Consider the following 72,089-nt stretch of genomic DNA (forward strand, 5'->3'; position numbering starts at 1 on the left):
CATGTGCGACCACAGGAGCCACACGAAGGTGAGCAACTCCCCACCAGTGCCCAAGCTCTTGGCGTGCAGGTACCCACGGGACCTGCTGGCAGAGTAGCACAGCATCTCCACCCACACGCCTTCGATCACCTTCCACATCTTCTCTTCATCTAACTTCAACAGCCCTTGAACCAGAATCCAGGCGTTGTGGATGAGACCATCGTGGATGAGACCTTCTTCAACTGGTGGCTTCTCCATCTTGGCGAATATTCTCTCGGCAACTGATTTTTCCTCCTGAAATTGTTGCTCCTTTTCTTCTTCCAAATTAATGCAGCGGTACAAGAACTTTCCCAGTCCCATTGGTTGCTCCAGCAATGGTTGCTCTTGGTCCTTGAGGATTTCCTTGAGTTTGTTGTAGGTGGCTATGAATAGATTCCGCCTTGTGCCGGTCATTAGCATCTCTGGTTTTGCAGACATTAGGTACATCATGTAGTTGGATATTTCCCGTTGCACTTACGCGATGCACAGATTTTGTACTTTCAGCATTGCTAGAGATTTCTTCATCATACTGAGTGGTCTCGAATGCATGATTATGTGATGCACCCAATTTATAAAAGCACAAGTCCGTTGCGATGTGCCAGAGAAGGACACTCTCGTCAAACGGTTTCTTGATGCTCTACTCCAGGAGTTCGCTGCATTCTGCTTGCTGAATTGCCCATTGGCCCCTGTTATTGTTGAACCTCATGTAATCGGCAGCACCTCGTATGTGTTGCTTCCACCAATCTTTCACATGTCCAAAACCAAAATTGTAATTCCAGAGGATGAGTTCCTGGGCATGAGCCAGCGTTGGATGAACATACGCCTGATGTACTTCTCCTTCAGGGCAAAGAATCCCATGAAACTACATTGGGAAATTGTTACAGACAATCTCGACCCAAAATTCTTTTCAAATGAGTAGAACTCCATCACAGCAGTACAACACAACAATGTGTATGTAACCTTGACATCATTGTCATTATAAGCTTCTCTGTGACTCTGTTTACCCTCCAACAACTAAAAAAGTAAATGCATCTGTTGAAAAATGAATGCACCATTTGAATGCATCAGTTTTAAAAAGATAAGATCAAATAACAAATCTGCGGGTATCCCTTAAAACCAAAAGTTGATGGCAAACACACTACCAAGGGAAGAAAAATACATACACAAATAAACACTTACAAACAAAGGATAAGTTCAAAAAATATAGAACAAAAGTTCAAGTACACTAATTAGCGAAGTAAGGCATATGAATAAATAAACACTAAGAAACAAAAGAAGAAGTTCAAATACAAAAACATATGAAGTCCATATCTAACTAAAATACACAACTTAGAAACAATATAGAAGTTCAAAATTCAGCTACACACAAAGTACACACTGCAACGGACTCACCTCCGCATGCGACGACGCGGCACGCCGCGCTCATTCCTGTCACGGCCTCACCGAGGGTCCCCGCGGGCCCCGGCTCGGCCTCGCGCTAGGTTGACAAGCGCAATGCGATTATTCTATTTTTACCCCCACCGCACGCACCCCAGAGCCACACCCCTAAGATAGATAGTGGGGTCACGGATGTGACAGACTTGCCTCTGCATGCGACAACATAGCACGCCGCGTCGTCGCCTGCTCCGGCTCGTTCATGTCTTGGCCTCGCAGGGGGAGGGGAGGGGGGTCCCGACCCCCCTCTCCCCCGGCTCGGCCTCGCGCTACTACATTGGTGCGTGCTAGGTTGACATGCGCAATGCGATTATTCTGTTTCCACCCCCACTGCACGCACCCAAAAGCCACACCCCTAAGATAGATAGTGGGGGTCACGGAAGTGGCTGACTCGCCTCCGCATGCGACGACGCGGCACACCGCATTGTAGCCTACTCCGGCTTGTTCCTGTCTCAGCCTCACAGGGGGAGGGGGTCCCGACCCCCCCCCCCCCGACCCCCCCCCCCCCCCACCCACCCACCCACCCGGCTCGGCCTCGCGCTACCGCATGGGTCGATAGGCGCAATGCCGATTTTAGTATCTACAAATATTTAAATAATCCAAAAATAACAAACAAAATTATAAATATGAAGTTCAAATAGTGAAGATATAGAAGTTCAGGGTTTTGTAAAACCTTAAATTAACATGTTAAAAATGATTAGCATACAGAAGTTCAGGATAGCTATTCAATGGAGTCCAACAACTATTAGAAGTACGAAAACATACCAGAAAAAAAATACGCATATCCATCAGCCAACTCCATGGTTGCTCACGGGACTAAGTCAAAAAAATTAAAACCAATGCAAAGAATGAAAAATGACAGAAAAAAAAAAGAAATACAGAGGACTTGCTGCATTACCTTGCAAAGAAGGAAAATCAAAAGTTCAAGTATGAACAACGCAGAAGTCCATCTTGTATAATGACCATTAGATGATCTAGAAAAAATATGAATGAACGAATTTGTCCAAAACTTAAAATCCTTTGCGCCTGATTAGAACACGTCCGCACACCCTTCTAAATGATATGGCAAGTCCCTTTCTACAACAAAAATGACCAAAGGGCGAATCTAAAAAAATGAAAAAACACCCCGTGCAACAGCCGCTGGAGTGCCAACATCAAATCGCCAGAAATCAAACCGTATGGACCCTCCCGGTTGAAATTGACGACGTAGTAAGCCTTGAATTTCACTAAAGTACGCAAATCAGCCAACGAACTTTATAGAAAAACGAGAAATCATATGAAGCGGAGGATGCATCTCGAGCGGATGAAGAACACGGCCGATTTCAAATTCGTCTGAAATAACAAAAAATTGTGCACCAAACTTGTCGGGGATATACCCCGCGGTATGACCTGGCCGGAAGTATGACCCGGCCGGACTTGGCGTTTCATTGGTAACCCGCCGGAGGATTGGTGACTCACGAGTCTGGCGGCTCATTGGTCTGACGACTCACGAGCCTGGCGACTCACGGATGGCCCTGACGGCGGGTCAGATAGAAGACTAGGCCCAAGGCCCAGAAGGATAGCTCATGTTATGGTGGGCCGGCTTAAGAGGAAAGCGTAGGGAATATTCTCTTACAAAGGAAGCAAGACTAGGACTCCACTTGTAATAGACTAATACTAATCCTAATAGGACTCCACATGTAACCCGCCCACTTCAACTTATATAAGGAGGGGCAGGGCACTCCAAGAGGGAGAAGAAAAAGAATCTCTAAGACTAGACACAACTAAAGGGGAACCGGCTTATGCGGCGTCTCCTTGATGAGCATAATGAGATCTAGCCACAAACAACATGTAGGGCTATTACCAAATGATGTTTCCCGGGGCCCGAAGCTGTCTAAATCCTTGTCTTGTGTGTTGATCTGTCTCGTGTCTCTCGTTCCAATCAACCCCTCTCAAGCTACCACATAGATGGGTTGGCCTCACGACTAAGTCCTCACACTAGAACATCTGCCGTGACGTTTCCACGACAGTTGGTCAGGTCCAGATTCGTTTTTCTAACCATTGCTTTGGTCAAAGTCAGCAACTAGCACTAGTACGTGGAGCTACTAGTAATCTTGGTTCAGTTTTTAATTACCAAAAGGAAGGCCATGTTAAACAATCGAGTCATATCTTGGCTGATTGATTTGGTTAGGATACATTCCTATACGAGTTGTGTAGATTGATCCTTAGGATCTCATGTAATCTGTTGTAAACTTGGCAATCAAGGTTGCCCATGTATAAATACAAGGTAAAGCCCGTGGGGATGATCACGGCAAAACATTCTCTGACTTGGTATATAGAGCGAAAAGATCCAATCTTCCTCTCCCACCATGACCGGTACCTCCGCTGCTTCCCTTTTCGGCACCGCCGGCACTCTCGTCTCTGTCAACGCCGGCACCCTCGCCGTCAGTTCCAGCTCCTCTGCCCCGGTCTCCGTCTCCTCGCTCGGCAGCCTCATCACGCTGCGCCTCACGCGGGAAAATTTCCTGCTGTGGAAGACTCAGGCCGTCCCCGCGCTCGCCGCGAACGGCCTGTTCGGCTACGTCGCCGGCACGGTGGAAGTACCGCCGCACACCATCACGGAGGGCGCTGGCGATGCAGCCGTCGAGGTGGCCAACCCGGAGTTCCTTCGCTGGTACCAGCAGGATCAGCTTGTCATGATCGCTCTTCTCGGATCCATGACCGAGGACATCCTCGGTCAGATGACGCAACTGACCACCTCCGCCGATGTGTGGACTGCTCTCCATGACATGTTTGCGTCACAAAACCGTGCACGCATCATGCAGCTGAGGTACCAGCTCTCGAATCTGAAGAAGAAGGACCTTTCTGCCTCGGACTACTATCGCAAGATGAAGGGGTTCGCTGATGCGATGGCGTCCATCGGCAAGCCCCTTTCTGACGACGAAGTGCTCGGCTACATGCTAGCTGGGTTGGGCTCCGAGTTCGAGCCACTGGTTGCGTCGATCACGATGCGCGACGAACCTGTAAGTCTCAGCAGTTTTTATGCATTCCTCCTTAGTGCTGAGCTCCGCCTCGAGCAGCAAGCGGCACATGGCGAGATACATCCTTCTGCCAACACTGCTGCACGTGGTTCTGATGGTCACCGTGGTGGACATGGTGCACGTGCTGGCCAAGGAGGACAAGGTGGCCAAGGCCGTGGCCGCGGCGGGCGTGGCCGCGGCAACGCCGGTAGCGGCCTCTCCAACCTGAAGTGTCAGGTCTGCTCTAAGTACGGCCACGACGCACTTCACTGCCGCAACCGCTTCAATCACGCGTACCAACCTGAGGACCAATGTGAGCATTCCGGCAACATCGCCAACACCAGCTCCGGCGGATACATCATCGACACGGACTGGTATGCTGACACGGGTGCTACAGATCACCTGACCAGCGACCTCGACCGCCTCGCCGTCCATGAGCGCTACGGCGGCAAGGACAAGGTGCACGCCACAAACGGGGCAGGTATGTCTATTTCCCATATTGGTCATTCCACGATTTCTGGTTCATCATCCAAGCCACTTTATCTTCGTAATATTTTGCACGTTCCACATGTCAACAAGCATCTTCTTTCAGTGCACAAACTTGTTTCTGACAATGACGCTTTCGCTGAATTCCATCCTCATTTTTTCTCTCTTAAGGACCGAGCAACGAAGGCGGTTCTTCTTCACGGTAGATGTCGCAACGGTCTCTACCCAGTGCCAAGCTTCAATAAATCATCTGTCGTCGTTCCCGGACCCCGAGTCCTCTCCGCTGTTAAGCTCTCTCCAGAACTATGGCATCGAAGATTAGATCATCCCTCGAAAGCTGTCGTTGAGTCAGTCCTTAGATCAAATAAATTCGCTTGTGCACCCTCTCTTGAGTCTAGTATTTGTGATGCTTGTCAACGAGCAAAAGTTCATCAATTACCATTTTGTGATTCCACTCATGTTACTCGTGAACCACTTGAACTTATTCATTCAGATGTATGGGGTCCTGCCATTACTTCAGTTGGTGGTTTCAAATATTATGTGAGTTTCTTGGATGATTTTAGTCATTTTACGTGGATATATCTCCTCAAACGTAAGTCTGATGTTGAACAAGCATCTTATATCTTCCAAAAACATGTTGAGCGCATGTTAAATGCAAAAATTAAAACTGTTCAAACAGACTGGGGGGTGAGTACCATCGCCTCAATCGATATTTCCAAAAGGAGGGCATTACTCATCGAGTCTCCTGCCCCCACACGAGCCAGCAAAACGGCATTGCTGAGCGAAAGCATCGTCATATTGTCGAAACGGGCATAGCACTCCTTGCTCATTCCTCACTTCCGGTTCGCTTTTGGGATGAGGCGTTTCTTACCGCATGTTATCTCATTAATCGCATGCCCACACGAGTTCTTCAAAACTCCACACCCATCTCTTGCCTTCGCAATGAAAAGCTCGATTACACTTTTCTTCGTGCGTTTGGTTGTGCGTGTTGGCCCAACCTCCGACCGTGCAATAATCGGAAACTTGAGTTCCGCTCGCGCCAATGCGTTTTCTTGGGCTATAGCTCCATGCACAAGGGATACAAGTGCTTAGATCGGTCCACAGGACGTATTTACATCTCTAGGGATGTTGTTTTTGATGAGCTAGTATTTCCGTTCGAGAAAACTTCTACGTCAACCACCACACCCTCGTTACTACCCACGCCTCCTTCCATTTTTCCCACTGCCGAACCAGCCCTCGTGGATGACAGTATGCGGACATATGACATTACTTTGCTCGCTAATCCTTGTTCTAGCTCGTCTCCGTGCCATGCAGGAACACAGCAATCGACGTCGGTCGAGTGCACGTCCCCATGCACGCCACGGCGCGGCCATGCAGCTGGCTCGCCGCGTGATCAAGCTACGTCACCTGGGCCTGGGTCACACAGCCTGACCTCCCCTGTGTGGCGTCTTCATCTGTCGCCTGCGGTGTCTGGTGCTGACCAGGACTCGCTCGTCGCCAGCCCTTCGTCCGATGGGCCGTCTCCAACAGCATCACCTCCTGCTGCTTCACCCACAAACGTGCCGACGCGTCCTCTCAACGCTCCGGCCGGCACGCCGGCGACTCCTCTGGACGCTACGGCCGGCACGCTGCATCCAATGACCACGCGGCTTCAGAACAATATCGCCAAGACATTGGTGCCGAGTGACGGCACCATCCACTATGATCCCCGCCGACGTGCTTTCCATGCTGAGCCGCGCTCTTACCGGGACGCCTTGGCTGATGAGCAGTGGCGCCAGGCAATGGAGGCCGAGTTCCTCGCCCTACAGCAGAATGAGACCTGGTCGCTGGTGCCTCGACCTCCCGGCAAGAATATCATCAGCTGTAAATGGGTTTTCAAGGTGAAACACAAGGCAGATGGCTCCCTCGACAAGTTCAAGGCACGTCTCGTAGCCCGTGGTTTCACTCAGCAGTATGGGCTTGATTACTTGGACACCTTTTCTCCGGTTGTTAAACCTGCCACCGTGCGTCTGGTGTTGTCTCTTGGTGTCTCCCGTGGTTGGCATTTCCGTCAGTTAGACATCAGCAATGCATTTCTGCACGGAATACTCGCTGATGAAGCCTATATGCAGCAGCCTCCTGGCTTCCAGGATCCATCTCGGCCAGATTATGTTTGCAAGTTGCACAAGGCATTGTATGGACTGAAGCAGTCACCCCGTGCCTGGTATGCTCGTCTCAGTGAGTGCCTTCAACAGCTCGGTTTCTCTCCTTCGGCTGCCGACACTTCACTGTTCATTCTCGTTGATGCCGGCGTCACCGTCTACATGCTTGTTTACGTGGATGACATCGTCATCGTCAGCTCCTCTCAGTCAGCTATGACAAACCTGCTTCAGCGACTTTCTGCCACATTTCCTGTCAAGGACCTTGGATCACTTCATTATTTTCTTGGTATTGAAGTGCTTCCCAATTCCGGGGGAATAACTCTTACACAGAAAAAGTATGCTATGGATTTGTTGCAGCGTACTGACATGGCAAATTGCAAAGCAGTTTCAACACCAATGTGTACACATGAGAAGCTTACTCGTGACTCCGGACGTGGACTGAATGAAGCTGAAGCCTTCAGGTACAGAAGCACGGTGGGAGCCCTTCAGTACCTAACCTTAACACGGCCAGATCTTTCATTTGCAGTAAACAAGGTCTGTCAATACTTATCATGTCCCACTGATGTTCATTGGGATGCCGTCAAGCGCATTCTTAGGTTTGTCAAAGGAACAGTATCCACTGGTCTGACCATCCGTCAATCGCCATCAACTCTGCTAAGTGTATTCACAGATGCCGATTGGGCGGGCTGCGGCGACGATAGGCGATCAACAGGCGGGTTCGCTGTATTTTTTGGACCTAACCTCATTTCTTGGAGCGCACGGAAGCAGCCTACAGTCTCGAGATCGTCGACCGAGGCGGAGTATAAGGTGTTGGCAAACGGTACAGCCGAAGCGACATGGGTGCAGTCATTGCTAAAGGAGCTGCAGGTTGCTCAACCTCAAGCACTTGTTCTATGGTGTGATAACCTCGGCGCGACGTACCACACAGCCAACCCAGTATTTCATGCACGCACCAAGCACATTGAGGTGGATTTCCATTTCATGAGAGAGAAGGTTGCCATGGGAGCTCTCGACGTTCGTTTTGTTTCATCAGCTGATCAAGTCGCCGATGCATTTACTAAACCTTTCACGAAGATCATGTTGACTCGATTGCGGTCCAACCTCAACCTTTGCATAGTCTGAGTTTGCGGGGGAATGTTAAACAATCGAGTCATATCTTGGCTGATTGATTTGGTTAGGATACATTCCTATACGAGTTGTGTAGATTGATCCTTAGGATCTCATGTAATCTGTTGTAAACTTGGCAATCAAGGTTGCCCATGTATAAATACAAGGTAAAGCCCGTGGGGATGATCACGGCAAAACACTCTCTGACTGGCCACACCCGACCTATTCAACTGGGGTCGACCCGGAAACAGCTACCACCCGGGAGCGAATTATCCATGGACTCGGACTCCTCGGCTTGACCTGCCACTTCCTTGCACGGCAAAACGCCGCCTCGCAGAGAGCCGCCACTGGGGAATCGCCCTGTGGGGCCACCTGGCACTTCACGCCTCCGCTGCTGTCTCACCTTAGCGGTGAGGTGCTGCCCCTTTGCGGCCTTGAGCCATCACGGTAAGCCGCCACACTGGTCGACCTTCACGTAGCCGCTGCGCTGGCCGGTTTTTAGATTGCTACTCCAAATCACCTACACCGTGGAAGAGCCACTGTGGCGGTCTCCGTTTATGTCCGAGCTGCAGGGACAAGCAGCAAGCGATTCTATCAAAGATTCTCACGGGGCAAATTTGGTTGTTGATTCTACTGCAAGCTGCCGCTGCCAGCAAGCCGCCTCGTGCACCACAAACCGACACCGTTGTGGCCGGCCCTACCCTCCGCTTCTGAGCCGCCGCTCACGAGCCGCCGGTGCCTGGACGTCCTGCTCTTCCTCCGGTTGTGTCTGCATTTAAATCGATGAGTCGACACGAGCAGCCGGGCTGTCTTTAAGCCGCCGGCTGTCCCAGCTTACCTCGAGCGCTGGCTATCACCGCTGTTTTGGCCACTGCAAATTCATCTACCATGTGCTAGTTGAGTACTCATCACACAATGCGCCGCCACCTGCCTTCGGGTCGACTCGCGTCCCATTCAAGTTGTTCAAGTCGCCGCTTCCAACATGCTGTCGTTGCAGTTTTTGAGACGCTGCCATGGTGATACCTCTGTTTCGCTGCTGTGTTGAGACGTCGGGGCCGCGTTGAGCCGCCTCTGCCGTGTTGAGCCACCCGGGCTATATTGAGTCGTTGGTCTGCCTGAGCCACCTCTTTTGTGTTGAACGAATCATCCGTCATTCAAACAATCAGGTGATATCTATCTGTTCAAGTTTATTAGCATACATTGTTTTTTGTCAAAGAACAAATTACTCTTGTTTGCAATGTTTTTGATACAGGACAATTGTTCACTACATCAACACGACGTGGTTGACTCGCCCGTCCGCGCTGGCTTACAACGCCGTGACCAGCTCATCTGTCTGTACCGCCTCTGATGCTACAGTCGTCTTTACCGTCTGTCTCTCGCAGCCTGGTCTATATCAACATACCGGGCCACATCTGTCTGCATGAGCTGATTATTGAGTATGAGCAAGTCACTGCTTGGGTAGCCCGGTTTCCTTCCAACAAATTGGAGACAAATTATCATGTATTATCAGCCGCCGTCTGCAGTGGATGGCTCAATGGACAGGCACACAAGTCGTCGCCACTACAGTTTAGTTAAATTTAAACAGCCAGTTAGAAGGAACCATTGACCGAGTTGCTGACACGGCTCATACGGGATCATTTATAACCCGCCGCAATCACCTCAACATTTCTGTGGATTTACATCGCGCTATCAACACCAATGATATACATCTTCTGCTATGGTCAAAAATGGAGAATCTCAAAACAACTCCTCGAGTCGTCTTAAGACTCGGGAGCTACAATCACATGACTCAGTAAATGACCGCCAGTTCAAAGACAGATTCAATAACTCCGGGTCAGTGGAGGGAAGATAACCCGGTCCCGAAGGCTACTGCTATATTGATAAAAATTTAAAGGTCATCTCAAAATGAAGAATGTCGGTTTCAAATCCGGTTCAAGGTAAATCTGTCTCTTACAAAGCATTGAAGCTCAATATCCAGTTTAAAATCCGGCTCAAGGGAAATTTGTCTCTCATAAAACTCCGAAGCTTTCAATATCCGGCTCAACGCCCGGTTCAAGAAGAATTCATTACTCACAAGTTCGAGTTCTCAAAAAAATTAAAGGGACCAAAGAGAGTCTGTTGCAAAGCACAACTCAAACATAGGTACCCTGCTTAAATGACCAATGGGGGCTGATCGTATTCGAATCAAGCTTAACTCCTTTGGCATAGCTTCCTGGTTGTATTCGAATCATAGTTGTTCAAACATCTTGATCATTTGGGGGTTGGGTCGTCTTCGAATCATAGCTTAACCCCTTTTGGTCCGACTCTGATTGTATTCGAATCAGAGTCATTAAAAAATGTCTCAAGGTCATTTGGGGGCTCCATGTTCAAACATAGGTGTTACTCACCAAAGAGAACATAGCTGCCGGTACCCACTTGATCGGCGCAATGCCAAAACTTAAGGTCGCTTGGGGGCTTCCTGTTCAAACATAGGTGTCACTCACCAAAGAGAACATAGATGTCGGTACCCACTTGATCGGCGCAAAGCCAAAAGCCCCTTGGGGGCTTCCTATTCAAACATAGATGTCGTTCACCAAAATAGAACATAGCCATTAACCCTTTTGGTCCGGCTTCTTGTTCGAACATAGGTGTCGTTCACCAAAGAGAACATAGCCTCGTGTTTTTTCTCTCTTTGCTAATTTAAGTCTTTTGAAATGTTTTCCCGGGTTTCTCTTGCTACTTTTTGCTTACGTCTGAAGGATATAAGTGGTTTCAATTAACCCGGCTTAATTTGGGATGATAAGTTGCCAGCATATGGAAATCATCAAACACTTGGAAGTTTTGGCTTCTAAAATATTGGGTTATCACCCTTACTGCACAGGTAACATAAGCCGGCAGTACAATTCAATATCATAGGTATGATATTGTTAGTTATGTTTAACGTTCTGGTTCTTACCAGCCCTATCTATGACTACTTTTTACATATCAGTGGCTATATGCAAGATATTATGACCTGCCCTGGCTTTTGATGTTAAGTCGTCAGAGCATATGTTGTTTAAACTCTGTGCAGGATTTAGAGAGCTATGAATTACATAAATGATTAAGTTTAAGCCCATCATCAAAGATTGAAATTGGTGTCTCAAAAGGGTTATCAATTCTTGATTTTCTCAAAGGCTATAAGCCGCCGGGTTATGAAATTCCGGCTTACAATGAATGCGCATTAAGTCGACATCGGCCAAGAGCCACGAGTATTTAAACTTTGGGTTTACTTGTCAACTGATAAGGTATTCAAATTTCTAATAACCAAACTTGGCTGGATTTTCATGATGATATTGAATGATTGAGGTTTTCATACCGGATTATATTATTCAAATCTTGAATAGCCAACATGGCTGGATTTTTATTATGGTTATCAATACCCAGTATTATGATTGAGGTTTTCAAAGTCGCTTCAGCGCAATGACTATTATTTCTTTATCAATGGATATGATTTAATCTGCAATGGAGGGAATAGTCCCGAGTCGCTGCAGGCTTACGACCCGGCACTTAGGGGCTACATTATTCAAGTTGAGATTACATTAAATATGCAAGTCCCATGTCACTGCCAGCATGCACCATGGCACTTGGGGGCTAATGCAAACTCTTTTTTTGGCTCACTTTATGGAAGATCCGACTCATCACATTCTAATGAGCCGGCCCTTGGGGGCTACCAATTGCTCCTGTCAAAACCTCAAGGTACACAAGCCCTAATTCATTATATTAAAAAAGGTCCACTACTCAGTTGGTAGAGTACAAAGCTTTTAACCTTGTGGATGTTCCCGTGGTGGAGATTACATCATATGATGATATTATCAATGAATTATATACAATAGTTCCTGCTCATTATAGCATAATGACCCAGCCCTTGGGGGCTACATCGATTGAAGTTTTTATGAGCACAAGGCAATTACAAGTCCCAGGTTGCTGCAAGCATGACAACCCAGCACTTGGGGGCTACAGGTGATATGCATATAAGGGAGAAAAATCTTCAAATTCTCAGTTTTGAGCAGACCAGATTGACCTGGTGTCTTCAACAATCATGACCCGGCATCGGCAACAATTATGACTCAGCATCATCTATTTATAACCCGGCAATTTTGGTAATCATAAATTGGCAAGTCTACATCTTCAAGTCGGCTGAAAATCAGATGAGTATTTCAAGACCAATATTTATTAAGCCGGTGCTTTGGAAACCGATTCAAATGGATTATTTCTTTTAATATTTCCCTACAAGAGCCAATGTCAGCAAATTGGTTATGAAGCTGGCCTATTGACCCGGATTTTTCAGAAGAAGTGCCCGGATTTTTTGCATTCGTGATGTTCGAACACATCTGCTAAAGGATATTTGCTATGATATCATGAATGCGTAGCCAGGAGGAAATGATAAGGACTTAAGGATGATCAGGTGCCGGTTCAGGAAAATATTTAACCCAAAGCACAACCTATCAAGTTTGTTCTTGTTTTTATTTTACAGGATCACTTTAACATGGATAAATCCAAATTAGACTAGGGTCTAATGTCGGGGATATACCCCGTGGTATGACCCGACCGGAAGTATGACCCGGCTGGACTTGGCGTTTCATTGGTAACCCGCCGAAGGATTGGCGACTCACGAGTCTGGCGGATCACTGGTCTGACGACTCATGAGCCTGGTGACTCACGGATGGCCCTGACGGCGGGTTAGATAGAAGACTAGGCCCAAGGCCCAGAAGGACAGCTCATGTTATGGTGGTCCGGCTTAAGAGGAAAGCGTAGGGAATATTCCCTTACAAAGGAAGCAAGACTAGGACTCCACTTGTAATAGACTAGTCCTAATCCTAATAGGACTCCACATGTAACCCGCCCCTTCAACTTATATAAGGAGGGGCAGGGCACCCCAAGAGGGAGACGAAAAAGAATCTCTAAGACTAGACAAGGGAGTCGACTTATGTGGCATCTCCCTGATGAGCATAATGAGATCTAGCCACAAACAGCATGTAGGGCTATTACCGGATGATGTTTCCCGGGGCCCGAAGTTGTCTAAATCCTTGTCTTGTGTATTGATCCGTCTCGTGTCTCTCGTCCCAATCAACCCCTCTCAAGCTACCACATAGATGCGTTGGCCTCACGACTAAGTCCTCACACTAGGACATCTGTTGTGATGTTTCCACGACAAAACTTGATGCGGAGCATCCTACGGTCATCCCCATGGACCTACCACCGTCTCACCAACCAACAAGAGGAGCCATGACACGAGCACGAGCTAGAGCTCTTGAGAACGAGGTGACTTCATTCCTTAGCGATATCACATATGATCCACTCTAGACATGGCTACTACCTAAGTCCGATATGCTATGCATGATCAGGTGTCAAGAGGACTCCCTCGAAGATGCACACGAAGACGGACAAGTCCCCAAGTACATGGATGAAGAGGATCGACGAAAGGAACCGGAGAAGCACCCAGGCCCCGGACATCCGGCCTCAAGCCCCGGACATCCGGCCCCTGGAAGCATCACCAGAAACAAGGAGCCAGCGCCAAGCATCTACATGCACCGGAAATCCGGCCCTAGCCCGGACATCCGGCCCGAAACCCGGACATCCGGCGTCCATCACAGAACCGTCCAAAAGCTGTGCCTCGTCAGCCCAGACATCCGGCCCATCCCGAGCGCCCGGACATCCAGCCCCTCGACCGGACATTCGAACCTCGTCCTATCCAGGGAGCACCGTGGCCGGCTCCACCAGCCCGGACATCCGGCCCCCTAAGCCCGGACATCCGGTGCCACGGGAAGTCCCGGACATCCGGCCCGACGCCCGAACATCCGGCCCCCTGCCTACGTGCAGTGTAACCGGACCGAGGTCCATGTACCCTTTCACTCCATGGACTATATATACTCAGTCTACACCTACGTTTTAGGGTTAGCATTGGTTTAGCTCATTTGAGATAGAGCATTGCTCATCCATTAGGATCACCTCCATCGTGAGAGACCGCGGCCTCTTCGGAGAAGATCCACATGGATTCAAGACCTCCATCCGGAGAAGACAATCAAGACCTCCTCCCAGAGAAGAACGGTTACCCTTTGTATCGTCCCTTGTTGACTTTGGATCTCGTGTTATTTTGTGCCTCGATGATCTAGCACTTGTGTGATCGTATTCGTGTTGGTTGAGTGAATCTCTTGTCCCCCCCCCCCGTGTTCTCCATCGTTTTCTTCCGTGTGTTCTTCGTGCTCCTCGTAGGATACTCTCCAAATGTGAAAGATCAGCCCCTAGGGTTCCACCCTAGATCATCTTGGTATCATGAGCCACGTTGATCACGTTTTGGAGCCCCTACCCCGTGTTTTCTATCTTGATTTTGTTGTTTTTGTCCTAAATCCAAAAATTCCCCACCAAAAGAAGCCCCAATTTTTTTTGTGATTTGTTGGTGTGTTGAAGTTTTGTTGGATTTGATCCACGGATCTGCTTTGCAATGTGTGGATCTAGCTTTCCCCCATCTCCCCCGCAATTTTCGTCCACAAATTCGTCCAAATTTTGCCTGGAGTTGCCCTTTTCCCCGCGGAGTTCATCGTGTTCGTCCCCGGATCTAGGAGCCCGGACATCCGGCCGAGTCCACCGGACATCCGGCAGCCCGGACATCCGGCGCCTAGCCCAGACATCCGGCCCCTGTCAGCCGCAGCTCCACCCTCCGCTCCATTTTTCCACCATATCTTCGCCCAATTTTGCCCTGGTGCCCACGCATATTTCCTCCTACCACCACCGCTTTTCGCAAGCACCACCACCGCTTACCGCTACCACCTCCTACACACTTTGACCCGTTTTGGTCTTTGAGATTTTGAGTGTGGTTCCCGTGTCCTACTGTGTTTCGGCTATATAGGTACGGTTCGACGTCACCATCACCACCGCTCATCTTCGCAAAGGACTCGTCATCGCCAAGGACGGTAACTTCGACGACATCTTTGTCACCTCCTTGCATTTGCATTGATAACCACATAGCCTTACTTTTGCGTTGCTTACCCATCGAGACTAGCCATTGAGTATTGCCGGCAACGTGACTTGTGCACATTAGTGATCATACTCCATAGCATACATACCATACCATAGTGGTGCATATATCGGTATCACCTTTTGTGTCACAAAGTTGTCACCGCATAGACAATTGCTATCTTGGTTCGTGAAGTTTTGCATGAGAAAAGATCTCAAAAGTGAAAGAGCCAAACAAGCATTTAAGCAAAGTGGGAAAGATAAGTAAAGAGCTTATAAGCAAGAACCATAGCATCATACTACATTAAGATTGTCATATCCGATCATCTTGGATCATATCACCGAAATACCATACATATAACATACTTGGGTTAGAGGTCGTTGCATTTTTGCCTAGTAGGTTGTGCACAAGTACCGTATCCGCCTATTGTGCAATCGTGCTAGTGTCTCTCTAGCGTTGTGCAACAAGAGCATTTTCGTGTACTCCACATTTTGGCTCATTTTTGGTTTGCACAACCCCACTTATCTATTTGCGTGTGTGTTTCCGTGTACCACTACTTGCTTGGTCTACTTGTTGCATTTGCAAATTTGTGAATCTTTTCCAACATTATTGAAGCTCACTTAAAATTGCATCAAATTTTGTGCCACCATCCTAACCAAGCTCCACCATAAGCTTTTACTTCTGTAGGTGTGAGAACCGACAAGAATTGGTACCAATAGTGCTATTTCATTGTCTGCATTTGAGTGAACTTGATTCATCTTCAACATCGGTCAAGGTACATTTGGTATACGTTCTTCTCCTTCTACCACTTACATTTTGCTTGAAATGATGGATAGGCCAAGTTCTTCAACCAATCCGCCCCTCATCGAGCAAGACGACGACATATCCTCATTTGTCACCAAGAGCTACCTCTTTGGTGCTCAACGAGTGTTGCATCAAGAGCAACAAGCAATGAGCGACCGCATCGACAATCTCGCCACTGACTTGCGACTCTCCGAGCAACAAACAAGAGACTACTTCGACAACAAGTTCGACTCTCACAAGCAAGAGAATGATGAAAGAATGGACGAGATCCGTGCTTTGATGGTGAACCGCCATCCCTCCACTTCTTCATACTCAAGACGGAGCCGCTCAAGTCGACACTCCGACGTCACCCTCTCTGGCTCAAGTACCCCAACATCGAACACTCTTCGCCGAGCCGCGCGTCAAGACCGTCATACATCTCGCAATCCTCTACACGACAAGCATTCACAAAGAGCAAGTCGACGAGCAAGAACTTCGTCCTCCACCACACCAAGTTGCTTTTGCTCAAGCTCAAGAATGACGACGTCACCATCGCCAAGAGGAAGAACGAGCACGTCTACACCAAGAGGAACAAGACGCCGAGGCTCAACGTCTTCAACAACAACAACGTGAAGCACAAGCTCTTGAGGCGCAACGTGCCCTTCAAGAATCGAGTCGAGCCATCGCCAACTGCAACCGCGATAGGCGCAATCAAGAGGAAGCACTTCGAGAATAAATCCAAGAGCGTAACTACCAACCGCGAGTGCAACGTCAAGTTCCTCAAGTTCCTCAAGCTCGACAAGTTCCACCTTAACCTCAAGTTCAAGAAGAGCAAGCTGATCATGAACTTCCTCCACGTCTAGAGAAACATGAGGTTGATTATATTCCACGTCAAGGGCGTCATCATCACCCTCGACAACAACAAAATGAAGAGCACCGCTATGGCAAGCTAAAGTTCACAATGCCCAAGTTCAATGGAAGTAATGATTCGAAGAGTACCTCTCATGGGCATTGAAGGTCGACAAAATCTTTTGTTTGCACAATTATGAGGAAGAGAAGAAGATTGCTATGGCCTCACCTGAGTTCCAAGACTATGTGCTCATATGGTGGGAACAAGTCCTTGAGCGCCGAGAATCAAGAGGTGAACCACCAATCACCACTTGGGTTCAAATGAAGGATGTCATGCGAGCACGTTTTGTGCCCACCTACTACAACCGCGATCTCTTCAAGAAGCTCCCAACTCCTCAAGCAAGGAACAAAGAGTGTTGAAGAATACTACAAGGAAATGGATATAGCCATGATTCAAGCTAATGTCACAGAAGATGATGAGAAAACCATGGCACGCTTCTTGAATGGCCTCAATCCCATCAAGAAGATTTCTGACTTCCAACCCTACTCCAACCTCATTGAGCTCGTGCATCAAGCTACCAAGGCGGAACATCAAGTGCAAGATGACTTCAAGTACGCCAAGTACTCATCCAAGACATACGGCTTCTCCAACATAGGCTTCAATGACTCCAATGTCTACCTCAACCAAGCCATCTACAAGCAATGACAACAAGTCAAGTTACAAGCGAACTTCGACAACCTCAAGCCATCCTCTCCCTACTACAAGAAACTTCAAGCCGCGCGCTTCATCATCTACTCCAACCGATGAGACCGTCAAGACAAGATCCTTCAAGTGTTTCACTTGCGGCGATCGAGGCCACAAATCCTATGAGTGCACCAACAAGTGCACCATGATCCTCAACGATGATGGAACCTATGACTCCATGAGTGACGAGGAGATGGAAGCCATTGAGCAAGTGGCCATGCACCGGCGCGTGAACGAGGATGAAGATGATCAAGTCTTTTGTGATGAAGATTCGAGCCCCACTCTCGTTGTCTCCAAAGTCTTGACTCTCCAAAATCAACAAGAAGAAGACCAAAGATGCCACATCTTCCACACTAAGGTCGGCATCAACGGAAGGTCCGTCAAGGTCATCATCGATGGAGGTAGTTGCCACAACTTGGCAAGTGAAGAGCTATGTTCCAAGCTGCAATTGGTCAAGATGAAGCACGCGCACCCATACAAGGTTCAATGGCTTAGTGATTCCGTCACTATACGAGTTGAGCATACGGTCCAAGTCTCCTTCAAAATTGGTGCATATGAGGACACTTTGGAGTGTGATGTCGTCCCGATGTCTGTTTGCCACCTCCTTCTTGGTTGAGCATGGCAATACGACCGCGGCGTCATCCACAACGGGCGTACCAATCACTATAGCTTCAAGATGAAAGGGAAGGAGTATGTACTATGACCTATGTCTCCTAGTCAAGTGATAGCCGACAAGCAAACCACCCATAGAGAGAAGAGTGAGAAAGTGATCCACCAAAAAGCGAGTGAGAGCCACAAGACAAACTTGAGCGCCTCTTCTCCTAGAGAGAAAAACCTAGTTCTATTTGCCACCAAAAGTGAGATGAGAGAAGTGTGTGAGAACCCATCAAGTGTTATGCACTTTGTCCTTGTGTGCAAGGATGGGGACCCAAAAACTAACACCTCTCACGATCTACCTTTAGTGTTTCAACCTCTTTTGCAGGAATTCCAAGATGTTTTCCCCGATGAGCTACCTCCAGGTCTACCTCCTCTATGAGGCATTGAGCATCGAATCGACCTCATCCCTGGAGCACCTCTACCAAACAAAGCTCCATACCGTGTCAACCCCGAAGAAACTAAGGAGATACAACGGCAAGTACAACAACTAATCGACAACGACCATGTACGTGAAAGCTGAAGCCCTTGTGCCGTTTCGGTTATACTTGTTCCTAAGCAAGATGGAAGTTATCGCATGTGTTCTGATTGTAGACCTATCAATGCTATTACCGTTCGCTATAGGCATCCCATTCCTCGCCTAGATGATATGCTTGATGAACTTAGCGGTGCCGCCTTTTTCTCAAAGATTGATCTTAAAAGTGGCTATTATCAAATCCGCATACAAGAGGGTGATGAATGGAAAACCGCTTTCAAAACCAAATTTGGCTTGTACGAGTGGTTAGTTATGCCTATGGGTTTATCGGAAGCTCCTGATACTTTCATGCGTCTTATGCATTTTGTGCTTCGTCGTTATATTGGAGTGTTTGTTGTGGTTTACTTCGATGACATTCTTGTTTTTAGCAAATCCATGAAAGAGCATCTAAATCATGTTAGGGATGTTTTGCAAACTCTTCGCAAGGAACGTCTTTATGCCAACATGAAAAAGTGCATGTTTGGTGTTGACAAACTTGTTTTCTTGGGTTTTGTTGTCTCTTCCAAGGGTGTTCATGTTGACGAATCTAAAATTGAGGCAATTAAAACTTGGCCCCAACCCACTAATTTGCAATAAGTGCGCAGTTTTCTTGGCCTTGTAGGTTTTTACCGTCGCTTTGTGAAAGATTTTAGCACTATTGTCGCTCCTTTGCATGCCTTGAGTAAGAAGAATGTTCCTTTTGTTTGGGGATCTTTGCAATCCACCGCTTTTGATGAGCTCAAGTCTTTGCTTACTCATGCTCCCATTCTTGCTTTGCCCAACTTTTACAAAAGTTTTGAGGTTCATTGTGATGCAAGTGGTACCAGAATTGGCGGAGTTTTGATGCAAGAAAAACGAGCCATTGCATATTTTAGTGAAAAACTCTTCGGTGCTCAACTTAACTATCCCATATATGACAAAGAATTGTATGCTTTAGTGTGTGTGCTACATGTTTGGGAACATTACCTTAGACCTCATGAGTTTGTCATCCATACCAATCATGAAACGCTTAAGTACTTAAAAGGCCAAACTAAGTTGAACAAGTGTCATGCCAAATGGAGTGAATTTGTTGAATCTTTCCCCTATGTGATCAAGTACATTAAGGGTAAGGAAAATGTAGTTGCGGATGCGCTTTCCCGCATATGCACGCTTGTCACTAAACTTGAGTTGAATGTTATTGGCTTTGAGCACATAAAACACTTGTATGCGAATGACCCCTCCTTTGCTATTTCTTATGCTAAGTGTTTGACGCACACATCTTGGGAATGATATTACATCAATGATGATTATCTTATGAGAGCTAACAAACTTTGCATTACCAAGTCTTCTCTTTGTTTGCTCCTTTTGCAAGAAGCTCATGGAGGCGGACTCATGGGACACTTTGGACGCGACAGGACATTCGCCACGCTCTACAAGAACTACTTTTGGCCCAAGATGTTCCGCGACGTCTCATGCTTCACCAACCGATGCTCGACATGTCGCAAAGCTAAGTCTAAAGCTCAATCCCATGGTGTTTACATACCTCTTCCTATTCCTTATCAACCTTGGGAAGACATTAGCATGGATTTTGTACTTGGTTTGCCTAGAACTCAAAATGGAAAGGATTCCATGTTTGTTGTTGTGGACCGATTTTCTACGATGGCACATTTCATTCCTTGCAACAAGATAGACGATGCTTCACATATTGCCAATCTCTTTTGTAGGGAAATCTTGCGACTCCATGGAGTGCCAAAGACGATTGTTTCGGACCGCGACGTCAAGTTCTTGAGTTACTTTTGGAAGACGCTATGCGCTAAGCTCGGAATCAAGCTCTTGTTCCAATCCGCATACCATCCTCAAACCGACGGCCAAACGGAGGTGACAAACCGTACGCTCTCCACTCTACTTCGCGTGTTGATCAAGAAGAACATCAAGGAGTGGGAGGAGTGTCTACCCAACGCCGAGTACGCCTACAACCGTGCAAGACATTCAACGACTAGCAAGTCCCCCTTCGAGGTCGTCTACGGCTTCAACCCGTTGTCTCCATTGGACATTCTACCTCTTCCTCTAAAAGAGCGCACCAACCACGACGCAAGTGCCCGTGCAAACTACATCAAGAAGATGCATGAAGATACAAGGCACACCATCGAGCGCCAAGTACAACGACTAGCGACCAAGCTCAACATCAACAAGCAACCCATGATATTCAACATCGAAGATCTCGTGTGGCTACACCTTCGCAAGGACCGCTTCCCCAACGAACGCAAGTCCAAACTTCTACCTCGAGCCAATGGACCCTTCAAGGTGCTAGAACGCTACAACAACAACGCCAACAAGATCGACATCCCACGCGACAAGTACTCCGTGAGCGACATCTTCAATGTCAAGGATCTCTCCCCGTACCATGGTGATGAGGATTTCGATCCTAGGTCGGATCTTTCCCAAGGGAGGGGATATGATGCGGAGCATCCAACGGTCATCCCCATGGACCTACCATCGTCTCACCAAGCACCAAAAGGACCCATGACACGAGTACAAGCTAGAGCTCTTGAGAACGAGGTGACTTCCTTCCTTAGCGATATCACATATGATCCACTCGAGACATGGCTACTACCTAAGGCCGATATGCTATTCATGATCAGGTGTCAAGAGGACCCCCTCCAAGATGCACGCGAAGACGGACAAGTCCCCAAGTACATGGATGAAGAGGATCGACGAAAGGAACCGGAGAAGCCCCCAGGCACCGGACATCCGGCCTCAAGCCCCGGACATCCGGCCCCTAGAAGCATCACCAGCAACAAGGAGCCAGCACCAAGCATATACAGGCACCGGACATCCGGCCCCAGCCCGGATATCCGGCCCCAGCCCGGACATCCGGCCCGAAACACGGACATCCAGCGTCCATCACAGAACCGTCCAGAAGTTGTGCCTCGTCAGCCCGGACATCCGGCCCGTCCCGAGCGCCCGGACATTCGGCCCCTCGACCGGACATCCAGACCCCATCCTATCCAGGGAGCACTGTGGCCGGCTACACCGGCCCGGACATCCGCCCCCCTAAGCCTGAACATCCGGCACCACGGGAAGGCCCGGACATCCGGCCCGACGCCCGGACATCCGGCCCCCTACCTGCATGCAGTGTAACCGGACCGAGGTCCATGTACCCTTTCCCCCCTTAGACTATATATACTCCATCTCCACCTACATTTTAGGGTTAGCATTGGTTTAGCTCATTTGAGATAGAGCATTACTCATCCATTAGTATCTCCTCCATCGTGAGAGACCGCGGCCTCTTCGGAGAAGATCCACTTGGATTCAAGACCTCCATCCAGAGAAGACAATCAAGACCTCCTCCCGGAGAAGAACGGTTACCCTTTGTATCGTCCCTTGTTGACTTTGGATCTCGTGTTACTTTGTGCCTCGATGATCTACCACTTGTGTGATCGTATTCGTGTCGGTTGAGTGAATCTCTTGTCCCCCCCCCCTCCCGTGTTCTCCCTCGCTTTCTTCCACGTGTTCTTTGTGTTCCTCGTAGGATACTCTCCAAACGTGAAAGATCGGCCCCTAGGGTTCCGCCCTACATCAAAACTCATACCAAAACCTAATTCCCATCGTGCCCGAGCTTCGACAACATCCACATCATGCATTAAAACTTGTAACAGACACATGTTCATCACGACCCGAGATCAAATCCGCCAACGAGCGAGATTCCTATTTAAAACGGGCATTTAGTTGCTAAAAACAGTTTGCGGATTACACTTACATCACATAAAACATGACTGGCCAGAATAATTCGCGGGGAGAGGCACGGTTGCGAAGATAGCCCAAAGGTCGGGTTCCTATACAAAGGGAAGTTCAGGTTGTGTAACTCAGGATGTTCAGCTTATGATCAGAATAATATTAGGATCCCGTGATCAGAATAGTGTGTGTATTTGTGTGTGTTTTGTGTGTGTGTGTGTGTGTGTGTGTGTTTTATAAAGGACCAAATACATGTCCACAATGATAATAAAAATATATCTTGAGAGTCCTTTTATTACCTCACTATTAAGACGGGATGGCAACTTTGGAATACAAAAAGATAGTGCCTTTATGACAAAGATTGTCAAAAAATATATGAAGTATGACATGGTAATATCCATATCCATAATTTTCATCTTCTAGGTTTCATACATTTTAATTTTAATTTTCCTAATTATCTTTATTATAGATTGAACTTTCATAAATACGAGCAACACACATTGGTATTTAGCTATTGTGAATACAAATAGCGTGAGATTCAAATACTGAACTCATTGTGCTCGAAGTTTGACCGAAATGATCTCGCTATTACTGTTAGTTACTACACAAATTTTAATCCTACATGTAAATGACATAAATTCATACTTCGCTAATGTGTATCATTTCCGGTCATTATTTTTTAGCTATGAGGACTACAATTTCATTTGGACCTTCTTAACAATCAAAACTTGATTAGCGACAATTGGAAAGACGTTGATCTTATGAGACCCTCTTCGGTACAACCCTCCCCCCCCCCCCCCCCCCCTCCTAAAACGTACAGGGGACCACCGATTGGGCCGGCCCATTAAGGAAGCGTATAGCAGCGCTTCAAAAATAAAACCACGCCAGCAAGACATCGAACGGGAGCGACTGCAATAGAAGAAGGGCCACAGGTGCAAAAATAGAAAGACATATATCTGGGCCATTGGATCATAGGTGGATGGCACAGATTCTGGTGGAAGGATCTCAGCCACTTATTGTGTATTTTACGAAAAAAAAACCTACTAGCAATTAGTTATAAAACGGAACTTTTGCGGTAACCACCTCGAGTATTTCATTTCATTCTCCATTCATTTTGTCCGACGGCCGCTTGTGGAGTCTGCACAGTGATGAAGCCCCATATCCTATTAGTTTATACCACTTAAAATATTTGCACGTATGTACTTCATGAAAACCATGCATATTTCAGTACATTAGTGGCTTGTACTACATCGCTAATTATGCAAAAAGAAGTTGAGTATGACTGTCACTGCAAAGTATGTCAATATCTATCACAAATATGTGAGTACCTAGATAAAATTAAGCCACCCTTTGAAGTATAACTAAACATCAGACTGGACTCGCCCAGATTGAGCATATCACAAGCATAAATATCTTGATGAGACATGGTAGCACCATCTTTGGTACATGGCCAGCAACAGGCATTAAGGACTAATCTGATCACCATTCAACAAGCATTGTTATTTAAAATTATAAGCTCTAGTATCTTGATGGTACATAACAGAAATGCTCTAGCATTTCCCTCCTGTTCTACTACTCCTTGTTCATCATTCATCAAGCTTCTTGTTTTGGGAGGGATCACACCAAGAAAACACGATTCAGTTGAGCACAGACACGTACAGATGCCTGATCAACAACAGAGTTAAAGTCAAGTTGCAGAGAAATTCTCTCAATTGTCAGAAAGGGGGAACTTTGATAAAAGCTTTTTCTATCCATCTGTAGTCCTGATGCTTCCGCTTGTCAGAGTACCATGCATCTACAAATACAAGGAAAAAAAATATAGTTTACACTACAAGGAAAGAAATAGGAAAAATTATGTTCTCTAATACTGATCATGTATGTATTGAACAATTAAGAGTGCAACTCAAGTTGTTTTGCTAACTCGTACTCCCTCCTTCCGAAAAAGCTTGTCCCAAACTTGTCCCTCAAATGGATGTATCTAGCACTAACTTGGTGTTAGATACATCCATTTGAGGGACAAGCTTTTTCAAACGGAGGGAGTAGATGACAAAAGTAAAAACTTGATGTTGTAGCACAAAGGCACATGTCAAACCAGTGAAGAGAAAACGAAAATAATATCATACGGCAAAATATATTCACAGCTTGACAGTGACGGATCACTTGTATCAATTTTCACAGCAAGTAGGTCAAAACAATCAGCCATCTAGTCCCTCCAATGGACATTTCCTGCTAATTGTAGATTGTGACCTAGCATTGCCTTAATGCACACATCTTTGCTGACAGAAGCACTACAAGTGCAGGCCACGATGTTTGCATGTTCACTGAAGCTGTTGGTTTCCACTCCTAACAGCTTAGAAGCGCCTCTTATTGCTCAAGTACTTTGCAATTAGCAGCAAAGACACAAAGAAAATATGATTTTATTGTAATGAGTATAAACAATACCAAAAATCATCAAAGAAGGGATTAACGGAAAAAACATCAAAGAAGGGATAATGGAAAATTGGGCAATGACAAAATATACTTTCCTTTTTGGACTATGTCTTGTCACCTGATAGTGTTGGTACAAATTTTGCAATTACTGGAACTATGGGCTCGCCTAACAGCGATGTCTCACTACTTCCCTCCATTTCATTTCAAGATGCAGCAGCAAAATAGCGGAAAACAAACTTAGTACTAGTCGACGAGCTTCGACCTATCCATCATATGGAGAGCAGAAAATTGAGAAATCAGCCCCAATTCCAAGATTGCAATGTTAAGGCTGCAAACTAAAAAGTTACACAGAAAGAGAGTCTTCTATTCTACTGTACATACAAAAGGTAAAAAAAGTTTTTGTGCCTACAAGCACTTTACATGCAGGTAATTTAATAGGTAGATGAGATTAGTTTGTTCATATGTAGAATATCCGAGAAGAGGATGAAATCTCAATATATAAAACTACTCGAAAATATAGTATAAGCATAGCAAGCTTGTCCAGTGATTAATATTTCTGTTCATGGATACAGAGAGATATCCCTGTTATTCCTATCAAGTTTAAAGCAAGCATATCCCAGATGAGCATGAACTAGCTGTCCAGTCAAAATTTTCAATTAAGCAAACATTATGTTTTTTTTTTGTTATGGCTAATCAACACCGAATAAAGCAAAGATTATGCACTATAGTTCATATTTGTTTCATTGGATGTTCTGTCCTTGGTAATTTTCTTTAGCTCTATGTATGTATAACATACTACTGTGTTTCTAGTGGGTTAGCTACTATACTGCTCGCCTTTGCCTAAAAATCATTGTAAGTTCCCAAGCTACTGGTAGTCACTTGATGTGCATATGATTTCCAAAGATTCAGAAGTTCCGAATCTTATCCTACATGATACACCGTATGCTCCAAAGCACAATTTTAAATCAGGAGTACTATTCAGAGATCTATGCCCAAAATATTATGTAGATGACATGGACAGTATGCAGTAAAAGTTGAACAAAAATTGTTTTCCTAAATAAATGCTACAGAATTAACTAAGAAAATTGGTAGCAACCTCACAGGCAAGCATACCTGAAGACGGGAGATTTCTTCTCCAGCGTTCCCAGATGGCGGAGCTAGACGCGGGGGTGCGAGCGACGTGTGAAGAATGCGTGAGGTTTTCCACTGGACGTCGGAGAAGAGTACCTTCGAGACGGTCCGCCGGGGCAGGACGATGGAGCAGAGTATTTGTCCGCGAGGAGATCTGCTGGGGCAGCGAGGACGCCGGCAGCAAGACGGTGGGGGTGCTGGATCTGGACCTCCACTGGGCGCAATCGCCCAGCTAGGCACCGGATCTGGCCCGCCGCCACCATCGGCAAGCTCGCTATCGCCCAGCTACGCCGGGGTTGGAGGATTTTGGGCCTGTTGCGTTTCTGGGAAGGAGGAGATGATTCTGGAAGCAAAACTAGTAGAACCAAGGGAGTTTTGTGCAAATAATGTAGTACAGGTGTGTTCAGATCCACCCACAAGAACCTGGGCCCTTCATCCAGGATCAGATGGCCAAGACACATTTTTTCTATTTTTGCATCCGTGGTCGTTCTTCTATTGTAGTCGGTCCCGTTTCGAACCAGACCTGGCCAAACGGGCCGGCCCGGCACGGCACGGCCCGGCCTGTGCTAATCGTGCCTGGCCCGGCACGGCCCGCTATGGCACGTTTAATAGCCGGGCCGTGTCGGGCCGGCCCACGGGCGCTGCTCCTTGGCCCAGGCACGGCCTGAATAGTAAACGGGCCGCCCCGATGGCCCGTTTAGCACGCTAGGTTGTACATTTTCAGCCTGTTGGGCTGGTTTTTAGGCATATTGGGCTATATTTTAGGTGTATATATATATATATATATATAAATCTGAAAAATATATAAAAAAATAAACGGGCCGTGCCTGTAGGCCCGCGTGCCCAGGCTCCAGGCCCAGGCCCGGCCCAAGATGTGCCGCGTGCCGGGCACAGCCCGTTTAACCCGTGTCGTGCCTGGCCCATGGCGGGCCGTGCCGGCGTACTCGCGGGCTGGCCTGTTTGGTCCGGTATGTTTGGCCAGCTATACTTCGAACTCAGGACCTCCAGACTTCGACAAACGTGCTACAACCAGCTCGCCTAGATAGTGTTTTCAGCTTAATGGCAGAGCGAAGCCTTAAGAATAACATCATGGAGAATATTTTTAAAAACTTCCAACGCAAAATATTTTTTTTAAACAAAACGTGATTTTTGTGTGAATCCCAAACATTTTTCAGATTTTTGAACAAATATATAATAAACTGAAACATTTTTTTAAAAAATCATGAACAGCTTTGAAACGCAAATATTTTATAAAACCGCAACATTTTTCTAATTCCAAATATTTATGGAAACACAAACAATTTTTGGAACATGAACAATTTTTGCAGCTCCAAAAAATAAATGGAAAAACAACAAAGATTTTTGTAATTGCGAACACATTTTGTAACAGAAGCATAAGACCATCATTTTTTGATATTTTTGAGAAAATATGGAAACAGGAACATTGATTGAAATTCCAAACAAATTGTAATACATGAAAAGAAATTGAAATACCAACCATTTCTCTAACAGTTGTGAAATTTTGAATAAACACATTTTGAACAATTTTTGGAAAACACGTACATTATCTGAAATTCCTGAATTTTTCTTTGAAAATGACAAACAAAAGTTGAAGACATGTACAATTTTTTTTGAAATTATGAACATTATCTGACTTTTTTGAACATTGATTAATAAATATGAATATTTTTTAAATTCTGAAAATTGGTTTTAAAAGTATTCGAAACATTGAAGGTTCAGTGGTCACTAAGGATGCTCAATAGGCGAGACCATAACGTTATTTGCTTCGCTCGTTCTATCTGTTTGGTTGATAACTTCATGCGACGAGTGTCAATTAGGAAATTCCATATGTTTCGAGAGTAGCGTCAAATAGAAGGCAACACACGCAGGAGGCTGGCCGACTGGGCTGGCACATTGACGCTCGCAAAAAACAAAAAATAATTCACCAATATGACAGTTTTAAGTAACTATTTGTAATTATGATTTTAAATACTTTTTCCTTCGAACCTAGCATGGATGCAAACCATGGGTATGCACACCTGCTAGCAAAAGTTGAGATCGTTACAAGAATGTCCCAAAAAACATAATGTTCATTGAAGGGTGTTTGGATAGGCCATGAGCACATTTTTTCTGAACATCCTGAAATGGCCCCAACTTTCTTAATGGCTTGTATGACCAATTCAAGGCACCATGCCAAGTTTCTTGGCTTTTCGAAAAGTTTTGCATTTCCCGGTGTTTTCTCGGTCAAAAAGGATCAATAAATGACTGGATATGTCGCAACTTGCATACGGTGTCGGAAATTGTTCAAACCTGATATGGATGCCTACCTTGGGCATGCCCACCTGCTTCAAAAAATTGGGGTCATTTCAAGAATGTCCAAATAGACCATGTTCAATGGAGAGTGTCCAGGTAGGGCAGAAAGGTCCGTCTGAGAGCATGTTGTTTCTCGATATCCTTTAATTGGCCCTAATTTTCTCATGGCCTTTTATGACCAATTCAAGGCACCAGTCCAACTTGCCTATGTTTCGACAAGTTTTGCCTTTTCTGGAGTTTTCTCGGTCAAAAAATGTTGATAAATGGCTGGAGGTGTCGCGAATTGCATATGGTGTCAGAAATCGTTCAAATCTGGCATGGATGCCTAACATGGGCATGCCCACTTGCTTGCAAAAGTTTTACATTTTCTATAGTTTTCTTGGTAAAAAACCCCAATAAATGGTCGGACGTGTTGCAACTTGCATACGTGTCGTAAATCATTCAAACCTGGCATTAATGCCGACCATGGTCATGCCCACCTATTCGCAAAAGTTGAGGTCATTTTAAGAATGTCAAAAAATGAACCAGATCAATGGAACTGTCCGGGTAGGCCAAAAGGGTCCATCTGAGAACACGTTGTTTCTCAACATCCTTGACACAACCAAATTTTGTCATGGCCTTGTATGACAATTCAAGGCACCAGGCCAAGTTTCACAGGTTTTCGACAAGTTTTGCAATTTTCGGAGTCTTCTCGGTCAACAAAGACAAATAAATGGCTGGATGTGTCACAACTTGCGTACGGTGTCAAAAATCATTCAAACCTAACATGGATGCCTACCTTATCCACATGCTTGAAAAATTGGGATCATTTTAAGAATGTCCAAAAATTGAGTTTTTTTTCTTTGTGATAACCGAATTCAAATCAGGTTCGATATTAAACCGTATAACTGAAATTCAGGCATCCAGTACGAGGCTCCCTCATGCGTGCACTAGTAGAAAAGGGGGCATTTGTCCCGGTTCGTAAGGGCCTTTAGTCTCGGTTCTTGAACCGGGACTAACTACTAATGCCTCCACCCTTTAGTCCCGGTTCTAACACGAACCGGGACAGATGGGCCTCCACGTGGCCACTGCGAGCAGCCCAGGCAAGGGGGGCTTTGTTCCCGGTTGGTGACATGAACCAGAACCAAAAGGCTTCCACGTGTCAGCAGCTGAGGTTTTTCTTTTTTTAAAAAAAAGTGGCTGGTTTAGGGGTTTTGGGGGTTAATTTTAGGTTGTTATTAGCTAGCTAATAGAGAGAAGTGTCCTCTCTTATATCTTCGTCCTTGGTTTACCAACGCTAGCTACTGCTATGTTCATTTCACCCGCTGATATATAATAACTCATGCATGCTTGCATCATACATCATCATATATAATAACAAGTCCTACTAATCATGCATCATCATACAACTTCTACTCGTTATTAATAACAAGTCATACGATCATCATCCTCATAGTCATCGAACCCAATCCTACATAATTGTTCTTAGCACATGATCATCAGTATCAGGTAGGACCTAAACACCCTTAAGGTAAAATAGCATAAAACAATATAGACCCTGACTCTCCATTATGAAGAATGGAGATCATCCTGTCTCCAATTCTTGCGCTTCGCCTCCTTTTGCTTGCAAGAAGCTCCTTACGACTGTCCATACATTTTTTTCCATTTTTTGATTGTCATGTCTCCACTTCTTTTAGAAATCCGGTATGGACAGTTGAGATTCGTAGGACGACCTGGTTGTTTGTTCAAAACATCAAGGCGACCGTGCGTATACATCAGATGAGGCACATAATCATTCGGGATTATCTGTTGAAAAACATAGTAATAACTTCGCAGTTAGTAATGATGTACTAGTTTTAGAAGTATTTAAAAAGATGCAGGGATGTCGTAATTGTAAAAAATCTTACCAGGGTATCTCCATGGTAGTTACCGTAGTTCAACACGTGCACTAGTGGCATGTATTGACCATAATGTTGAGGAGTTCGATCATAGACATTGTAATTCTCAAGATCAGTACAAAATGCGATCAGATGATTTTTCTCCTTATAAGTTAATTCGGAGCCATCGGTGTAGTGGGTTTTGTCTACCATTCTCCGCACATTCTTTGAAGAATGAAAATAAGCTGTCAATGGAAACAAGCTGTCAACTATTTTAAAATAAACAATATAAATTACTTAATAACTATGTTAAGCTCACATGGGGGAAGAATTGGAGGTGTATCCACAAGGACCCAAATGCCCATATTGTCTTGCTGGATCGTAGGATCACCAAGATCCATGGTGACAAGCATACCCTCATCAAAACCATACATCTTGCAAAGTGCTTCCCAATTTTCGCAACCAAAATGGCTTACACTCTCAGCATTGTACAGCTTTACTTGAAAATCCACACCATGATGGGTCCTTAGGAGAATTTTTTTGGTTTCCATACTTTCATGGTCTTCAAAACCCATCCTCTCCAAGACATAGCGTCTTGCATAGCATGGGATAAGCTAGTCGATATGGAAAAGATGAAAAATACACGTTAAAATAGTTGAAGTCGTACTTAATTATGAAAAAAACTATTGTTGTCGTTGTGTACCGTATGAACATCGAAGTTCTCCTCGAGCTTAATGTTGAAGCGCCGATCTTCGTCCAGCTCAATGAACCTGTCGCACATACCTCGGTCGTCGTTGTTGGAAATATGCCCTAGAGGCAATAATAAAAGCATTATTATTATATTTCCTTGTTCATGATAATTGTCTTTTATTCATGCTATAATTGTATTATCCGGAAATCGTAATACACGTGTGAATACATAGACCAAAATACGTCCCTGGTAAGCCTCTAGTTGACTAGCTCGTTGGTCAACAGATAGTCATGGTTTCCTGACTATGGACATTAGATGTCATTGACAACGGGATCACGTCATTAGGAGAATGACGTGATGGACAAGACCCAATCCTAAGCATAGCACAAGATCGTGTAGTTCGTTTTGCTAGAGCTTTTTCAATGTCAAGTATCTCTTCCTTAGACCATGAGATCGTGTAACTCCCGGATACCGTAAGAGTGCTTTGGGTGTACCAAACGTCACAACGCAACTGGGTGATAATAAAGGTGCACTACAGGTATCTCCGAAAGTGTCTGTTGGGTTGACACGGATCGAGACTGGGATTTGTCACTCCGTATGACGGAGAGGTATCACTGGGCCCACTCGGTAGTGCATCATCATAATGAGCTCAAAGTGACCAAGTGTTTGGTCACGGGATCATGCATTACGGTACGAGTAAAGTGACTTGCCGGTAACGAGACTAGCGAGGTATTGGGATACCGACGATCGAGTCTCGGGCAAGTAACATACCGTCTGACAAAGGGAATTGCATATGGGGTTGATTGAATCCTCGACATCGTGGTTCATCCGATGACATCATCGAGGAGCATGTGGGAGCCAACATGGGTATCCAGATCCCGCTGTTGGTTATTGACCAGAGAGCCGTCTCGGTCATGTCTGCATGTCTCCCGAACCCGTAGGGTCTACACACTTAAGGTTCGACGATGCTAGGGTTATTAGGAAGAGTTGTATGTGATTACCGAAAGTTGTTCGGAGTCCCAGATGGGATCCCGGATGTCACGAGGAGTTTCGGAATGGTCCAGAGGTAAAGATTTATATATGGGAAGTTGTCATACAGACACCGGAAGGTTTCGGGGGCATATCGGTATTGTACCGAGGCCACCGGAAGGGTTCCGGGGGTCCACCGGGAGGGGCCACCCCTCCCGGGGGGCCACATGGGCCGCGTGGGGCAGGAGCCAGCCCCTGGAGGGCTGGGCGCCCCCCCTTTGGGCCCATGCGCCTAGGGTTGGGGGGGACCCTAGAGGGGGCGCCCCCTTGCTTGGGGGGCAAGTCCCCCCTCCCTGGCCGCCGCCCCCCTCTAGATCCCATCTAGAGGGGCCGGCCCCCCTTGCCCCTTCCCCTATAAATAGAGTGGTGAGGGGAGGGCTGAACACCCAAGCCAAGGCGCAGCCCCTCCCCTCCCCAACACCTCTCCTCCTCCGTTGTGTGCTTGGCGAAGCCCTGTCGGAGTACTGCCTCTCCACCATCATCACGCCGTCGTGCTGCTGCTGGAGCCTTCTTCCTCAACCTCTCCTTCCCCCTTGCTGGATCAAGAAGGAGGAGACGTCTCCCGTACCGTACGTGTGTTGAACGCGGAGGTGTTGTCCGTTCAGCACTTGGTCATCGGTGATCTGAATCACGGTGAGTACGACTCCATCAGCACCGTTCCCTCGAACGCTTCCGTACGCGATCTACAAGTGGTATGTAGATGCAAACTCACTCCCTTGACTCGTTGCTTAGATGAACTCATAGATGGATCTTGGTGAAACCGTAGGAAAAATTTTAATTTTCTGCAACATTCCTCAACAGTGGCATCATGAGCTAGGTCTATGCGTAGTTCTCTATTGCACGAGTAGAACACAATTTTGTTGTGGGCGTAGATCTTATCAACTTGCTTGCCGCTACTAGTCTTATCTTGCTTCAGCGGTATTGTGGGATGAAGCGGCCCGGACCAACCTTATACGTACGCTTACGTGAGACCGGTTCCACCGACTGACATGCACTAGTTGCATAAGGTGGCTGGCGGGTGTCTGTCTCTCCCACTTTAGTTGGAGCGGATTCGATGAAAAGGGTCCTTATGAAGGGTAAATAGAAGTTGACAAGATCATGTTGTGGTTATTTGTAGGTAAGAAAACATTCTTGCTAGAACCCAATTGCAGCCACGTAAAAGATGCAACAACAATTAGAGGACGTCTAACTTGTTTTTGCAGCAATTGTCATGTGATGTGATATGGCTAGAAGTTGTGATGAATGATGAATGATATATTGTGATGTATGAGATCATGTTCTTGTAATAGGAATCACGACTTGCATGTCGATGAGTATGACAACCGGCAGGAGCCATAGGAGTTTTCTTCATTTTTTTTGTATGACCTGCGTGTCATTGAAGAACGCCATGTAAATTACTTTACTTTATTGCTAAACGCGTTAGCCATAGAAGTAGAAGTAGTCGTTGGCATGAAAACTTCATGAAGACACAATGATGGAGATCATGATGATGGAGATCATGGTGTCATGCCGGTGACAAAGATGATCATGGAGCCCCGAAGATGGAGATCGAAGGAGCTATATGATATTGGCCATATCATGTCACTACTATATAATTGCATGTGATGTTTATTATGTTTTATGCATCTTGTTTACTTAGAACGACGGTAGTAAATAAGATGATCCCTTATAATAATTTCAAGAAAGTGTTCGCCCTAACTGTGCACCGTTGCTAAAGTTCATCGTTTCGAAGCACCACGTGATGATCTGGTGTGATAGATCCTTACGTTCACATACAACGGGTGTAAGGCAGATTTACACATGCAGAACACTTAGGGTTAACTTGACGAGCCTAACATGTACAGACATGGCCTCGGAACACAAGAGACCGAAAGGTCGAACATGAGTCGTATAGAAGATACGATCAACATGGAGATGTTCACCGATGATGACTAGTCCGTCTCACGTGATGATCGGACACAGCCTAGTCGACTCGGATCGTGTAACACTTAGATGACTAGAGGGATGTCTGATTTGAGTGGGAGTTCATTAAATAATTTGATTAGATGAACTTAATTATCATGAACTTAGTCTAAAACTTTTGCAAAATATGTCTTGTAGATCAAATGGCCAACGCTCATGTCAACATGAACTTCAACGCGTTCCTAGAGAAAACCAAGCTGAAAGATGATGGCAGCAACTATACGGACTGGGTCTGGAACCTGAGGATCATCCTCATAGTTGCCAGGAAACATTATGTCCTAGAAGGACCGCTAGGTGATGCACCCGTCCCAGAGAACCAAGACATTATGAATGCTTGGCAGACTCACACTGATGATTACTCCCTCGTTCAGTGCGACATGCTTTACAGCTTAGAACCGGGGCTCCAAAAGCATTTTGAGCAACACGGAGCATATGAGATGTTCGAGGAGCTGAAACTAGTTTTCCAAGCTCATGCCCGGGTCGAGAGATATGAAGTCTCCGACAAGTTCTATAGTTGTAAGATGGAGGAAAATAGTTCTGTCAGTGAGCATATACTCAAAATGTCTGGGTTGCACAACCGCCTGTCCTAGCTGGACATTAACCTCCCGGATGAGGCGGTCATTGACAGCATTCTTCAGTCGCTCCCACCAAGCTACAAGAGCTTTGTGATGAACTACAATATGCAGGGGATGGTAAAGACCATTCCTGAAGTATTTTCAATGCTGAAGTCAGCAGAGGTTGAAATCAAGAAAGAACATCAAGTGTTGATGATCAATAAGACCACTAAGTTCAAGAAGGGCAAGGGTAAGAAGAACTTCAAGAAGGACGGCAAAGATGTTGCCCCGCCCGGTAAGCCAGTTGCCGGGAAGAAGTCAAAGAATGGACCCAAGCCTGAAACTGAGTGCTTTTATTGCAAGGGGAAGGGTCACTGGAAGCGGAACTGCCCCAAATACTTAGCGGACAAGAAGGTCGGCAACACTAAAGGTATATTTGATATACATGTAATTGATGTGTACCTCACCAGTACTCGTAGTAACTCCTGGGTATTTGATACCGGTGTCGTTGCTCACATTTGTAACTCACAGCAGGAGCTGCGGAATAAGCAGAGACTGGCGAAGGACCAGGTGACGATGCGCGTCGGGAATGGTTCCAAGGTCGATGTGATTGCCGTCGGCACGCTACCTCTACATTTACCTACGGGATTAGTTTTAAACCTCAATAATTATTATTTAGTGCCAAGTTTGAGCATGAACATTGTATCAGGATCTCGTTTAATACGAGATGGCTACTCATTTAAATCCGAGAATAATGGTTGTTCTATTTATATGAGAGATATGTTTTATGGTCATGCCCCAATGGTCAATGGTTTATTCTTAATGAATCTCGAACGTAATATTACACATATTCATAGTGTGAATACCAAAAGATGTAAAGTTGATAACGATAGTCCCACATACTTGTGGCACTGCCGCCTTGGTCACATTGGTGTCAAGCGCATGAAGAAGCTCCATGCTGATGGACTTTTAGAGTCTCTCGATTATGAATCATTTGACACATGCGAACCATGCCTCATGGGCAAAATGACCAAGACCCCGTTCTCCGGAACAATGGAGCGAGCAACCAACTTGTTGGAAATCATACATACCGATGTGTGCGGTCCAATGAGCGTTGAGGCTCGCAGAGGATATCGTTATGTTCTCACTCTCACTGATGACTTGAGTAGATATGGGTATGTCTACTTGATGAAACACAAGTCTGAGACCTTTGAAAAGTTCAAGGAATTTCAGAATGAAGTAGAGAATCAACGTGACCGAAAGATAAAGTTCTTACGATCGGATCATGGAGGAGAATATTTAAGTCACGTATTTGGTACACACTTAAGAATATGTGGAATCGTTTCACAACTCACGCCGCCTGGAACACCTCAGTGTAACGGTGTGTCCGAACGTCGTAATCGCACTCTATTGGATATGGTGCGATCTATGATGTCTCTTATCGATTTACCGCTATCATTTTGGGGATACGCTCTAGAGACATCTACATTCACTTTAAATAGGGCACCGTCTAAATCCGTTGAGACGACACCGTATGAATTATGGTTTGGGAAGAAACCTAAGCTGTCGTTTCTAAAAGTTTGGGGATGCGATGCTTATGTCAAGAAACTTCAACCTGAAAAGCTCGAACCCAAGTCGGAAAAATGCGTCTTCATAGGATACCCTAAAGAAACCATTGGGTATACCTTCTACTTAAGATCCGAAGGCAAGATCTTTGTTGCCAAGAACGGATCCTTTCTGGAAAAAGAGTTTCTCTCGAAAGAAGTAAGTGGGAGGAAAGTAGAACTCGATGAAGTACTACCTCTTGAACGGGATAGTAGTGCAGCTCAGGAAAATGTTCCTGTGATGCCTACACCAACTGAAGAGGAAGACAACGATGATGATCAAGGTACTTCAGATCAAGTTGCTACTGAACTTCGTAGGTCCACAAGGACACGTTCCGCACCAGAGTGGTACGGCAACCCTGTCCTGGAAATCATGTTGTTGGACAACGGTGAACCTTCGAACTATGAAGAAGCAATGGCGGGCCCAGATTCCAACAAATGGCTAGAAGCCATGAAATCCGAGATAGAATCCATGTATGAAAACAAAGTATGGACTTTGACTGACTTGCCCGATGATCGGCGAGCGATAGAAAACAAATGGATCTTTAAGAAGAAGACGGACGCGGATGGAAATGTCACCATCTATAAAGCTCGACTTGTCGCTAAGGGTTATCGGCAAGTTCAAGGGATTGACTACGATGAGACTTTCTCTCCCGTAGCAAAGCTTAAGTCCGTCCGAATCATGTTGGCAATTGCCGCATACTATGATTATGAGATATGGCAGATGGACGTCAAAACGGCATTCCTTAATGGGCATCTTAAGGAAGAACTGTATATGATACAGCCGGAGGGTTTTGTCGATCCTAAGAATGCTAACAAAGTATGCAAGCTCCAGCGATCCATTTATGGGCTGGTGCAAGCATCTCGGAGTTGGAACATTCGCTTTGATGAGATGATCAAAGCGTTTGGGTTTACGCAGACTTATGGAGAAGCCTGCGTTTACAAGAAAGTGAGTGGGAGCTCTGTAGCATTTCTCATATTATATGTAGATGACATACTTTTGATGGGAAATGATATAGAATTCTTGGACAGCATTAAGGCCTACTTGAATAAGTGTTTTTCAATGAAGGACCTTGGAGAAGCTGCTTATATATTAGGCATCAAGATCTATAGGGATAGATTGAGACGCCTCATAGGTCTTTCACAAAGCACATACCTTGATAAGATTTTGAAGAAGTTCAAAATGGATCAGTCCAAGAAAGGGTTCTTGCGTGTACTGCAAGGTGTGAGGTTGAGCTCGGCTCAATGCCCGACCACGGAAAAAGATAAAGAAGAGATGAGCGTCATCCCCTATGCCTCAGCCATAGGATCTATTATGTATGCCATGCTGTGTACCAGACCTGATGTAAACCTTGCCGTAAGTTTGGTAGGAAGGTACCAAAGTAATCCCGGCAAGGAACACTGGACAGCGGTCAAGAATATCCTAAAGTACCTGAAAAGGACGAAGGACATGTTTCTCGTTTATGGAGGTGACGAAGAGCTCGTCGTAAAGGGTTACGTCGACGCTAGCTTCGACACAGATCTGGATGGCTCTAAGTCACAAACCGGATACGTGTATATGTTGAATGGTGGAGCAGTAAGCTGGTGCAGCTGCAAGCAGAGCGTTGTGGCGGGATCTACATGTGAAGCGGAGTACATGGCAGCCTCGGAGGCAGCGCATGAAGCAATTTGGGTGAAGGAGTTCATCACCGACCTAGGAGTCATACCCAATGCGTCGGGGCCGATCAAACTCTTCTGTGACAACACTGGAGCTATTGCCCTTGCTAAGGAGCCTAGGTTTCACAAGAAGACCAGGCACATCAAGCGTCGTTTCAACTCCATCCGTGAAAATATTCAAGATGAAGACATAGATATTTGCAAAGTACATACAGATCTGAATGTCGCAGATCCGTTGACTAAACTTCTCTCGCAAGCAAAACATGATCAACACCAGAACTCTATGGGTGTTCGATTCATCACAATGTAACTAGATTATTGACTCTAGTGCAAGTGGGAGACTATTGGAAATATGCCCTAGAGGCAATAATAAAAGCATTATTATTATATTTCCTCGTTCATGATAATTGTCTTTTATTCATGCTATAATTGTATTATCCGGAAATCGTAATATACGTGTGAATACATAGACCAAAATACGTCCCTGGTAAGCCTCTAGTTGACTAGCTCGTTGGTCAACAGATAGTCATGGTTTCCTGACTATGGACATTAGATGTCATTGACAACGGGATCACGTCATTAGGAGAATGACGTGATGGACAAGACCCAATCCTAAGCATAGCACAAGATCGTGTAGTTCGTTTTGCTAGAGCTTTTTCAATGTCAAGTATCTCTTCTTTAGACCATGAGATCATGTAACTCCCGGATACCGTAAGAGTGCTTTGGGTGTACCAAACGTCACAACGTAACTGGGTGATAATAAAGGTGCACTACAGGTATCTCCGAAAGTGTCTGTTGGGTTGACACGGATCGAGACTAGGATTTGTCACTCTGTATGACGGAGAGGTATGACTGGGCCCACTCGGTAGTGCATCATCATAATGAGCTCAAAGTGACCAAGTGTTTGGTCACGGGATCATGCATTACGGTACGAGTAAAGTGACTTGCCGGTAACGAGACTAGCGAGGTATTGGGATACCGACGATCGAGTCTCGGGCAAGTAACATACCGTCTGACAAAGGGAATTGCATATGGGGTTGATTGAATCCTCGACATCGTGGTTCATCCGATGACATCATCGAGGAGCATGTGGGAGCCAACATGGGTATCCAGATCCCGCTGTTGGTTATTGACCAGAGAGCCGTCTCGGTCATGTCTGCATGTCTCCCGAACCCGTAGGGTCTACACACTTAAGGTTCGGTGACGCTAGGGTTATTAGGAAGACTTGTATGTGATTACCGAAAGTTGTTCGGAGTCCCGGATGGGATCCCGGATGTCACGAGGAGTTCTGGAATGGTCCGGAGGTAAATATTTATATATGGGAAGTTGTCATACGGACACCGAAAGGTTTCGGGGGCATATCGGTATTGTACCGGGGCCACCGGAAGGGTTCCGGGGGTGCACCGGGAGGGGCCACCCCTCCCGGGGGGCCACATGGGCCACGTGGGGCAGGAGCCAGCCCCTGGAGGTCTGGGCGCGCCCCCCCTTTGGGCCCATGCGCCTAGGGTTGGGGGGGTGGGGAACCCTAGAGGGGGCGCCCCCCTTGCTTGGGGGGGGGGGGCAAGTCCCCCCTCCCTGGCCGCCGCCCCCCCTCTAGATCCCATCTAGAGGGGCCGGCCCCCCTTGCCCCTTCCCCTATAAATAGAGGGGTGAGGGGAGGGCTGAACACCCAAGCCAAGGCGCAGCCCCTCCCCTCCCCAACACCTCTCCTCCTCTGTTGTGTGCTTGGGGAAGCCCTGTCGGAGTACTGCCTCTTCACCATCATCACGCTGTCGTGCTACTGCTGGAGCCTTCTTCCTCAACCTCTCCTTCCCCCTTGCTGGATCAAGAAGGAGGAGACGTCGCCCGTACCGTACGTGTGTTGAACGCGGAGGTGCTGTCCGTTCAGCACTTGGTCATCGGTGATCTGAATCACGGCGAGTACGACTCCATCAGCACCGTTCCCTCGAACGCTTCCGTACGCGATCTACAAGTGGTATGTAGATGCAAACTCACTCCCTTGACTCGTTGCTTAGATAAACTCATAGATGGATCTTGGTGAAACCGTAGGAAAAATTTTAATTTTCTGCAACGTTCCCCAACAGTCGTGGCACCAGTCGCACTCCCCCGGACGGTTTTCGTCGTCCGAGTACGAAATTTCCGGCCTAAGTTCATAATTCAAATATTAAACTTGTACAATTAAATATATGCTCTAAAAAACCTAAATTAGATCATTATTATTAATCACGGGTTGACTATCGGTGATGGTACGTAGCTCCTCCTTTCATTCCCGAGTGCATTATTATTACACCAAATTATCTAGCATAGAGTGCTCTTCAATTTAGCATTCAAAGTAGGAGTACTTTTCCAATATGAGCATTCAATAAGAAAAACCAAATCGTAAAATAAAGTAGAATTCAAATTAGCATGCATTCAATTATAACCAAAAGTACATCATCTCTTGTGTCCGTACATCGTCGAATACTCCTCAAATAATATCATACATATAGCATCGCTAATTAATATAGCTAGAACTGTAGCACCCGACGGGTATCATCGCGGGCGGTGGACATCCAAAGATAAGGAACGATCACAGGATCATAGCTCCAGTGAGATCCCTGAAGAACCTGCCAGGTATTGTTGAACCTGTCCTCTAATGCAACCATGTAGCGACGGACGTGCTCGTCCTCCTCGCTGACATGGTGACGTACCACCTCCGAGGTGTCCGGAAGCCTCGGCACCGTCACTGGCCCATGCGACCGCCACCAAACAAGGATCGGGTGAACAACGGGCTGCCTCCTCACCAACCTACGTTTCTCGGAAGGTAGCACCTCCCAATACCAGCCCGGCGGAGCCCAGTCCCGAGCATGGCCCTGATCAAACAGGCCTCCACCGCCGAGTCGACGACGACGAGGATGCGGGATAGGCATCGCCGACGTCGATGCGGGAACTACTTCTATATATGTTTAAATAAAGTAGTTTATTAAATCAACTAGCTAGTTCAACTATATATGAAGCACTTACTATAAATAAAATAAAGTAGTACTTACTAAAAATAAACTAGTTTAACTATAGTTCTATTATTTTTCTAACTAATTTTCCTATACATACACAATAAATTGACAAAGAAAATACAATGAACAAAAAAATCATTAAAATTCTATGAACAACATTACAACAGAAAAAAATCATAAAAATTCTATGGACAGAAAAAAATCATAAAAATTTGACATCTAAATTAATTACACAATATGAAAAAAAATTGACAACTAAATTACAACAGAAAAAATCATAAAAATTTGACATCTAAATTACAACAGAAAATATCATAAAAAAATCTAACACAATATGAACAAATTAATTACACAATATGAAAAAAAAATCTAACAGAAAAATCTATGAACTACACATCTAAATTACTACACATCTAACAAAAAAATCAATAAACTACAAAAAAATATACAAAAAAATCTAACAAAATCTAACTCAATTAACTACTACTAACATCAAATTAAATTAGTTGCTCACGGCGACGGTGTCGGGGACGGCGACGGTGTCGGGGACGGCGACGGCGACGGCGACGACGACGGCGGGGTGCGGCGCGGGACGGCGAGGTGTGGCGCGGCGACGGGCAGGGGCGGGGCGGGCCGGGGCGGCGCGGCGACGGGTAGGGGCGGGGCGGCGCGGCGCGGCGACGGGCAAGGGCGGGCCGGCGACGGCGTCGATCGGGGCGGGGCGGGGCGGCGACGGCGACGGCGAGCCGGAGACGGACAGGCAGCCTGGCGGCGTCGGGGCGGGGAAGAACGAACTGAACGAAATTTTCGCGAGTGCCAGTTATATAGGCAGATCATTGGTCCCGGTTCGTGAGACAAACCGGGACTAATGCGACCTTTAGTCCCGGTTGGTGACACCAACCGGGACCAAGGCCTCTTTTCAGCAGCCCAAAGGGCGGGAAGCAGAGACCTTTGGTCCCGGTTGGTGCCACAAACCAGGACAAAAGAGTGGCATTGGTCCCGGTTGGTGCCACCAACCGGTACCAATGCACCCCTTTAGTCCCGGTTCGAGACAGCAACCAGGACTAAAGGCCTTGCGCTAGCACGGTGCAGTGGGATGTTTAGTCCCACCTCGCTAGCTGAGGAGCGGCCGCACCTGTTTATAAGTGCAACTCTGCCCTCCCATTTGAACTCCTCACTATTGTAGGCCTACTGGCCTAAACTTGTGTCTCTGCCTGTGGGCCTACTAGGCAGTCTGCGGGCTTGAATCCTGGCCCAATAAGGTTTCTAGTCATATTCAGGCCGTGGTGGCCCAGTAGGTGGCAATTTTTTTTATTTTTTCCCATTTTTTTTGTTTTCTTTTTTGCTTTATTTATTTTATGATAATTCTTTTTGCTATTAAAGTTTGTAACAAAATTCTATTTAATTATTTATTTTCTTTTATGATAATTCTTTTTGCTTTTAATGTTTTGAACAGAATTCTAATTACTTATTTTTTTTATGATAATTCTTTTTAATATTAAAGTTTGTAACAAAATTCTAATTACTTATTTATTTTCTTTTATGATAAATCTTTTTGCTTTTAATGTTTTGAACATAATTCTAATTACTTATTTATTTTCTTTTATGATAATTCTTTTTGCTATTAAAGTTTGTAACAAAATTCTAATTACTTATTTATTTTCTTTTATGATAATTCTTTTTTGCTTTTAATGTTTTGAATAGAATTATAATTACTTATTTATTTTATTTTATGATAATTCTTTTTGCTATTAAAGTTTGTAACAAAATTTTATATAATTTTAGTTTCAATAATACTAGAGGTTTATAAAATCTTTTTAGTTGATTCCTTCAGTACCAGTTCTAAGGCTGTTACAAAGGCATTTTATTTGGTACAGGTTTTAAGGCGACCTTTTGGTACCGGTTTGTGGTATGAAACGGTAAAAGAGTTTTTTAGTTGATTCTTTCTGCAGCTGTTTTTTTGTCCCACCTCGCCAAGCGAGAGACACTCGCGGCGGTTTATAAGCCCTAAGTGTAGAGACGATGAAGGGAGAAGCGCAGTGCTCACCTGCATGTTGGCCTGAAGATAAGCAACATGTAGATGAGCATTGCGCCTCTCTTTCATTTTGGCATGGTATATATAGGCATATCATTGGTCCCGGTTGGTGGCATGAATAGTTAAAATTTGAATTCTTTGAAATTTGTGTGAATCACAAGTTTGTGATTAACTTTACTAAAAAAATGAGCATAGATGCGCCTATAGAGAGAATTCAACCTAAATTCATAATAAATTTCTATGAACTTCAGATAAATTCTGTATGAAATTAGGTCAAATTCCCTGTATAAGGGCATCTATTTTCACTTTGAGAGGAGCTCAACAAGTCAGAGAGGGAGGGGCTTATAAACCGATGTGAGCGCCCTTCGATTGGCGAGGTGGGACTAAACTCTGACCGCAACAAGGACCAACCCTTTAGTCCCGGTTGGTGGCATGAACCGGGACTAAAGGGTAGCCTTTCGTCCCGGTTCAAGCCACCAACCGGGACTAAAGGTGGTGGGCCAGGAGCGAGGCCCATTGGTCCCGGTTCGTCCCACCAACCGGGACCAAAATGTCCGGACGAACCGGGACCAATGGCCCACGTGGCCCGGCCGGCCCCCGGGGCTCACGAACCGGGTCCAATGCCCCCATGGGTCCCGGTTCTGGACTGAACCGGGACTAATGGGCTGGCCCGGCCTGGACCATTGCCCCTTTTCTACTAGTGGTGTCACCCAACACCAAAGGTTCAATCATGCGCGCTTGTCCAACCATGCAAGATACGAAGGGCCAAATGCATGATTTGTTCACCATGTGAGAGCTAAACTAGATAAGCTATTGCGAGGTTTTGTTGTCCACCTAATTGCAAGGCCCAAGGGCAACTACTCGTACTTCTGTGGGCAGGCAGAGCATGCAGCAGCAAACGTCTTATTTGTTTAGTACCACATCGCGTAGGTATCCTCAGAGGATAAAGGTGGTCATCGATATTAGAGAACATCACAAGGGAAACCGAAACGTCTTACTAGTAGTTGTGTCGTAGCTTGTACGTGTGCTCTACAAAAAAATCATTATAAACCGAAAACCACAAATCAGTTGGTTAATGAAATATTGATTTGTTGTATTGGGTTGACATTTTCAAGTTTTAGGTTTGCTAACCAAAATAAAAAAACAAATGGTAAAAATGGAAATTTCATTTTCTACCAGACTGCCACCCTGATGGGTGATCTCATCACTCCGGTCAGGCACCTATTGGGTCGGCCCAAGCGTTTGTAGATTTGAAATAAGTTCATCGATGCTGAAAAAATATTCATGTTGAAAGTTTTCCAAAAAATTTGAAAAATAAGCTAGATAAATTGAAAAGGTTGAAAATTTTGAGAACTAATTCATGTTTTTTATTTTAAAAGGTTCACACATTTGAAATAACAGGAAAAAATAAAAAGGGAAACAAAGGGAAAAATAAAAAAGGAAAACAAACCAGAATAAAGCCCGGTTTTAAAAAACATGAAAAACGGCCTAAAACTTTACGATGTTACATTTGCCACATAATAAGCCGGATAGAGAGCAAGTGTTCAAGTTGTGTTCATAAAATTGTTCAGAATGTTACTTCTTAAGTTAGCACGCTCCTCATATCTCCTTAAAATTATTGAAAATGTTGTTCAAAACAATATTCTTAACATTTTGAACTAACATATCTTTTTTTTTGAAATGTTCATGCTTTTAAAAAATGTTTTTCAAAATTTTCGAAATATGTCATGCTTCTAAATAAATGAATTTTTCGAAACTGTTGGATTTTAAAACATTATTTGATTTTAAAAATTTATTCAGAATTTCCAACAAATGTTTGATTTTTTTGAAAAGGTACCTGAATTCTGCATTAGTGTTAGTTCTTAAGTATGCACGCTCCTCGTTTTGCACAAACATTAGTCAGCTTAACTGGTATGCCACTCACGGTTGTTGCAAGAGATCTGTGGTTAGATTCATAGCTGGTTCATTTCTTTTGTGACTTTTTATGCGAACAGGCGCGCTCCCTACTGTTAGTTTTTAAGATTTCACGGTCATTAGTTACCACAGTGTTTAGCCAGGTCAATTGGTGAGCCACTCACTTGCAGCAAGAGGTCTGCAGCTCGAATCCAGGTAGCTCCACTTGTTTTGGGTTTATTTTCAATTTTTACTTCAAGTGAAGGGGGAGCGATTACTACAGCCATCACCATTGGGCCCGGCCCAGTCCGGTGGGGGTTGGGTGTCATATACATGTTGGCGGACAAAAAAAAGACCATCATCAACTTAAAAAAGACCATCATACCGTTTATTATGAAGAGGTATAAACAGATTTCCACCGTCGATGTGTTTAGAGGGGTTGTACCGAAGAAGTGTTGATTTTTTAAATATACTAATATTATTCGTGTTGCATAGGAAAAGATTAGTTCTTTTAGGCCAAGCCCACATAGTTAAAAAAACTTCCCAACCGAACTACCAACTATCTATCTGTAAAAATTACCAAGCAAAAAAGCCTAAAAAATTAACACATAACAATAGTTCAAAAACATTTAAAAAGTACGTTTGTACTTTTTAAAAGCACTTAAAATCCCCCAAAAAATCACTTCTTACTACAAAAACCATTCGAATGTACAACAGAAACACATTCTTATAAATAAAAACAACTGCTATTTATTTATTTTATAGAGAAATGTTCCAATTCTCATTAAAACAAGGAAATTTCCATGTTCAACATTTATTAAAATGAGATATAAAAAATGGCAAGAAATGACCCATGAAGTTGGTTCTGCCAGTTTTATCGCCCGGTGTAAAGCACATGCATTTGTATAGCCCTTTATAAACTTTCAAATGTTCCAAGCACAACAGAACAAATAGAGTTCATGTTTTTATATTAGATATTGCAGATTTCTATGATGTACTCCCTCCGTTCGTAAATATACGTTTTTTAGAGATTCCAATACAAACTACGTAAGTCTGAAAGAACAATGAACAAGCAAGGGATGAGAGCACGGGACCCACACCTGACAGAAGAGTTTGGTAGCTCGAAGGAAGCAGAAGCAAAACCAGCTTTCTTTCTATCCCAACCTCCAAGGGTTCCTCCCTGTATGACATAGTCCATTTTGCTTCACTCATTTTACAAGTGTCAGTCTGAGAGAAGTCAAGGATGTAGTATATAGACATATTTTAGAGTGTAGATTCACTCATTTTGCTTCATATCTAGTTCATATTAGAATCTCTAAAAAGAACTTATATTTAGGAATAGAAAGAGTACTATACAGTGCATATTTTTTAAACGATGAGAAAAATAGGATAATTTTTCATGGCGAAGCATCTAAAAAGGAAGAGTAGTGAACAAACTCACAAATACAGAACAGCACAGGACATCTAGATTCTGGAAGACTGGAACATCAAAAACATATGTTTGAAGATCCAATGGTGATTGTGGATGGAAGACAGAAGCGAAGAGGGTACAAGCGTGTTTGCTGCCTCCAGTGATCTCTCTTGTCCATAGAAATTAAGATAGAGTAAACAAGGGTGATCAAATATTACTACCCCAGCGGACGATAACAGTACACGTGCATTGCAGATACAGTTACAGGAAACAACAGACATATTCAGTTCAAATATTTCAACCTAAATCCTAAAAAGTGCAGCTGTGCCCGTTAGCGCACTCGAGCACACACGTCTCCACGCCGTCCGATCCCAATCGCGCCCACCAGGTGCCCCGCTGTCGGGTTCGTTGCGCGCGCGGCGCCACCTGGTCGGCCCGGCGCCCGTTGGTGGGAGCGTCGGTTCCGGGTCCCACTTCTCTCGCTCATTTCCCCTCCTCTCGCGTCCACCCCCTCCCACTTCCTCGCTCATTTTCAAACTGTTCATCGCCAAATCCGCCCCAAATCCCGCAATCTCCTAGCCCCAAATCCGCCACCGTTCGTCCTGCCGGGGGTGGAGCTATTCACGGCGAAGGGAGGTAGCCAGCGACGCGCGGCGACCAGGTGCGGGCGGCGATTCACGGCCAAGGGGAGGTAGCCAGCGGCACGCGGCGACCAGGCGCAGGCGGCGGCCCTGGCTAGGGGGAGATAGCCAGTGGCGCGCGGCGACCAGGTGCGGGCGGATTTGTACCGGCGAGGGGGAGGTAGCCAGCAGCGCGCGGCACCAGGTGCTTCTGCTGCGTTTCCCGTTCCCGGAAGAGGAGAAGTAGCCTGTGTTGCGGCTCCGCCCACGGCGTGGAGCACAGGCCGTCGGAAGGGAAGCAGTAGCCATCCAAGTCGTGGCGGGGGAGGAACGGTCGCTGCGAGCGCCGTGCTGTTCGCGCAGAGGTCAGGGTCGCGCATAGGACGACCATCTCCCTCCCTCGCAATCTGTTGGTAAGGACATCTGCCTTCGCTTACGTTTTGCGCTTGTTGCCCGTGTGTCAAAATTGACGAGTATATAGTGGATGTTTTGGGGTTGTTGGCAAGGTGATTCCGCTACTGGTTGGATGTAGGTGGTTTGAAGGCAGTTTGTCGGCAGTTTTTTGGGCTGCTGTGCTGCTGATAACGGGCTGATGCGGAAGTGTTTTTGTGATGCTCACTACAGGGGTAGTTCAGCTGTTCACATTTTTGTTTTTGTTGCTACACTGTTGTGAGCGAATTGCTCAATATTGTGCAGAAGTTTCCCACATGGAGAACTCTGTAGTTTTTGTTCCCTTTTTGTTTTGTTACTCTATGTTGTGAGCGACTTGCTCAATATGTTCCCTGGAGTTGCCCATACAGAAACTTTGTAGTTTTTGTTTGTTTTGCTACTGTGGTGAGTGACTTGCTTAATATGTTGCCAGAAGTTGCCTACACTCAAACTCATTAGTTTGTGTGCATCAAGCAAACCTTGTATGTTGTCTGCCCATATGTGCCTATCTTTATATGTGTGAACAATACTTTTATCCAGAGGAAATAATGGAAATATGTAGAATAGAGGGAACTAATTTGCCGGCGTGAATTTTTAAACGATAATGGTGCAAGTTGTTTGATCTGAAAAATAGTGCGCCTAATGCGCTTCAGTTTTTCTTTACACTTTAGTCCTACTTTATATAGCAGCAGATATAATTCAGTTTTAGTTTTAGTTTTAGTTGCCTCATATGCCTATCTGGCTTGCCTCAACATGTCATGTTGCCTAATTTATCTGTATGAGTTCGCCTAACACTTTTTGCATCAGTTTTTAGTTTGCTTTTTATGTGTTTAGGCATTATGTGTGTCCTTGTGTGTTTACATGACTAGGCTGAAATACTAGGCAATTTGCAGTTTCTTTACTCCTTACTTTTATGTATGATGATGTTCTTTTTTATGCGCAGCACGAAAACATGTCTGGGGCAAGCAAAAAAGGCATACAGGATGCCCCCCTTGCATTGAATCCTTATGATGGTCCATCTCATGCAACTGAAGCCCGTAGGATGGAGGTGTGCAGAATTTATCAAATCATTTTCGAATCATTCTACCTTTTTCCTTCCTTTCATTCTTGGGTTCTTTTCTCCTAACTTCATGTTATGGATTGTTATTTATGTGTTTATCTTCATTTTTCAGTCACAAAGCAGTGAACCGTTAGTTGGGTATAAGCGCTAGAGGAGTAAGGCAATTATCTGTCGAGGGAAGCGTCCCGATGATATCGTGAGCAATGAGAGTCTTCCTGAAGATGCTGGAAATGTGAGCGACAAAAGTGGTGGTGTGGATAAACCACCAAATCCAAAGTGGCAGAAAACCGGAGGAAACGAGGTAAATTTTGCTTCACCTCATTGAAACAATTGCCTAGTAGTGGTGTCTAAATTGCCTGGCATATACCATTGTCGATTTTTGATTCTTCTTTTTTTTGCAAACTATTTTCCCATAGGGACGCAGGAACAGGGCATCGCCTGCAAGGCTGTTCAAATTGAATAAAGACTTGGTTTCTAATAAAAAAAGTGTTATTACTGGAAAAGAGTTTGGAGGCCTCTTGGACCTTGCAGCGAACATCATGCCTGGTGATCTTAGTCAGTGGATAATGAAGCATTATGATCTAGAGATGTCACAGATAGTTATTCCAGATAGGGGCAAGATTCCAGTAGATGCTGCCAGTGTTCGGAGGATATGGGGTTTGCCAAATAAGGGGAGAAAAGTCTGCTATGAAAACCGCCCTGAGATCACAAAGGCAATGTTTAGGATTTACAATATCACTTCAAAGAATTCACCAACTCTGACAGCATGGTGCAAGATGAGTAAAGACATGGTAGGAGCTCACGATGATGACTTCCTCTGCGCATGGCTGTTTCTTGTTTTCTCCTGCTTCCTTGCACCATCTACAAGTTTAAGCATCTCACCAAAAAGCTTCCCTGCGGTCATGGATGTAAATGGAATAACTAAAACCAACATATGCCAGTTTGTTGTTGATCAACTAAAGCTAGCATTCAAATCAGGTCATGCCAAGAAGGTTGTTTGTTGTTGTGTTTTCCACCTCGTGGTAAGTTCACCTAACTTTGGATCTGTATGTTTTCTTTCTTATCTCTATGTTTTCTTAAAAATCATTACGTAACTCAAACTTTATGTTTTTCTTTATTCGAAACTCAGTTGCTGTATCTAGACTCTTTGGATGTCGACGAACCAATTCCCAGTTTGGTACCAAGGGTTTCAGTTTGGAATTCAGATTTGATTGCTACAGTTATCAAAAAGGATAGGAAAGCCCCTGGGGAATATGGGAAACTGCGGGTAAGCTATTTTTTGTCATTACATTTGTACTCAATAATGGCATTTTATTTGCTTTAGAAGACATAGGAAAGACATAAGGTTAGGCAAATCTACCTTCTTATAGAGGAGGCAATTGAATTACAAGGTCCAAGCAAGTTCAAAGTATTTGGTGGTCATTTTTTGTTTTCTGGTCATTTTTTGTAGCTGATGTATAAGATTTTTTTCAACAAGTAGGCAAGTCCAATTCATTGCCTGTAGCAACTTGTATACTAGACATCAGCAAGTTCAAAGCATTGAATGAACAAGTTTGTAGTTTGTTACTCATGGTTACCCTTTTTTTGCAACTGCTCGCACATGATAGGTAGGATTTTTTTGCTGGGGCAGTTACAACAGCTGATGTCTAAATTTTTTTAAGAAAAAAATAGGCAAATCCAACAATGTTACCATAGCAAATTGCACACTAAACATTAGCAAGTTCGTAGTTTTTTATGGAAACTTGGTAGTTTCCTATACTTGCTATAGTCCTGCCAAGTCATTTAGATACACTATAACCAAGCATCTTTCCAGCCTTCTCAGACCATTAGCATTTGTAACCGTTGGATCCTCACTTGTATGCATCCTTGGCCATCAGATTGGCTCTTAATCGCACCGTCCAAACTTCGAACAGTCCTCACGAGTGCTAACCTTATCGGACCGCTTCTCTGGTGGTTTTCTTGGGCGTCTGAGATTCAATTGGGTCTATGGGCCTATACCAGGCTCCTGTGGGACTGGGAAAACCTAAAACACAGGACGATCGCCCTGCTTTCGTTCGCTCGCACCCTCGCGTGGCGGCGCCTCTCCATGATCGAGCGATGCTAGAGCTTGGACTCGCATGGCGACTGCACTGGGTTACCACGACGCGAACACTACTAGGAAAAGGCATGCTAGTGGCGCACCGAATTTGCCTTCTAATGGCGCACTACTGGTGCGCCACTGGCATCACGCCATTAGAATTAAATTCTAATGGCGCACTACTGGTGCGCCATTAGTATCTGGTGTTCTAATGGCGCACCGCGTAGTGCGCCATTAGTATAGCCTGCAGTGCGCCATTAGAATGCCTCCCAGGGGCCATATGTACAAATATGCTTTGGCATTCTAATGGCGCACCAGCAGCTAATGCGCCATTAGTGTGATGATCACAGTGCGCCATTAGTGTCTTGTGTGGTGCGCCATTAGTATGAATATTAGGTTTTTTTTTTTGCTTTTCTGATTTTTGCACAGGTTACAAAATATATTATTGCATAGAATATAGACAGCAGCACACAGCAACATCAGATTCATCAAATACAATAGAAGATTAGTCTCCGAATACAATTCATCATATTAGTCTCCGGATTCAAAAGACCGGACAAAGATAAAACATTACAAGTCTCAAGACCGCGAGTATCGAGTTTGCCTTCACATTACAAGTCGATATCGATCATCTAAACTACCATCACATAAAGAGAGCTGTGGTCATCACGATGAGCATCATCGCGATCAAACTGGTCTTCATCCGGTTCCTCCAACGCTCCCTCCTCTCTCCCGCTAGATAGCGGGCGTATCTAGATTCGGCCTCCGCCCTAGTGGTGTACCCTTTGTAACTGTTACCGCTGAAACGGTGAACCTGTCTCCGACACTCCTCCCAGTCATCGTAGACTCCGGGAACCTTACCCTTGTACACGACATACGACGGCATCTCTATGCACAAGCCAAACAACAGACAATACATAAGCAATGTGTAAGTATGCAACAAAAGGATCGGAAGAGAAAAGCAAGACATTAATAGCACAATTCATGGTCCTACTAATAAATAGCATCGATTACATCTAAGTTGAACAACCGTCCAAACCAAAGAGACATTCGAATTCATTAAAGTTTAATTACAACATGAGCCAATCAATGTTTCAGAACTACACATCACTACTTTCGACTCAACTCATCGGACAGGAGCGTGGGTGAAGCCGCCGTCTGTCGTGATGGTCATGAAATCACGGTCGTTGTCACCCTACATTTGTAGCGTTTTATCTATCTCACTGTTGGACGGTTGATATCTGAGGAAGAACTGCCCCGCGGTATGAAGGACATCTTGATGGATGATGTCCGCAAACTCCGACTGGATGCGAAAGAATTCTTGTCTGAGGTCCGCGTCCTGGACTGCCGACAAGCTCGCGGCCCAATCTTTGAGATTATCTGGTAGCAGAAGGTGATGATGGTCCCTTACGATCGCCCGCATGTGATGGAGGGCGTAGTAGGCATCCTTCTGACCGCCAGGCGGCTGCTTGACGCAGCAGAACTTCGTATTGTGTGAGAAGATGTGCTTGCCGTACTTACGAACTGGCCTGGTGAAGGTGCCTCCAGATTGGGCGTAGCCGGGGAGAACATCATCAAGAACTTTCTTCACATTTGTGTAGTCTATCATGGAGTTACGGTTCGGGTCGAAATACGTGGCCATGGAATATTTCGGGCTTAAGAGGATGAGTGTGCAATGTGTGTCACTGCACAGAACACGGAATGTTAGAAAAAAAAGAACGATCGAAATCTAAGAAATCATATGTTACGGGGCGGTTAAGGGATGACTTACTCGGGAAAGTAAGGCACAAGGAAGTTATCCTTATCTGCGTTTGCCAGAATGACGCCTTCGAGGTGTGAACTCGCAACTTGGCGGTCCCCAGCGCTGCTCAAGTGCTTGGCACGCATGTAGAAGGGGTCGACTATCACGATGTCCGGGGTATTGTCTCTAATGATCCGCATCTGCATGCTCAGCGAAAACAGCCGAACGAAGGTGTAGTGCAACGGATGAAGGTTAAACATAGCAAAGATGTCATCAAACCGCAGGACGATCATACCCCCGATGTCGCCATCCACAAAGCCCTTGCTCTCTGGCACCTTGGCCACGAAAACCGGGTATGCCACATCCTTCTCTCTGAGACGCCGCTTCTCCAAAATCAGAACACTGTCGTGCAGACTCCGCATAGCACCGGTTGCAGCATTCAGCATATTTGGCGGTAGCATCGCCCTACCCGCCACATGCACCCTCCTCGAGATATCCTTAGGTGAAGGTGGCCCGTCCTGAGCACGGATCGAACTCGGTGCTGGCTGGCTCGCACCGGCGCCCTTGTTAGTCTTTCGTTTCCGGCCCTTCTTCTTGATCTCCTATAATGGGACCGAGTTCTGCTCACAGACCGCCTTCTTCAGCGTGTTGGGGCTGATAATATTTCGCGCCTCAGCTATCTGAGGCTCGGTGAAGGCGGGAGCTGGAGGTGTGTCCTGAGAACTGAACGCCAGACGACGCTTGTTGCAATTGGATTTCTCCGCCGTACCAGCTAGATCGCGGTGGTCTTGGTTGGGTTCTTGAGAAAGAGGCCCGCAGAACTCGTCAGCGTACCCATGTTCGGCAAAGTACTTATCAACTTTGGTAAATGTACCGTCGTCATTGTCGTTGCCGTCCGGATCCTGTGCCATAGGGCTGTCCGGATCCTGTGCCATAGGGATGTCCGGCAGGTCCGATAGCGTTGCGGCGTTCTTGCCATGGCTTGGCGCCGGCACGACTGGCGGTCTTGTCTGTGGGGTGGTGTCCCCCGCCCCCAAACGAATCTGGCTCTTCGGCCATAGCAGGGGCCAGTTTACGCAGGTGCCGAGGGTCATCTCATCTTCTTCGTCGGCCCCAGCGGGTCGAATCGGAGGTAATAGCTCGTCGCAGCCTGGCAGCACCCGGACCACTTCAACCCTATACATTGTGGTTGGCATCGGATTACCGTGGAACATGGGGTTGCCCGGTTGAACGATTCTGCCCTTGGCGACATCGACCAACTCGGCGCCCACGAAATGCAGAAGAGTGCAAGGAACGTCGGCGGTGCCCTGGAAAAACATGTATAGGGCGTCAGGGATGCCCAGTCAAAGGCAAGGAGATGAAGTCATCGGCCGAGAGGCTTAGTTACCGTGATGCCGTCGAGCTCGGCTAATGTCGAGGCACCGCCAACGGCGGGCGTGCAACTGACGGAGGGGGCGCTTGCTGGCGAGGTGCCGGTCGGCGTACACCCGGGTGCATTAAGCTCCAATGCCCGTGCCGGTGCCAGAGACACGAATACCGCCTCCGCCGGAGACACCAATGGCACCGCCGCCGGAGACACCAATGGTGCCGCCGCCGGAGACACCAATGGCGCCGCCGCCGGAGACACCAATGGCGCCGCCGCCGGAGACACCAATGGCGCCGCCGCCGGAGACACCAATGGTGCCGCCGCCGCGCTGTGCGAGTTGCTGGCCGTGAAGCTGGGAACCGGGGGAGGCCCCTTTTGGCCGCCCGCAATCCACGTCGTCAGCCCATGAATCAATGTAGGCACCATGGCGTTGAGCATCGTTCCAAGTTGTTGTTGCACTTGCTCATGGACAAGCTCCGGAATCCGCGCCACTTGTGCCTTGAGTTCTTCAACCTCGCGCATCTGGTTTTCCGAGCTGGTCTTTTTCTCCTTCCGCACAGCAGCGGTATAGTATGACCCCCATTTTGTGGACAAGCCTTTGCCGGCCACACGACCAGCTGACGTCGGCTTATCGAGCTTATCCTTCTTTTTCATTACATTCAACGCCCTATTTAAAGGGGTGTCGAAAGGGGAGCTCTTAGACGACCCCGCGCTACTGCTTTCATTGTCCTGCGAAAGGAACATGAACCATTTAGAAATATTGGGGATTAATTAGAGTGCAACCATATGGAGCTAATTACGCGGGGGTGTATTCCTTACCAGAACAAGCTCAAGCGCCCTGGTCTTCGGATCCGTGGTAAGCTCCTTTGTTATCGGGTCCTCCTTATACCGGGCCCTGACATAGTTCCTGGTCTGCTTGTCACCGCTGTATTTCTCAAAGTGGGGCGGTAGGCCTTGCTCGGCACGCTCCGCGTCCTCCTTGTCCCATATAGGCTCCGCCACTCTATAACCGTCGGGACCGAGTTTGTGTTCCCCTAAGTTCAACTCCCGCATTTCTTTCCCCCACTGACTTGATTCGGAGGTTGCGGGGCTCTGGCACTTGATCTTGAACTCCTTGTACTCATCTTCGCTCATCAAAGGATATTTCGCCTTGATCTTGTCATAACTATCACCTTTATCAATCATTCTCTTCATCGCGCTTCTCCAAGTAGACAGGGCCGTGCTCATCTTCGTGAGGGCGGCATTGTTCACTTTATTCCCTGAGAGGCGTGTGTTTTCAAATTCGGCGAGGAACTTGTATCGTTCGTGCAGCTTCGTGAAGAGGAGGTTGCGCAAATTCCCTCGGTCCTTATGCCTAAGGTTCTCGGTGTTGATCGAGACGGTGCTCCGGAGAATGCACCCGAGCTGAACCGAGTACCCCTTGACTATATGTTTGGGCTCCGTTGGATTCCCGTCGGAGTCCACTTGAGTGAATTCCTCCTTGACGGTGCGGAGCGCATTCGGGCGCCGGTCCTTCCTTTGCTTCTTCGGTTGGCTGCCATCTGTGTGTGCGCTGCCACCATCTGTGTGTGCGCCACCATCATCAGTGTGTGCGCCGCCACCATCTGTGTGTGCGCCGTCACCATCTGTGTGTGCGCCGCCATCTGTGTGTGCGCCGCCGCTATCTGTTCACAATCTTCTTGCCCTTCTTTTTCGCAAACGGAGTTCTTCTATGGAACGGACGTCCTTTAGGTAGGGTGGTCCTGCTTCTTCTTGTGGTGTGTGCTGCTACTTCGTCGTCGTCGTCATGTTCGATCTTCGGGTCGCCGTACTTGTCGAAGTCTTGCTCATTGGCTACTCCATCCATTCCGATGATCTTCCTTTTGCCTCTCCTCATGACAACACGACTGGGCTTTGGCGGGTCGGTAATGAAGAAGCATTGGTCCACTTGGGAAGCCAGTACCCATGGCTCATTTTTCGCGGTGACGTTTGCGCCCGCGGTCTTGGATTTGGCTTCGGGTATAACCATGGTGGTGAAATACCGGTCTTCTTTTATGACGTTTTTGGCCCATCTGACACGGAACATCGGGACCTTCTCTCCAGCATAGCTCAGCTCCCAGATCTCCTTGATCCTTCCGTAGTATCTGTCCTTGTCGTTACCGGTGTAGGATTCCATCGTTACCCCGGAGTTCTGATAACCATCGCTCTTCATGTCCTTGTCCTCGGTGTAGAATGTGTAGCCGTTGATATCGTACGCCTCATAGGTCATCAGGTTGTGCTCGGCGCCCTGTGACAAGGCGAATATGAGTTGTTCTTCCGCGGAAGAATCCTCATGTAAAGGGTACGACAGAAGCTTCTGCTTGAACCAACGCGTGAAACATGAGTTGTGCTCTTTGAGTATATCTCCGTCCGTCCTCTGTTGGCCTCGGTCATTGTACGTCTTCTTAATAAAGGTTTTGTGCTCTACCACCCAAGGATCGACCACGTCTATGTGTTGTAGCGCGACTAGGTTTGCTCTTTCAAAGTCGGCGAGTCGACCCTCGAAGTCGACATGCATTTCGCGGCGACCCTCATGGTGACCCCATCCAGCGAGCCTGCCGAGGTGCCTGTTGACGGGCAGACCAACGGGGTTCTCGATGCCTAGATAATTTGTGTAGTAGGAGATGCACTCTTCGGTCAGAAAGCCCCTGGCTATGCTTCCCTCTGGACATGACATGTTGCGAACGTATCCTTTGATGTCACCATTCATCCTTTCGAACGACATCATGCTGTGCAGGAACGTCGGCCCGAGTTGGATGATATCCTCCACTATATGGACCAGCAGATGCACCATAACGTCGAAGAATGCGGGCGGGAAGTACATCTCAAGCTCGCATAGTATCACCACGATCTCTTCCTGTAGCCTTCTGAGTTGCCTCACGCCAATCGACTTCCGAGAGATGACGTCGAAAAAGTTGCATAGGCCAAATAGCGTTTCACGAACGTGCGCGTCCATGATCCCACAGATTGCAACTGGAAGTATCTGCGTCATCAGCACGTGACAGTCGTGAGACTTCATCCCGCTGAACTTCTGCTTCGCTGGGTCTAGGTATCTGATTATCTTCCCCGCGTAACCGTAAGGAAGTTTTACTCCTAGGAGGCAGGTGAAAAATTGCTCGATCTCCTCCTGACTTAGAGTGAAGCACGCGGGAGGGTAGTCATTTCCGGTCTTCTTGGCCTTTTTGCCTTTGCGACGACTTTCCGTGTCCTGCTTCGCCTCATCATCATCATCATCATCATCATCATTAGCGTGAAGCTCCTGCCTGATGCCCATTGATTTCAAGTCTGCCCTTGCTTTCGGCCCATCTTTGGTCCTCTCTGGCATGTTGAGCAGGGTACCAAGCAGACTCTCGCACACGTTCTTCGTGATATGCATGACATCAAGGCTGTGAGGCACACGGTGGATCTTCCAGTACGGCAAGTCCCAGAAAACAGACCTCGTTTTCCATACCTTCAGCAGCGGCTCTGGCGCCTTTCGCTTCTTTCCCGGCAGTGGGAAGTCTTTCCAATTTTTCAACAGCTTGTCTATTTCCTCGCCGCTCCTCGTACACGGGCGTTTTCGGGGTTCGGTTTCACCATCGAACAGATCCTTGCATTTCCTCCACGGGTCATCGTCGCGAAGCCACCTTCGATGTCCCATGAACACGGTTTTCGAAGACCCGGGATCTCTATCTAGCTGGCGATACATTGTGTCATCCATGCACCTTACGCATCCAGAAAATCCGTGGACTACCTGCCCCGCGAGATATCCGTAATCGAGATAGTCCTGCACCGTCGTGAGCAGTGCGGCTCTCATAGGGAAATATTCTTTCTCTGCGGCGTCCCACATATTGGCTGGCGTTTTCCACAGCGTGTCAAGCTCCTCTTTCAGCAGCCCCAGATACAGATTGATGTCGTTCCCTGGTTGTTTCGGCCCTACAATTAGCATACTCATGTGAATGTACTTCCTCTTCATGCACAACCAGGGGGGAAGGTTGTACATCCACACAAACACAGGCCAGGTGCTATGTGTGCTTCTCTGGCTGCCAAACGGATTGACTCCATCGGTGCTCGCGCCCAGCACGATGTTCCTTGGATCGTTCCCAAATTCTGGGTATTCGAAGTTCAACGCTTGCCACTGGCTCGCATCCTTAGGGTGACTCAGCATCTTGTCTTTTTTATCTATCTCCGGATCATTTGCGTCATCTTCTTGCTTCTTCTCCTCCCTATCCGCGTGCCAACGCAGGAGCTTTGCTACCTTAGGGTCCGCGAAATACCGCTGCAGACGAGGAGTGATCGGAAAGTACCACACCGATTTTCGAGGAGCTTTCTTCCTCTTCTTGTATCGAGTGACGCCGCACACCGGACATATGGTAGACTCCGCGTGCTCGTCCCGATAAATGATGCAATTGTTCATGCACACATGGTATTTCACGTGCGGTAAATCCAGAGGACACACGATTTTCTTCGCCTCCTCGAAACTGGTCGGGCACTTGTTCCCCTTGGGAAGACGTTCGTGCCAGAATGACATGTTCTCGTCGAAGCATGCGTCGGTCATTTTGTGTTTTACCTTCATCTCCAGAGCCATGAGCGTTACTTTCAGGCGGGTATCCTCGGGCCTGCATCCTTCATACAATGGAGTAACCGCGTCTATCTCCAGTTGATCCAACTTGGCTTTCTCTCGGGCAGCAGCTCTTGCGTTATCCGTCCGCTTGAGAAGCAGCTCTTGAATATGAGGGTCCTGCACCCAGCCTCCATCGTCGTCTGCTCCGGCATCTTCATCTTCATGATCATTCCCTTCGTCTTGATCTTCCTCATCATCATGTACGACATCTTCTACATGATGACTGTGTACAGCATCACCGTCGTGATCATGTCCTGGAGATTCTTCGTCTTCTCGCCCGCCCTCGCCGCTTTGGTACTTGTCTTGTTGCCCTTCCTCATTTCTTGCCCGGCCCCGGCCATGGACGACTTGATAGTCATCTTCATCACCTTGCCACCGATAGCCATCCATGAAACCACGCAAGAGCAGGTGGTCCCGCACCTGCCCGGAATCCGGGTCCGCAATAAGGCTCTTCAGCTTGCATCTTCGACATGGACATCTTATCTCCGTCTCGTTCTTTTGAAGCATCTCGGCCTTCGCGGAGCTCAAAAACCTATTCACGATGCCTTCAGTCATCGTGCGGACCATGGTCGCCTGCGGGGTAGAGCAAAACTATATGTTAGAACCAAGAAAAAATTTGGCATGACCTTCCCTAAAAATAGGACCAAAAAGAATGCATAGTGCCAAAATTCTCGCCAAAACGGAAATGAATCAAAACATTCCGGCAAAATATTGGAAACTATCGCATATTTCAAATACCGGTACCTTCAAACATAAACATATATGCAACACCACAAACACATGCAACACCACAAACATACATAGATCTAGCTAGGCCACAAAAAGTGCATGTGCACGTTGTTGGAGCGAGCTAGGGAGAAAAAAAATTAGATCTATATCATGAAGATAGCTTTCCCTTACTTACCTATCAAAAAAGGTAATTTCACCACTTAATTTTGTTGAATTTATGGTGGAAATGAGGTGAGGAGGAGGAGATGGCCGAAAGCTTGGAGAAGGAGGTGGATGGAATGAAGTGGGGAAAGTGAGTGGGTAGGTGTGGGCTGTCCAAAATATCTTGTTGGTCCCAGGTTACTAATGGCGCACCGTAGGAAAATGCGCCATTAGTAACCCTGGTTACTAATGGCGCATCAGCCTACGGTGCGCCATTAGTAGTTTTGCAAAAAAGTAAAAATAATAAGTATATATACTAATGGCGCATCTCCTCTGAGTGCGCCATTACTAGTTTAAACTAGTAATGGCGCACTATGCCACGATGCGCCATTAGTAGTTTTGCAAAAAAAAGAATAAAACAAAATTTACAGTAATGGCGCACTGCCTGCTTGGTGCGCCATTAGTAGTTATAGATAGTAATGGCGCATTATGGACCGGATGCGCCATTAGTATGTATGGGAAAATGGAAAAAAAATAATTCATACTAGTGGCGCACCCTGTTTACGGTGCGCCATTAGTGTCTTCCACACTAATGGCGTATCACAAACAGGTGCGCCATTAGTATATAGTAGTGGCGCACTGCTTCCACGGTGCGCCATTAGAATCAATCCTATCTATAGCCCTTTTCCTAGTAGTGGAAGGGCGTCGCCTCCTCGGTCCGTTCGGTTGCAGTTGCGGTTGATGCGCTCCCCGCGCTACCCCGCTTATCTGTGGTGGTCGAGCTTCCTCCAAGCTCTCTCACGCTAACACTCCATCCAACGACAATGAAGACATGGAGAAATACTTGGGGAAAATGAAGACCCTTCGCTGCCACATCTATTCCTATCCCCCTGTCCATCGATTTGGAAGCGACGCGGCGGCTGTTCAACGACCTAGCAGCAGGAAGCGCCGCCACCGCCCGACCCCAATGCGACACCTGCAAGGTCACCCTTCCTCCCACCTCCTCCTGACCCAACCCATTGTGTCGCTCGTCCGCGCGCTCCTGATCTGGTCATTGTCCAGGGCTATGGATCGACCTCTACAGTGCTTATCGATTGTGTTCCGGTCGGTATCCAGAGGTCACAACTTCCCCATGCCTCATGCTCTTTTTGGATGTTTTGAAATTGACACCTGGTTAATCTGTGAGTAGTTGATTTGAAGGTCTGATTAACACTTGAGAAGCCCTAAAACAATTAGATTACAATGACTGCGGTGGCTCATGCCCTCTGTATCTCTGCTCCTCCACTGTCTATTCGCATGGTTGATTCAACACTGGCAGGCTGCAGCAAAGCACTCCAGAAAGGCAGAAACCATCCAATGGCGACGCAACAACCTCTGTTTTTTGCGATCTCTAATCATGTTGCCTGCCATGATGCTGGCACGTAACTTATATTGTATACAGGATTACACATGAATTTAGGAATATCCTTGCTATGTTGCAATCAGTTATTTTGTTTGTAGACTGACAAGAACATGTGTCAATCTTTTCGTCTGTGAAGAACTGAGATGATTTTCTCTATTTTTTTGCAGAGTCAATGCAGTACACGAAGTCTTTTTTCAAAGGCATTAACCAACAGAGGGAGTCTTCAGTTTGGCACTTGTCTAATCTGACTTATGCCACCACAGAAGCAATGTTGTATTCGTACCTGTACTGTTATTGAGGGACATTTGCTATAGGGAAGATTAAGATAAATTAATGCATAGCCACAAGGTCTGATATGCTTTACTTTGGCTGATAAGTGACAAATTTTAATGCAGAGAACATGTATGCTAGGTCCCAACGCCCAAAAATATCTTCTGCAACAATTAAATTTTTGATGTAGCTCACAACTTGGTATTATCACCGTCACTACAGATTGACATGTACTCAAATATTATGTTGATTATTGATTTTTATTTGACTGATCACTATTATTTTACTGTGGGGAATTTCATCTAACAAAAATGCTTCCCTTGATATAAAGTAGTGGTGGAAAAGAAGCTCAAGCTTGAGTGATAACTGGCAAAGCATGATAGGTGGCATGCGGAATTTCTATCTGACGTAAGCACTTGATTTCTGAATTCTGACCCATTGCACACCAGTAATAGAGTCATTCAGGTTAACAGAGATGAATACTGATGAGTTAATTTTCTTAAATTCTATACAGTTATGCACGACTTATAGCCCATGAATGACACACTTTGTTTCGACATGTAAATGTTGTTATCCCCTGGTTAATATAGTTTCAGAGTTACGAGTTTACCATTGCTCTGCTTTTAGGCAGAGAATAGTTGGATAGCATTTTCATGGTCCATAGAGATCTTTCTTTAATTATTTATTATCTGTTCATCTTCACATTTCTAAAAGTTCTTTATATAGTTTTGAAAGTGTGGATCCTTAGAGAATGAGACTGTCTCTCGATTCTAATCCTTTTTTTGGTTGATGGAGTTTTCAAAATATTTACTACAGGAGGTTGACAATGCAAATATACTCTTCAAGCTAATTAGGTGCAAGCTCTATCTCTGTCTTACAGGGATTGGTTTCTTTGGTAAGGCCCGGATACTTTGTAAGAATAGATAACTCTTCTTGGCTTTGTTCTTCCCTGTGATATTGCTATTAACACTTTAAAATCATTTGAGCCAAGTAAAATACATTAGTCTCTAATTGTTGAGTTGAAATGGACAAAATATATGTGCCTGATCCATGAATCATGAAAAATGACATTTGTTGATCCTGCATTCTGCTATTCGAGATCATCTGGAAATAAAGTGCGATAGCCAAATGATGATAATTTTCAAGCCTTATTTAATTCCTTCTGCCCATACACCATTGGGATTTAAAGTGGGTCAGGATTGAATGACATATTTTTTGCATGGTTATGTTGAAGTGTTGGATCCTGATTTTGATCCATTCGATCAGGAAAATTCAGCCTAACAAGTTATCCATGGATCCACTCTTGCAAGTTGTAACTTCAATCCAACTTAGGAATCATACATCCGCTTTCACATTTCTTTGATCGGTCTACCTTTCAACCAATGCGAATATGGTTGCTTGTCATCTATACATGGAAAGACAATATAACCAAATTGCTTCTATCTGTCTTAGTATTTATAGATCTGCTATATTGTATATTTGTGCACGGGACGAGTCATTAGGATTATTGTGTGACTGGCAATCTTTGGTTTCATGTATTTCCCAAGAAACCACACTGTTCACAAATCCTCGCTAAATGGCGAGACATTAAACAGAATACTCCTAAATTCAGGCTATAAGCCAAAATTCCCCACTATATATCACTTTATTCGAACACAACCTTCATGTTGTATGCCTTCATATATTTTTAGATGTGCCTAATATTTTATAGTCAAAATAGACGGGCGCGGCAACGCACGCCAATCATGATCTAGTATACTGAAAAACTAGGCGAAGCTACATGCTAGAAACCCTATCCACACATGATAAGGAAACTAGGCAACAATGATGCCACAGTGCTCGACTTGGTTCAAAGCATGCATGGTTTTTCTGCAAACTTGGCAACATGTTAGGTTAGTTTTCTGACTAAAAATGGCAGTGAAATCAAACCACCATCATGAGCATTTTAGTTTCTTTTATTCTGTTGTCAAGCCAGCGCCACAATTCACTAATCCCTTGATTGTTTGTCTTTTTTTCCAACCCAAACGAGCAGCTGAAGACTAAGTTCTCCCGGTGTGCGGATGATAGCTTGTTTGGGAGCATGGACCACGTCACACAATTTGTAGCAGCAAGATTACCTGAGTCATATGACAAAACTGTAAGTTTATCAAGTGCCTGTTATGCTCACTTGTTTTTCCATTTTAACCTCAAACCCAACATATTGCTAAGACTTATCATGTTAATCCCTTTTTTCTACTTTCTTGTTTTTTGCAGAAACAAAAGAAGCTGCCAGGTATGGTGCACGAAATGTGTTCAACTATTTCACATGTAGTTGGGAAGCTTGTTTCTGGGATTGGGAGGATAGATGATGCGCAAGAGGGGACAAGAAGGTCAGAGGCTGTTCGTGTGGAAAAGAGCAGACAAGAACCTACTAGGAGATCCAAACAAGCTCCAGCTGCTAGAGAAAGCCTATCAAGTGAAGAAGAGTCATTCAAAACTCACAGCGAGGAAGATGCAAGTGACAGTGACAAAATTGACGGGGATATAGGGGATGATGGGAGTGACAGTGACGGCCACTCAAGGGATGATGATGGTGATGACTTTGTAGTTGAAAATGTTGGATGCAACGACAACGAGGTGGGAGAAGCAACTTTTCATGAGAGGGGAGCAGCAATGGATGAAAGCAAGGAGGATACGGAGGACGAAGAGGAGGAGGAAGAAAAAAAGACGAGGATGAAGAAAAGGAAGAAAATGATGACGAAGAAAGCAAAGACAATGACAACGACAATGACAAAGACATCGGGGATGATGATATGCAGGGTGATGAGGGAGACCTGGATGACAACAATTCTGGTGGCAACAGTGGCAATGGCGGAAACAATGGAGGCAACGAGGATGCTGCAAGTGAGGAAACAGAGAGTGATGACGAGCAATCCACACTTCAATATTTACTTCAAAAGAAAAAGGATACAAAGCCAAAGGGGCTTGACGAGGCAGTTAGCATCTCTATGAGAGATGTTGTAATGATGGGCGAGGAAAGTTACTGCAAAATGCCACACATCCGCATGTTCGAAGTGAAAGAAATGTGGGATCTCGACGTGGAGCCGATTGCAGTGCTAGTGAACTAAATGTTCCAAGAGCTGTTGAGAACAAAAGAAATGGAACTGGGGATTGAATTCAACCTTGAGGAAGTCTGCCCCAAGTGGATTCGCAAGAAAATCATGAGGGAGATAGGGGTTGTACATGAACCCAAGGAAGTTGGTGTACCACCACTTCCACCACCAAAGAAGAAAAGGAGTGTCAGTTTCGTGTCAGAGCCAACGGCGGTGACAGAGACAATGGAGGAACTGCGAGCTATGCGTGCCCAAAATGGTCAAGATCTGCAAGATGGAAAGCAAACAAAGTCAGCCATGAAGAAATCTGGGCATTTTCAGTTGCAACATCAGGCAATACATCATTCAAAAGAGGCATGTCCTAGCACACATAAGAACCAGCTTGAAACCAATACAGCATGAAGCTCAACAGCACGACACTCAGATCTCACTAGGGGAAAAGATGCAAATGTTGTAGTTTCACCAGGAACAGTTCCAAAACAGGAAGCAAGTGCCTCACAAATTCTACCAAGTCATTCTAGGGAGGAAGCAAGTTCATCTATTTTTCAGGCAAGTGATGCACATGCATCAGTTCAACCTACAGCAGGAGGAACAACTCAAATGAAACAGGATGCATCATTGCAAGTAAGCAGAGCAATCCCTAGGACAAGCCCTAGTGGGAGGCAACCACTAAGTAGTCTAAGTGGCCAAGCACAATATCCTGATCAAGGGAATGGGATGCAATCAGCCAACGACACCCAGAGGGGCAAATTGCTTCATTACAAAGCACCACAACATGCTGCACCATTAGATGCAGGTCAGGAGAACATACCTCTAGTGTCAATCACAGGGGTTGGAGGGATGGAAGGTGTCATCGGCGGCAACATGAAACAAAGTTTGGAAGCAAAGTTTCTAAAAGCTCAGGGCAAGTTGCCTACTTTCATATCTACAGTTGCCCAATCATCCCCTTACCCGCAGCTGAAGGATATCAATTTTTTTATGCTAACAAGGAGCTCAGTCCACTAGAAATAAATGTTCTAGATGTCAGTGAGCTCTTGTCAAGGTGTGTTCCCCCATCTAGCAACGATTTGCAAAGCAAGTCAGCAAATCACATTCCAGCAGAGATGGATGGACAACATTTTCAGCATAGCAAAAGTGAAAGCTCAAATTTTGAACGTGAATACTGCCCAGCTCCAAGTTTTGATATTTTCAAATACGATTTTCCTACAGCACATGTATATGATGGAGCAGAATGAGTTGCCAGGGAAAACGTATTGGCTGAGCATGAGTTCTTACAGTATCAAGTAACCAAGGAGCTAGTCATTGAAATAATTGAAGATGAAAAAGTTGTTAATCTCGAAGGCATAGATGAAGTGTATGCACATGCAGAAGAACAGGCTATGAACTGTGAGCTTGAGTCCCTGCAGTATCAAGTACCCAAGGAGCCACTCATTGAAATAATTGACGACGATCATGCCGTGGATCTTGAAGGCATAGTTAGGAACATTTACCAGACACCTGAAAAAGTTGCCCACAACCAAGTAGTAGTGGGATCAGGCAGTAATATTTATAGCAGCAGTAGCTCAGGAGAGAAGGTCCCACATCAATTTGAGAGAAGGATTATCAAGCCACCTCCTTGCAAGAGGTCACCATTCATGGACTATAACAAGAGGAAAGTGTACATATGCAAACCTTAAGTAAGCAGGCTATATGCATCGGTTATTCTGCGTGGGAGATTGAATGAAGAAGAATCACCATATGAAGATACTAGGTATGACATTTTTTGTGAGGCATTTTTACATGTTTTTCTAGGCAATTAAAATGCACTTTTCAGGCAATTCAGGCTGTATTCATAGGCAAACAAAAGTAAAAGAAGCAGGCAAAAATAGTACCATAGTAACATAATCACCCCATCCAAATTATATGCTAACCACAATGCACTTCCAGGCAGTAAGACATTTTCCAATACCTTACATATGCTAACTAGAATGCACTTTTCAGGCAGTAACAATTCATTTGCAAATTGTTGCAACCCCAAGTTTCTGTTCCTTAGGCAAAACATGATCTATTTTCTAGGCAATCAAAAGTATAGTAGCATGCAAGTTGGTTACTTTTTTCTCCTGGTTGTCCTTTTTTGGTCTTTTCTTTTTGATCGCAGCCTGAAGGTAATTGACTACAATGGATATGATGTCTCGATGAGGGAGCTTGCAAACTCTATGAAAAAAGAAGGATATGTCTTGACACATGTAATGGAAATTGGCATACTATCCATAGCGATGAATTTGCCAGTATACTCCAAGAAGGTTCTCATGCCCCTGAGGTTCTCGGTAAGAAAAAGGACTAGGAGTCATTACTACTTCAGGTTTTCCATTTGTTTGTTCTTGGTCCCTACTTGGTCATTTCCAACCACTTTTTTTGTTTTTACAGACAAGGATGCAACAGATGACTTTCCCCTCCAATGATTTGAACAGCCAAGAGATTATTTCCCGATTCAAGAAATCAAATCACCTGGACCGGAAAGATATGGTAAGTCCACGTTTCTCAAATTTCCACTATAGTATTCTTTTCCTATTCCTTTTTTCCCACCCACATGCAAATAGCACAGTACTAGTTTCAGCACATGCACGAAGTTGCCATAGTGCAGAATCACAATTAGCTTTTTCGCATAGCTTGAGAAAACTTTACATGCTTTCTATGTCTCTTCAAGTTCCCTACAGACTATGTTCTTACGCCCAGCTTTTTTTCTGCCCTTTTTCCCATAGATAATGTTCCCTGTGTTAGAGAATATCGACAAGTCTAAGAAAGTTACAGGCAACCATTATTGGGTCTTCAACGTGAATATAAGGGATCGAAGGTTCGAGGTGCTTGATTCATGGAGGACACTTCAGCACAAGACTCTAGATGTCTGCGCAAGGATTATGGTTGCTAGTTTTCGGGCTCTGTGGGAAGAGCACTATCCCAAGTCTCACATCTCATTGGATGACTTCCCACTAAGAAACATTGATGTGCCAAAACAAACTAACAAGTAAGCATCAATTCCCAGACAAACTCCAAAACAAAGTCCTAACAAATTCACACTTTGTTTCGTAGCTGACCTGAAACATTCTCTATTATTTTGCTTAGATTCGAATGTGGTATTTTTGCTCTCTCATTCGCAAATGGGTGGGAAGCAAGGAACATTCCAAGATTTACAGCATAGGATGTCCCAAATAACAGGAAGCAGTTGACAAACACGTGGGTTAACACCAAGCACAACAAGGCTCCATGGGAAGCTGTACTGAAGTTAGCTTAGGTCAGTTTTTTTACCATTCATGTTTCTTACTGACTTTTCTTTTTGCTCGCGTAAAAACTGAAGTTTGCCAGCATTTTTTTACATGATGATTATTTGCATCATCATCCTTTTTCCAGAAGTCATGTGTAATTTTTTGAACAAACAAGGAGTTGCTTGAAACCATTCTGTAACTTGCAACAACACCAAACAGAAATTGGCTATTTTTCTATGCAAAAATGTAGTCATGGAACACCCAGATTTAACTACAACATTTTTTTGCAAGCAGGCAATTCAAACTGTAGTACCAGGCAATCTAAACTATATAATCATGCAATCCAAAATACTAATACAGTTATCCAGAGCATTTTTGAACCTTACAGGCTTAAAAAGCAAGTTGTCTTGTTTGCATGAAAGACAGTAATCCAAATGAGGGTAAACAAGTAGGTTCGTACAGAAAAATAGCAAATGTCATTCCTAATATATCACCGGGCATCTAGTCATCGCTCATTTTTTTGTCTTTGATAATTGAAACTCCATCTGTGTTTTCCCATTCCTGCAGTGTTCATCATGCCAATCTTGTGGTGCACAGTGCACTATTGTGGTTGAAAGACCCACAGTAACTGCACTTGTTTTTCCTCTTCAGATGTAGCTCTAGTGCTGATTGCAACCTTTTCGACTTTGCTCTCCCTTGTGTAGTTGATTTTGGGGGGTCTCTAGGAACTTGGGGGTCAGGTGTACTAGAATCACCTTGCGCAGCTGCAACAGCTACATGCAGGGATTCCATGGGGAGTGGTTGTCGTGCATGTCCACCGGGAGGTTGCGCTAAGGTAGATGAAAGTGGGGCAACATGTGTTTGTTGTACAATAGTAGAAGTTGTATACAGCCCAGAACCACAAGGAAATGTTGCAAAATCTGTAGGCAATGCTGCAAGGCCAGCATTTGCTGTAGTACCCATGGGTGGTGGCACATTCCCCCTAAGTGGTAGTGCAGGTCAATAGCTTTGTTGGGGAGCCCTCATCATTGTTGGTGCAGGCTCTCTGGTTAGTGTTCCAGGGCTGAACAGTTGTCGTGGAGCCCCCCTCAGTATTTGCCCAGGCCCACTGTTTAGTGTCGGAGTCCCCAACAGTTGTTGTGGAGGCCCCCTGGGTTGTGGCGCAGATCCACTACCTTGAGTGACAAACCCTGACGGTCGCCCTGCAGCGCATGAGCTTGGCACCGCAGACCCTTTGTGCACTGACGCACCCCAACTGTTGTGTGTGGTTGCACACCCTGCCCCATACCGTGTGTAGGTAGTGATGCTGCATTTCTTGGTGGTGGGGCAGAAGTAGTTTGACAGTGCCTATCACTAGCAGGGGCTTGCACAACATGTGGTGGTGCGTTGCCACTACTCACCGAAGCATTTGTCATTGGTGGCACAGGACCACTAGCTGATGGTGGAGGCCCACCAGTGTGTCCACTGGGATGGGCTGTTATTTTCTTTTTCCTTGACAGGCTGAGATTTTTTATTTCATGACATGCTCCACGCATATGCTTCTTTACAATATTTGTCGCAGCATCTGATGCACTGGCAACCTTAGCAAGTCCACCAAAATCCATCATCAAATTTGCATGACGAAGTTCTTTCTTCGATTGTTCCGGCATCTCATCAGGCTGATCCTCAACAGCATGGGGTGCATCTGGGATTGCTAGGGGTGTCCATCTTCTTTTGATGTACTGCGTTGGGATTTCATCAACTCCAAGATGGTTGAAAACCTTCAAAATATGGCAGCAAAACATACCATCCCTATCAAACTTGCAACACTCACATCCGTAGTCTCCAGCACTAGTTTCAACAGTCACAAAATAGCTCCTAGAACCATATTTAGCAACCCATTCTTGCTTGGGGTAAAGCTCATACAAGTGTTCACCGTGGGGCCGCACGTTGTACCTTGTAGTCAACTGAAACTCGTCATGGAACTTCTCGTACAAGTCTCTAGTGTATGAATTGTAGGCTTGCTTTTCAATTGGGTAAGATGACCACATTTCACTCTGCAAATGTCCTGTCCTGTAGTCCTTCGCACCCTCTCAAATTAGTATGTGTGTTTGGATTTTCTGATATTGCTTCATGAAGTTCAAGATGGACTTGTGTGGGTTCACATAACGCTTAAGGACAGCATTGAACCCCTCGCTGCGTTGAGTTGACTGCAAGAAAGGGAAGAATTGGTGCTTGAAGTAACAGGGCACCCATGTTTCTCGGTACTTGTATAGATTCTCAAAGTTGGAGTCAGTCATAGCCTCATACTTCATCATCAGCTCACACCAACCTGCCTCAAACTCCTCTGGTGTCAAGCTAAAGTCAACAGTCAACACAATTGTTGAAATCTTTGGACAAGCCAGGGTTTCATCCCAACAATGCTCCAAGCTTCTCTTGTGCTTTCTTCATAATATGCCAGCGACAACAGCGGTGCACACTTGTAGGGAAGATCTTTTTAATTGAATGTGCCATTGCGATGTCTTGGTCGGTTATGATGTTGGTTGGTGCTACTGAAGGAAATATGCCCTAGAGGCAATAATAAAGTTATTATTTATTTCCTTATTTCATGATAAATGTTTATTATTCAAGCTATAATTGTATTAACCGGAAACATAATACATGTGTGTATACATAGACAAACATAGTGTCACTAGTATGCCTCTACTTGACTAGCTCGTTGATCAAAGATGGTTGTGTTTCCTAGCCATAGACATGAGTTGTCATTTGATTAACAGGATCACATCGTTAGGAGAATGATGTGATTGACTTGACCCATTCCGTTAGCTTGGCACTTGATCGTTTATACATGTTCCTATGACTATGAGATTATGCAACTCCCGTTTACTGGAGGAACACTTTGTGTGCTACCAAACATGACAACGTAACTGGGTGATTATAAAGGTGCTCTATAGGTGTCTCCAAAGGTACATGTTGGGTTGGCGTATTTCGAGATTAGGATTTGTCACTCTGATTGTCAGAGAGGTATCTCTGGGCCCTCTCGGTAATGCACATCACTATAAGCCTTGCAAGCAATGTGACTAATGCGTTAGTTGCGGGATGATTCATTACGTAACCAGTAAAGAGACTTGCCGGTAACGAGATTGAACTAGGTATTGAGATACCGACGATCGAATCTCGGGCAAGTAACATACCGATGACAAAGGGAACAACGCATGTTGATATGCGGTTTGACCGATAAAGATCTTCGTAGAATATGTGGGAGCCAATATGAGCATCCAGGTTCCGCTATTGGTTATTGACCGGAAACATGTTTCGGTCATGTCTACATTGTTCTCGAACCCGTAGGGTCCGCACACTTAAGGTTTCGATGATAGTTATATTATGAGTTTATGAGTTTTGATGTACCGAAGAAGTTCGGAGTCTTAGATGAGATCGGGGACATAACGAGGAGTCTCGAAATGGTCGAGACGTAAAGATCGATATATTAGACGACTATATTCGGACTTCGGAAAGGTTTCGAGTGATTCAGGTATTTTTTGGAGTACCGGAGAGTTACAGGAATTCGCCGGGGAGTATATGGGCTTTATTGGGCTTTAGGGGAAAGAGAGAGGAGAGGCTGGGCGCCCCCCCCCCCCCGCCCCAAGGCCTAGTTCGAATTGGACTAAGGGGAGGGGCTGCGCCCCCTCCTTCCTTCTCTTCTCTTCCCCGTTTCCTTGACTCCTACTCCTACTACTTGGAAGGGGGGGGGGAATCCTACTCCCGGTGGGAGTAGGACTCCTCCTTGGCGCGCCTCCTCCTGGCCGGCCGCCCCCTCCCCCTTGATCTTTTATATACGAGGACAGGGGGGCACCTCTAGGCAAAACAACAATTGATCCCTTGGATCTCTTAGCCGTGTGCGGTGCCCTCCTCCACCAGAGTCCACCTTGATAATATCATAGCGGTGCTTAGGCGAAGCCCTGCGACGGTAGAACATCAAGATCGTCACCACTACGTCGTGCTGACAGAACTCTCCCTCAACACTCGGCTGGATCGGATTTCGAGGGACGTCATCGAGCTGAACGTGTGCTAGAACTCGGAGGTGCCGTAGTTTCGGTGCTTGATCGGTTGGGCCGTGAAGATGTACGACTACATCAACCGGGTTGTGCTAACGCTTCCGCTATCGGTCTACGAGGGTACGTGGACAACACTCTCCCCTCTTGTTGCTATGCATCACCATGATCTTGCGTGTGCGTAGGAATTTTTTTGAAATTACTACGTTCCCCAACAGTGGAAACAAAGCCTAGGTTTTATGCGTTGATGTTATATGCACGAGTAGAACACAAGTGAGTTGTGGGCAATACAAGTCATACTGCTTACCAGCATGTCATACTTTGGTTCAGCGGTATTGTTGGATGAAGCAGCCCGGACCGACATTACGCGTACGCTTACGCGAGACTGGTTCTACCGACGTGCTTTGCGCACAGGTGGCTGGCGGGTGTCAGTTTCTCCAACTTTACTTAAACCGAGTGTGGCTACGCCCGGTCCTTGAGAAGGTTAAAACAGCACTAACTTGACGAACTATCGTTGTGGTTTTGATGCGTAGGTAAGAACGGTTCTTGCTCAGCCCGTAGCAGCCACGTAAAACTTGCAACAACAAAGTAGAGGACGTCTAACTTGTTTTTGCAGGGCATGTTGTGATGTGATATGGTCAAGACGTGATGAGATATAAGTTGTTGTATGAGATGATCATGTTTTGTTGAAGTTATCGGCAACTGGCAGAAGCCCTATGGTTGTCTCTTTGTTGCATAAGATGCAAGTGCCAAATAATTGCTTTACTTTATCGCTATGCGATAGCAATAGTTGCAAGAGTGATAGTTGGCGAGACGACCATGTGATGACACATTGATATAGATCAAGATGATGGAGATCATGGTGTCATGCCGGTGATGATGGAGATCATGACAATGCTTTGGAGATGGAGATCAAAGGCACAAGATGATGATGGTCATATCATGTCACATATTTTGATTGCATGTGATGTTTATCTTTTATACATCTTATTTTGCTTAGTTCGGCGGTAGCTTTATAAGATGATCTCTCACTAAATTATCAATAAGTGTTCTCCCTGAGTATGCACCATTGCGAAAGTTCTTCGTGCTAAGACACCATGTGATGATCGGGTGTGATAGGCTCTACGTTCAAATACAACGGGTGCAAAACAGTTGCGCATGCGGAATACTCAGGTTAAACTTGACGAGCCTAGCATATAACAGATATGGCCTCGGAACACGGAGACCGAAAGGTCGAGCGTGAACCATATAGTAGATATGATCAACATAGTGATGTTCACCATTGAAACTACT

General features: G+C 45.7%; 1 protein-coding gene, 1 long non-coding RNA gene and 1 pseudogene across 2 annotated transcripts; 2 read left to right on the forward strand and 1 right to left on the reverse strand.

Annotated features, from left to right (window-relative positions):
- Positions 1–4,358: 4,358 nt before the first annotated feature.
- Positions 4,359–4,497, forward strand: LOC123095335 (uncharacterized; annotated as a pseudogene).
- A 19,308-nt stretch (positions 4,498–23,805) lies between these two features.
- On the reverse strand, positions 23,806–26,361 carry LOC123093502 (uncharacterized). The gene is made up of 2 exons (XR_006445372.1): positions 25,961–26,361; positions 23,806–25,109 (listed from the first exon to the last, which is right to left on the reverse strand). It is a non-coding gene; the product is annotated as an uncharacterized lncRNA (long non-coding RNA).
- Positions 26,362–62,468: 36,107 nt separating this feature from the next.
- Positions 62,469–65,406, forward strand: LOC123089351 (protein bfr2-like). The gene is made up of 2 exons (XM_044511052.1): positions 62,469–62,568; positions 62,685–65,406. The coding sequence occupies exons 1-2, from the start codon at positions 62,512–62,514 to the stop codon at positions 63,420–63,422; spliced, it is 795 nt and encodes a 264-aa protein (XP_044366987.1). The 5' UTR covers positions 62,469–62,511; the 3' UTR covers positions 63,423–65,406.
- The last annotated feature ends 6,683 nt before the right edge of the window (positions 65,407–72,089 follow it).

This window comes from Triticum aestivum, chromosome 4B (assembly GCF_018294505.1).
Source record: "Triticum aestivum cultivar Chinese Spring chromosome 4B, IWGSC CS RefSeq v2.1, whole genome shotgun sequence".
Classification (NCBI taxonomy): Eukaryota; Viridiplantae; Streptophyta; class Magnoliopsida; order Poales; family Poaceae; genus Triticum; species Triticum aestivum.

What these genes read in the sequence shown, in the direction of transcription:
- LOC123089351 (XM_044511052.1), top strand. Translation starts at nt 62,512, where the DNA reads ATGGACCACGTCACACAATTTGTAGCAGCAAGATTACCTGAGTCATAT. An exon ending in CTGAGTCATATGACAAAACT is followed by an intron (nt 62,569 to 62,684) that starts GTAAGTTTATCA and finishes TGTTTTTTGCAG; the next exon opens with AAACAAAAGAAGCTGCCAGG.